The sequence below is a fragment of the Artemia sp. Qi Xiang Cuo genome, chromosome 17 (assembly GCF_049724085.1).
Source record: "Artemia sp. Qi Xiang Cuo chromosome 17, ASM4972408v1, whole genome shotgun sequence".
Classification (NCBI taxonomy): Eukaryota; Metazoa; Arthropoda; class Branchiopoda; order Anostraca; family Artemiidae; genus Artemia; species Artemia sp. Qi Xiang Cuo.
Window position 1 is genome coordinate 12,867,313 of NC_142810.1, and position 60,948 is coordinate 12,928,260.

Sequence of the window (60,948 nt, forward strand, 5' to 3'; positions counted from 1 at the left end):
CATCATGGAAAAGTAAAGCAAATTTGGCTGCAGCATCTACCACCTTTTCATAGACTTTAAACAAGCATTCAATTGGATATGGAGAGAAGGTCTATGGCACATCCTTCTTCACTTTGGCATCCCATCCAACCTGATCTTGCTGATCAAATACATGTATAAGGAGTTCAGTAGCTGCGTCATGACAGGAAAAGGACTTACCAAGAGGTTCAAAACCTCTACCAAAGTACTTCAAGGTTGCCTAATATCACTGGAGCTGTTCAGTCTCTTCCTAACTGCAGCCCTTTCCCTCAAAGACAACCCACCCGGCGCCCTTGTTGGGGGAGTGGTGATGGACAAACTAGCACATGCTGATGACATAGACCTAATAGCTGAGTCCCTTCAAGATCAACAATCTCACGCTAACACTGTTCACTCGTCCACCAACCTCTTTGGGATGGCCATCAACACCTCACAAACGAAAGCCATGCTTTGCTCATGCAAGTTCGATTCACAGGTAAATCTCAGCCTTCAGCTTGGTGGAGATACCATTGAGTGGGTGGAAGGCTTCACCTACCTCGGGAGCTTACTTACTTCTGATAACAACCAACTCAAAGACATCAAGAGACACCTGACACTTGCAAACTCCAGTTTTAAAGCTCTGATGCCCATCTGGAGGAATAAGAACTTAGCAACAACTCTCAAAACGAGACTCTTCTACTCCCTCATTATTCTGATCGCCATCTATGCCTGTGAATCCTGGACGCTTAAAACAGACAATCAATGCCGCCTAGCTGCCTTTGAAACCAAATCCCTACGATGCATTGCTGGTATCACCTACCATGACAGAATCTCCAACTCCAAGCTTCTCCATAATCTGAAAGTCAAATTTACAATACTGGACAGAATAAAACTACAACAACTCAAATGGCTTGGACATACCCAACGCATGGCTAGCACTTGTCTCCCAAAGATAACCTTTGATGGACGAGTGCATGGTTCTCACCCCAGAGGTTGCCCTCTGAAGAGATGGAAAGAAAACTTGTCACCCTACAACCTGCCACAACTCTGCTGCCTGGCCAACAACAGAAGCACCTAAAGGAGGCATATCAATGAACTGGTTAAAGAAGAGGCCCCAAAACGACCTTCAAGGATGGATGGGACATAAGTCAGTAAGTCAAGTCAATAAGATCTAAGGAAGCTAGTTAAAGGGGGTCACACACAAAAGCCAAATTAGGCCAGTAGCCTATGAGAAATCCAATAATACCCAAGACAATGAACATATCCTAATTGGGGGCCCTGGGTCTATCAAAATATTTCTATGGCTTCCCAGGGTATTTGATATCATTTTCTTCTGATTCTGCTTTAAATTAAAAAAAAAAAAATTAACTTTTTGGCATCCCCGCTTTCAATAAAAAAAATCAAGGTATTATCATTTAAAAAAGATAGCCCCCTACCCCTCACTCTGGATACCCTCTCTGCTTTAAATTAAGAAAATAAATAACTTTTTTGGCATCCCTGCCTTCATTTAAAAAAATCAATGTATTTTCATTTAAAAATGAAAGCCCCCCTACCCGTCCCTCCATTGGATACTGCCTTGATAGGATACCATCTCTGCTTTAAATTTTAAAAAAAATTTAATTAACTTTTTGGCATCCCTGCTTTCAATATTTTTTTTTAGATACTCTCATTTAAATGTAATACCTCCCTAACCCCCCCCCCCCCCCTCCCTCTGGATATCACCTTGATAGGATACCATTTCAGCTTTACATTAAAAAAATAATTTACTTAATAATTAACAAGGTCACTATATGGTTCAAACAAACACGCAAAATGACATTAAACAGCTTAGTGCTCCTTGGAAAAATAAATTGAGGGAATAAGTAAAGGGGTACAATAAAAACAACAAAAATGTTGAAATTATTCAGATACGCCTCAAATTATTGGAAAACTGAGTCATAGATTCACCATGGCATTCAATAAGATCAAAATAATCTAGTTAACAGGGAGGACACACAAAAACCAAATTAGGCCAGTAGCCTTTGATAAATCCAAAAATACCCAAGACAATGAACAAATCCCAATGGGGGCCCTGGGTCTATCAAAATATTTCTATGGTTTCCCAAGGAATTTGATATCATTTTCTTCTAATTCCACTTTAAATTAAAAAAAAATAACTTTTTTACATCCCTGCTTTCAATGAAAAAAAAAAAAAAAGAATCAAGATATTATCATTTAAGAAAGATAGCCCCCTACCCCCAACTCTGGATACTGCCTTGATAGGATACCCTCTCTGCTTTAAATTAAGAAAATAAATACCTTTTTTGGCATCCCTGCCTTCATTAAAAAAAAATCAAGGTATTTTTCATTTAAAATAGCCCCCCTATCCATCCCCCCTTTGGATGCTGTCTTGATAGGATACCGTCTCTGCTTTAAATTAAACAAAAAATAACTTTTTGGCATCCCTGCCTACAATAAAAAATTGAGGTATTCTCATTTAAATATGACAAGTCCCTAACCCCCCTCCCTCTGCATACCACTTTGATAGGATACCGTCTCTGCCCTAAATTACTAAAAAAGCTAACTTTTTGGTATCCCTTCTTTAAATAAAAAGGAATTGTAGGTATTATCATTTAAAAATTATAAAGATCAAACAACAAAAATGCTCAAAATTATTCAGATATACCTCAAATTATTGGAAAACTAAGTCATAGATTTGCCATGGCATTCAATAAGATCCAAGGAATCTAATTAAAAGGGAGCACACACAAAATTTGAATTAGGCCAGTAGCCTATGAGAAATCCAAAAATACCCATGACAATAAACAAGTCCTAATGGGGGTTGTGGGTCTATCAAAATATTTCTATGGTTTTCCAGGAAATTTGATATCAGTTTCTTCCATCTCTGCTTTAAGTGAGAAAAAATAATTATCTTTTTGGCATCCCTACTTTTAATAAGTAGTATCACTTAATAATGATAGCCTCCTATCCCTCCCCCCCCCCTTACAGGCAATCATTTACATTTTTTATGAATCATATTTTTAGGGTAACTTCCGTTTTAATCTTCAATTCCCCAACCTTGTACATACTCTATAGCAAAATTTTGTCTCAATAGAAGTTTTTTTTGGGAGGGGGGGGGGTAAAGTTTTTTCAGAAAGAAGATTGTATTTTATTTAATCTATCAGGTGTTCAATAATTGTGTATTAAACATTAAAATAATTTAATTAAAAATAGCAAAAAAAATTCTGCAAACTTATAATTCAGCTGTTGCAACTATCTGTTGAATATCAATTTCAAAATCCAAATGAACTTGTATAGTGTATGCGTCCTGTTACCTTAAGATTACCTTACCTTAATTCGCACTTCGGAGCAAATTAAGGTCCATACTGGATCTGTTGTGCTCCGGGTCAAATGATGGCAAAAATTCGTCACTGTGTTAGGGCCCAGTGACACGCCATAGGAGAGGTCTGCTGGAGAGATGCAATTTAAGCCCACTCGGTAGCGGTGGCTACGAGGTAGGTATGGCCCGTAAGACCATTCTCAGTGGTATAGAGCTGACACCGCCACACAACAGCAACTTCGGATCGAGTATGCGAGATGGTTGGGTATGACAAGCGGCATCAGCCTCCTAGCAAGACATTCATTATGATAAAGTTGACATCAGTCAGTAGTTGAGTGGGACGGACAGTCCCACTCATATTTCCATGGCTTATTATTCCATTCCTTGTGAAGTCTGGACTTGAAGGACGCAAGCCGTAGGTGCAGTCGCCGTTTCAGCTTGAAGGCTATTCCAATCGTTGACAACACGCTTAGAGAAGAAGTGTTGCCACGTTCGTGTTTTGACAAAATGTTTTGACAGCTCATGTGAGTGTCCTCTTGCATGGTGCTGACCTGAATGTTTGGTAAAGAGGGGGTAATTTGGTTGTGCGTTATACTTGTAGGTCAGCATCATATCACCACAGCGGTATCTGAAGACGAGTGTTGGCAGCTGCATGCGTTCCAGTGTTGTACGGGAGATCTCGTAGGCCAGCTATGCACTTCTTGGCACGTCTCTGAACTCCTTTGATTAGACTGGTATCATTCTTATAAGAAGGGGAGGTGAGACACGTACCAAAATCCAAAACGGGTCTAACTATAGCCTTATAGAGCCTTAGAAAGACTGTACGGGAGCGGCTGGTTATAGTACGTTTGAGGAGACCAAGGCTTGAATTTGCTTTTGAAACTGCTTGTTGCCAGTGGCTGTGGAACTTCAGTTGTTCATCTATCAGCACTCCTAGATCTCTTTCTTCGGGACTTGTCTTTAGTACTAAGCTAGCCAGTGAATTGGGATTGGACATGTTGTACTGGTGACGGGGGTTGTTGCTTCCAAAGTGAAGGACACTGCACTTTGATGTGTTGAATTCAAGTAGCTAGTCTTGTGCCCACGTTTGGATTTTATGAAGGTCATGTTGCAGACTTTGTTGGTTTGCAGGCCCAAACAGCTTGGAGTCGACAGCATAGAGAGTGATGTTGTTTTCTGTTCCGTTCATCATATCGTTAATGTATTTGAGGAAAAGGGTAGGGCCCAAAACAGTACCTTGGGGGACTCCGCTTACAACATCACATGGCTCGGAGTAGGCCTTGTCGCCATTAGCTGTGAAGAGTCGAACCTGCTGACTCCGACCAGTCAGAAAGTCCATGACCTGCTGCTGAAAGTTTCAATCTGAGACGGTTGTGTGGTACCTTGTCGAAAGCCTTGGCTAGGTCCAGTAAAATCAGGTCCACAGGGATTCCTTTCTCCAGGTGATCTGTTATGATGCTGTATTTCTCAAGGAGATTGGTCTCAACCAATTTTCCTGGCAGAAATCCGTGCTGGTTGGGGGAAAGTATATTATTATTACGGAGATGTGTCAAAATATCAGCATTCACAATCCGCTCAAGGGTTTTTGCCACTGCTGAGGTCAGACTGATGGGTCTGTAGTTTATGGCTTGTAGTTTATGGCAATAGTCTTGGGTGCAAATTATCAGGACCGGCGGACTTATTGACGTCTAGCACTTCAAGTCGCTTTTGGACGACAGGGGGGAGAGTAGAATAGGTGGCATCAGGTTAGGGATGTCGTATGATGGGCTATGAGGAAGAGGACCATCTGGTTCATTGGTGAAAACCGACGAAAACTGCCTGTTGAGGAGTTCGGTGATGTCCTTCAAGTTGGTCACTTCCTTGCAATCATCTGTACTGAGTGCTTTTACTGACCGTCTGCTGTGGTCCTTACTTGATACGTACTTCCAGAACTTCTTCGGGTTATTCTTACTATCATCAGCTAGCTTGGACTTGTACCGTGCGTAAAGTTGTTTAGTTAGGCTTCTTAGTTTGTTTCAAGCTTTCGCAAACTTTTGGTAGTGTTCTTCCTTCCCTCCTTTATTGTACTTTCTCCAGTACCGTCCCCTCCTGTTTCTTTCCTTGCGTATCTTGGGGGTCATGAAAGGCAGTGTTTTGGGCTTTGGCGTGAGTTTTACTGACGTGTGTTTTTTTTTTAAGTGTAAGTAGATCGTCCGTTAGGTTAGCCAATTGTCGGTTAACGTCCCCTTGAAGTAAAGGTGACCAAACTACGCCTTCCAGCTCTTTTCTGATCGCGCCTTAATCTACATAAGTTTTCTTTATGTACTCATTTTTTATCTTACAAAATGACACATTCACTTCTAGGATTAGATAATCGCTCTTTCTTACAGGGGTAAGTAATTTATGTTCTGAAGCTAGTCTTTATCCTGTAAGAGCACTAGGTCCAGTAAAGTGGGTCTCTGGAAAAGTCAGCCTCTAGTAGCTTTTTCGACAATCTGGTAGAGATTAAGGTCGTGAAGGCAGTCTGTGAATAGATTCGTGCTTCTGCTTCTGTTCGTAAGTACAGGTATATACGGATATCCCTCCTTCCATATGAGGTCAGGGAAGTTGAAATCACCAGCTATAAAAAAGGTTCCCCGTGTAATTCATAGTTGCTTTATGCAGCATTGTTGCTATTGTCCACTCGGTTTCTTGGCAATCTGAGGCAGATGGACTTCTGTAAATACAGCCTACTCTGGTTATTACTCCACCACTGTCATCACATAGGTCGAACCATACAGATTTGACAAATTGTGAGTTACCTGGGAGACATAATGATCGTATACCATAACATGTCTTGAATAGTGCCAATGTACCATGCCTGCATTCCGAAGACTGTAGGTTTGACATGACACCATACCCTGGAATCTTAACATGGGAATCTTCGAGTCTGTTTCTACTGGACTTGGGACCAACCTCAGTCAATAGGACCAGATCATAATTTTTGGAATAAATCACGGATTTCAGCTTGTTCAATTTGTTAGGAAGTTGGTTGACATTAGTAATTAGAGCATAAAAATCTGTACTTACTCGTTTTTGGTGTTGCTTACTCCAGTTGTTGGTCCTGTTGCCCGGCTGACCTAAGTCCCCTTCTGTTTTGCCTAAAGTGGTCGCTGTCGCGTTTAAGTTAGTAGTGTAGTAGCTTCCAGAGCTTGTTTTGCTCTCCAATGAGCAGTCACTAGTCATGGATGAAAGTCTTTCTGTAGAAAAAGCACTAACATGTTCGGTAACACCCATATTTACATTATTTACACAGTTCACAACTTGGAATTCTACATCTGCATTGGGTTCGGAGGAGGGACTTCTCCTCCGCTTTTTGGGTTTTTTGACACAATACAGAGGTCACGGATTGTGAGGTTTTGTTCACCACCAGCTGTTCTGTCCTTAAGCTCTGCAACAAGTGCTTTATATCTCTCTTGATCTTGTTTCAATCGATCATGGCGGAACTTTACTGCTCCTTTCCTTGAGAAAGACTCTTTTAAGATATTTTTTTTAATTTGAAAGGATGACACAGTAAACAAAAGGGGCGGTGCCGTATTCCGGGTTGGATTGCTAGCCTGTATATTCTGCTTTAGGCGACGGACATTAGCTAAGGGACCGCAATTGAGTCCGTACTCGGTTGATGAAAACTGCTTGAGAGTGTTAGTGTCATCAATGGAAGCGTCAATACCGCATGCAACAAAGTGGTTTTTCCGTGACTCTTGGTCTTTTTCAGCATGGATGATCTATTGTACTTCGGATTCTAACAACTGCTGAAAGTTAGAACTAAGTGCTCGGACTTCTGCTTGCACAATTTGCTTCGTTTCATCCACGCTACATTTTGAGGATAGGGCCACTTCCACACTATTTACTTTGTCTTTTATAGAACCTAGCTCAGCTCTAAGTGAACTCTCAGTTTGCGCAATGGTATTGGAGAGACTACTCTGAATGTTTCCTATTGCTTGCGTGATCACAGTAGTGATATCTTGGATAGTAGCTGCGGGTTGGGGAGGGATAATGGATGTAGGGGTGGTCACATTTGATTTGCACCAAGAACAGTCCCAATTGAAACCATTTTTCTCCTGCATTTTCACGAGAAGTTCATACTCTGCATCGGATATTTTCAGGCAGTCACAACACATCCATTTCCCACACCCATCACAAAGTAATGCTTTAGAGTCCTCTTCTAGGTCTGAAGTGCATAACAGGCATCTGTCCACATTTTTCTGGGGGCTCTCTCTGGGACGTTTCGATTTTGGCGGCATTTCGGGCACAAACAAATTTTCCACCAACAGGAAATTGTAATGACTTAGACAAGGTGTAATACGGAGCGCTTTATTCATAATTTTGAGCATTTTGAAATTCAGTTTTTTCAGATTTTTCTAATCTTTCTGATTCAGGGTTAGGTTAGGTATATATAGGGGGGGGGCTAAAATACATTTCCAATAGAAATTATTATTATATTTGTAATCAGCATAAAAAAAAGGCATTGAATGGTGTATTCACTTTATTTCTAACTCAATAATATGATTTGGTAGAAATTTACCCTTCATTTAAGCAGAAGATCTATTTTGCAAGGTTTCACTTTTATAACCCACAGAGTTTTAAAGGTCATCAAAGGTCAGGGCCCTCAAGCAGGAGAAAGAGTGGAGGTAGGTACTTCAAAATACCTTCCCAGGACATACTTAAGCCTGTAGACCCATCCGTGAAAGTTTCATTTTCTTAACCTTACCTCTTTCCAAGATAGAATTTTCATCCTAGCTAAATTATATGGCCAACTGTAAATTTACCAGTAATTTTTTTTTATTCATATTATTGACTTACAAATAAAGTGAACATACAACTTGATGCCTTTTTATGCTCTTTCCAAATATAATAATCATTTTTTTGGAAATGAATTTTACCCCCACCCCTATATATATCCCAATTCAGGGTATATATTTCCACATTAGGGGCTGGGGGCTAATTTTATTTCTGATGTAAATGAGAGGTTAGTTTAAACTTTCTCCCCACCCTCCTAATGTGGGAATATATATCCTGAATTAGTATATATAGGGAAGGGGGGTAACATTCATTTCCAACTAAAATGATTATTATATTTGGAAAGATCATAGAAAAAGGCATCAAGTGGTGTGTTTATTTTATTTTTAGGTCAATAATATGAATAAAAAAAATTACCAATTTACTCTCCTCTGCCAACTTGAAATGGTAGGAACACAGTTTATATTTGAGTTGCCTAATAGATGAGGTTTGAATTGTTATAAATAAGTATTTTTAGAATATATTACTCCTGAACAACTTATTTTTCAACTAGTGATATGTTTTTCACCACTTTTCAATAACCTAACAAGTGATTGTTACTCAAGAAGTTGTACCATCTTCTTTTTCAATTGGAGATCTCACTCCAATTCCAAGGAAAGGTAAACTCACTACCCAGTGTTCATCCTTCCATCCTATAACAGTGGCTACTATCTTCTGTAAGCTTTTTGAACTTCTGTTCATTGACCATCTGAATACAAAATGCTATGTTCCACCTTACCAATTTGGATTCCAGCCATGTCTTGGTTGTGCCCGTGCTTAGTCTGTTGTCTTGAACACATTGATTGATGCTGATGCATCAGGTGAAATTCTTGTGTTGGCTGGGCATGATGTTTGTAAAGCATTTGACTCTCTCATTCACGCCACTATGCTACTCCATGCAGCAAAACGTAGAGTGAGCCCCTCATATATCAGAGCCCTTCAAGACATGTATTATCATCTTAAAGTTTGCCTAATACTTCACCCAGTAGCTAAAGTTGACAGCTCTCAAGTCTACACACTAATCCCTATTTTTGTCAATGTCAAAAAAGGTACCCGTCAAGGTGCAGTTTCTTCCCCTTCACTCTTCAATAATGGAGTTCTGTATGCACAATCAGCTGTTCCCACATCATTCATCTTTGCTGGTCTTGATTTATCTCTTGTATGTTATGCAGATAACATTCTGAATTTGAGCTGCACTATCCAGTGCATAAGCAAGATTTTCCCAATGCTACAATCTGAGTATGCAAAACTAGGTCTTCAGTTCAATGCTGAAAAGTCTGAAGTTGTATTCTTCAACTAGAAGCAAGCATTGCCTATGGATATTCCTCTTGGAAATAGTAGGATTAAGTCAGTAGATCATATCACCTACTCCAGTCTTCTCATTGGTTTGTCAGTAATGCACACACAACAACTATTAATGGCTCACATTGAGAGTAAATTTGGGTTATCATATGCTTCTTTTGTAACTAATAAGTTACAGTTCAACCACCATCTTCTCTTGAAACTTTATAACTCTGTCACTCTACCACATTATCTGTACATATCACCATTTTGGAAAATACTCACAAATTCTGACAAGTCAAAAATTTGTTCAGTTTTCTTCTGGTTTGCAAAATGTCTTTTATGTTTTCCCTTCTTGGATGTGCAATTCTTATCTAATTAGAAAATTCAGCAGTGCTGACGCCATTATAGCTGTGGAAAAGCAAATTTGTGCTTATAATTCCTGTTTAATGAAGTTAAACCATCCCTGGTCATCAGTACTGGCCCAGTAGTTAAGATGTATTTGTTGTGTTTTTTAAGTGTTTGTTTTTGCACTTAGTGTAATTGCTGCAGTTTTTAACCCTGGAATACTGTCAGTTCCTAAAAGTTGCATTAATACTGTCACTTTGTAAATTTTATGACTTTGACTTTGAATGCCTGCAAAAAATTGAGGAGCAGAGATACCAAATAGTACTTTTAACAGTGCATCTACTAAATATGAAACAATACAAAAATGGAAGAATTGGTCAAAATTTATATCTTGTTGCCACAAGGGATGCACATCTTTGTTTGATGTTCTGCACAGATGGCCCCACCACACTTGTTACAGAAGGTGTCATCCTACAGAGTTTTGAGGGACAGAGTGAGCAAATTTTTCGTTTTCAGTCCTGAGATGTTGGGCTTCCAGAAGTACTAGCAATTCCTGCGACATCTTCAATTTGTTCACAGGTGAGCAGCTCAAACTTCTACCTAAGAGCCTTTGCTGTACATGAGGCTGCACTAGCTCTTGGTAAAGTTCATTCAAATAACATTTCCTTGTAGGAGGCTTCTCTCCAGTCTTTCCACTGGTTGAAGCTGTATACCACATAAGAGTCAATGGAAGTGATGTTTAGGAGCCCATAAAATACACATAAGGGCCACCTTTTAGTTTTCCTTGAACAGGACATGTCACTACATATTTGGTCAAAGGTATCAACCCCACCTTTAGTCGAGTTGTAGTACTCGATGACTTCTGGTTTTCAACTTGGGTAGGCCAAAGAAGGTCTCTTCGTACATTGTAGACAGTAGAATGACCATTTTGTTTCGTTTTGGGACATATGAAACAATGGTAAGCTCCTGGTCAAAGCAAAACATTGAACTCCGTTCAGTACGCTTTTTGTCTGGAGAAGTTCAGGAGGAATTTCATGTTTGTTCTTTCGAAGCGTTCCAACAATGGTCAGGTTGTATGAAGGTTTCAAGAGCTCTTCAGCCATTGGAATGGAAGTGAACCAATTGTCCATAGTTATGTTTCTATTGGAACCCCAAATTGGTCTGCTAAGCTCTTGAGTGAAGTAACCACCTAGAGGCAAACCACCTGTTCCAGTTCCTTTACCCAGGTATGGGATAGCATTTATCATGTATTTGGTGCCCACATCACACATCATTACAATTTTAATTCCATATTTGTTTGGCTTGCTTGGTATATACATTCTAAAGGGGCATCTTCCCCTAAAACCAAGCAATTGCTCATCAATTGTAGTGTTGGCCCCTGGCTTAAAACTACCTTGACAGTTCTTGATAACGTCTTCCCACACCTCTCTTATGGCAGCAAAAGGGTCATTCTGTTTCCTGGAATTCCTTGTTTCTTTATCGTCAAATTGTAGGCAATCAATGAGAAAGCAGATTCTTTCCTTCAACATTGTAGCCTTGTAGGCAGAGCTGCTCATATTGGCATCAAACATTTTGTCAACAGAGAGATGTCCGTCTTTTAGTGCTGCTGTAAGAATGAACAATCCACATAAAGCTTTCAGCTCTATCCTATTTGTAGGCTCGTCTGAGGCTCTAGCTGTACCATAGTTGGCTGCCTTTCTTTCAATTTCTTCATTTGTATGCAACACAATCTTGTCAGACAAAAAGACTTGAAAAGCTGAGAGAGGCGTATCTGCCGCTTTGGCGGCATCACCTACAGGGCCAGCCACACCTCTGATGAGATTTTGACCCAAGGGTCTCCATCTGTTGGTTTACTGTGGGGGTAAAGCTGACCACCTATGTCCATCTTTTCCTCTGAGTGATCGTTTCGATGGAATGACAATGAGTAGGTCACCAGGAAATTCCAAACTTAGTAAGTTCTTTTCACTGCTCTCTTGATCTTCGTCTTCGTCAAATATTCGACTGAGTTTGAATATTTGCTCTTGCTTGCCTTTGCACAGATGCCGATGCACTTTGACGACCAGTATCTTCATCAGCATTTGTGTTGGACAGATGGCTATCGTTTTCTTCTTCAGGTACATAATCTTCATTGGAGTCTTTGCTGTTTTCCAAAACCTCCAGATTTTCTTCAGAGTCACTAAGAGTTGAGATGTTATCCTCTTCATCGCTTGCATAGAGTAATTCTTGGATCTATTTTTCTGTAAGCTTTCTAGAAGCCATCAAAAAGAAAACAAAACATCTAAAAGAAAAAAAAACGAAGAGAAAAAGAGACGAAAAGGTGTAGTGTCTGTAACGTTCATGCTCCTGAGGACACATACACATTCCTACCTAGGCAGATGTTGAAATTAGAATTTTATCGACTTTTGTCACAAGAAAACTGACACAAATCCAAGAAAAAACTAAATGTACTAATTCTGATTTTTGCAAAAAAAGTTGCACTATTACTGTCGCTTCGTAAAATTTACTACTCACCCTCGTTATCTCGGAAATGAGCAGGGATCCGTTCAAGTCTGAACTTGCCCAATAACTGGTGTCTCGAAAAAGGAATTTACGTGAAGTCACGTCTTGTTATGTGATACCATCTACACGGGAATCTTGAAAAACGGTTTGGCGGTCGTAAAATTTACAAAGCGACAGTATTCCAGGGTTAAACTGATTGATGATTCTCTTTTTGTATGAGTTCAATTTAAGTGATGCTGGTTATTCTCAATTTCATGTTAATTTTTCTTTGATAATAAATTGTATATATTACTAATAATTTCAATTGTTTATTAATTATTGGTTCTTTTAAGCATATTGCTTTAAGTACAGTTGTAAAAGAATCTGTGATTGAATAATTTAGTTGTTTCTGTTATTTATGTATATTGGAGTAAATGAATCATTTGTTGAGAGTGATCTGAGTTCAAGACCAGCAGGCAAAAATGTTGTTTAATTGTTTTTACTGTTTCTTGTCATATTTACACTATTTGATATGCTTATCTACTGTATATCTTTTTTAATTCACTGATGATTATTTTTTTTTTTTACCAATTGTGGCTTGATGCAATGATGTTCATATTATTTATGTTTGATCAGTATTTAGGAGCCTAAAAAAAAAACATGTTGCATGCCTACAGAACAGTGTATAATTGAGTTTTTCTTTCTTGTTTTGTGTAATTTGTTCTAAGAGCTGATTTAGATCTTAGCTCCAGTGTTTGTCACTAAAAACCACATTTATAACTCCTAAGTTTATGTGTATTGCTTTTTTTTATTTGCTTTTTGCTCCATCTTTTCCTTTTTTGTATGATGGGTTTTCCAATAAATAATAATTATAATAAAAGGCATCAAATGATGTTTTCACTTTCATCTTAGCTAAAATATATAGCCCACTAGAAATTTACCAAAATGGTTTGCTACTTATGAAGGAAACATGTTAGACAAGAAAAATTAGCATGGTGAGGTCCTTTGTAGGCTACTTGAATGATGCCTAATCTTAGATAGCCTATATCTTGATTAAAATGAATGGTTGAATTGATTAAAATTCATACAACTGACTACAGATATTGAACTGTATATAGGCCTATACAGGTTTAAATAGCAATTGGCTAATAGCTAGAACCAGCCTGGGTAGGATTAGTTAACTAAAGTTTTAGAAAACTTTGTTTTTAATATTTAAATAAAAGGGGTAATGTTTATATTAATGGACTATTCAGGTAGCTAAGAAATAAATTTACCTCTATAGTCAGAATATCATCCTGAATCCAAATTTAACATGCATTTACATCAGAAATTAAATTTACCCCCACCCATATATATATATATACCAATTCAGGCTAGGCTATATATTTGCACATTAGGGGGGTGGGAGTGAAAACCAAACTTACCTTTATTGTCAGAATTGTGTCCTGAATCTAAATTTAACATTCATTTGCATTGAAATGAACTTTACCCATCCCCCTCCCTAATGTACAAAAATATATGCTACCCCAAATTGGTATATATAGGGGTGGAGAAAAGTTCATTTCCAATGTAAATGAATAATTCTGGCTCTAGAGGTATGTTTGTTTCTTAGCTACCTCAGTAGTCTCTTAATCTAAACATTACCCAACAAAACTTACTCCTAGGGTACTAAACTAGTAGGCCAACCATCAGAACAATGCTCTGTTCTTTAATCAGCACAAAAACCACAGAACAACTGATCCAGGTAGGATTTATACATCAACTGAAAGGTCTGTCACTGCTTGTTTTCATACACAGTGAAATGTACTCTAAAAGCAGTGTTGCAAATAGCCTATATGAAAGCATTTTCAAATATGTACAGCAATGAACATGCACATAACATGCCAAAAACACTTTTCCAACACATGCTTTTATTCATATACTCCAACATGTCAACTGGAAGACCAACATAGCAAACAACTGGTTTTCCAATGGGGATTAGACCAGCTCCTTTATATTCAAACATTCAGTTGCTTGTATTGAAAACAAATAAAATCAATAAGTAAAAAAGAAACAGTATTAACTAATAGAACAGAACTTCTACTTTTCTAAACATATCTGGCAGCAAAAGTTTGTTCTCTTTTACTTTAAGCCCCCCTCACCCTCTAGTAGAAAGTTGGTCCCACAAAAAAAACTCTAAAAATGTATCCTATGGAAAACTCTCCCATGGACAATTTCTCCTGTTAAATATTTCAGGGGAGCCTAACTGCAATGTAAAGCTGTTTTTTTTTTTAATAATAAATAACTTCATTTTGAAGAGTGAGGTATTGAAGAGGGGTCAACTCCCCTCTGTTTATTAAATAATACCAAGAAATCTGGCTCCACCTCCATGGAAAAGTAATCCTCTAGACAATTCAATCCCAGTGAAAAGTTTCTGCTGAAAATTCTACCCCTGGAATTTTCCAATGACAAATTCTCTCAATGACCCCCCCCCCCCTTCTGCAAATTCAACCTCCCCCCACTACCTTTGAAATGTATGCTATAAAATGTAAATACTTTATGTAAATAATGAACAGAATTTATAACTTGAAGACCTTTTCTATTGAGCTGGGGGGGGGGTGGCATGTTACCTTCAAATTCATAGTTATTGGACCTTCCAACTATGCTGCACATAATTTCGATTTGACACTTTTGGGGGGGAAAAGGAGGCATGGGATGGGGCCTAGTTGCCCTCCAATCTTTTTGGTCACTTAAAAAGGCCACTAGAACACTTAATTTCTGTTTGTTTGAGCCTTCTTGTGATATTCTTTGACCACTGGGTCAATACTATTACCCTTGGGAAAAAAATACATGCATCCATGATGTATCTACTTGCAAAAAAAAAAAAAAATCCATGTTTTTGTACATTGGAGTTTGATACATCTACAATAGGGTTTTCTGATATACTTTCTCTAATAATGTGATTTTCATTTAAAATTATTTGATCTTTAGGGGGTGTTTCTCCTCGTTTTTGTAAATCAGGCAAATTTTTGGAGGCTCATAGCCTTTGATGGGTACATTAAATTCAATGAAACTTATATATTTGGAATCAGCATGACACTATAATCTAAAATAGCCAGAATGGAAATGCTACTGAAGCCCACTGCTCAATTAAAAAATTTGGTAAAACTGGTTTATACAAATTGTGATGTGACTGTTCTAAAACTCCCAGAATTTAGTCAGTGCAATTCAGATTTGGATTTATCAATTTTTGTCATTACAAAAGATCAAAGATGTCAGAGTGAGCATCTTACTCTTTTGTACACAAATGCAGATTATTTATCTTCAAAATGGGATGAGGTTTTTGCACTTGTTCATAGCCAAAAACCCCATATGATAGCTGTGACTGGTACTCACCTAAGTGTTGTAATACTCAGCTAATGGATTAATTATTTTCAAATGATGGCTGACTAAGGTTAAAAGTTTGATTGTTTTAATGTTGATTTTCGTAAGGCATTTGACAAGGTATCAATACATCTACTGTTGAAAAAAAAGCCAAAGGCATGGGATTGGATTGAGAACTCTGGCCTGGATTACAAATTACCTAACATATAGGTCACAAAATGTTATGGTTGGTAAAGCCTTATCTAACCAGTGTAGAGTTTTGAGTGGAGTCCATCAGGGTAGTTGCTTAGGACCAGTTCTGTTTTGCATGTTTATAAGTGATTTGGCACAGGCAATTCAACATAGTAAAATCAGAATGTTTGCAGATGTTTGCAGAAATCAGAAAGCTTTCAAAGGGCATATCTTCCCTAGATGATGTGGCTCTTCTACAGGATGATTTAAATGCATTGGTTTATTACCTTAAATTGCAGGTAGGAGCAATCTAAGAATTTTCTGCTTATAGAGATCCAGAACGATGACTTATGTTGTATACAAAGTTCATTAGTTCATTTTAATTATAATTTATTTATTTATTGCAGATAATATGGATGGTGGAGCTTTTGGTGCTGCTAAGGCAGGAAGTAGTGTTGACCCATTAGAGTTTGTCAGAAGACCTCAAGTTATTGCTAGGATCTTATGTTGGGTAAGCTCTTTCTCATTCCTTACTGACTTGGGAGTGACAAAGAGGCAAGGTGTACAGCATTGGGTTTTGCAATCCCTATTGGTGGAACTAATCTATTTTATGGCCATTCAGCCAGGAAGTGCATTGTGGCCATCCTGTGCTTTCACACACCCTTCCTGTTTACCTTCCCAAAATTTTGCCAGGTACCCATTTAGAGGTAGGTCACTCTGACTAAGCTTACAAAGTCACGCCATTGACTCCATTCCAAACCAAATAATCTGTAACACCAGGACTTGAACCTCTGTCCTCATAGACAAAGAATTTTAAGTCTAGTGTGCTAACCACTTAGCTAGGGTTTGGGAGTATCTCTTCAAAACTATGGGATCAAAGCTACCCTCCCATAGAACTTAAAAGATGTTACAAATTGAGTTACTTGTATGATATACACCCTACCACTCATGTTGTTCATTTTTTGATGCATTAAAGAACCAGCTTTTTTTGTTAGTTTCTTTCAGCTTAGAGTGAGACAAGACAAAGAGAAGGGACAGAATAGATGGAAAATATATAATTTGGGATATGTATTTGCACATTAGGGGTGGGGGGGGAAGGGTAAAGTATATGGACAGTTTGAAGTTAGAAAATAATTGTTTCTACATGATATGCAGAATAACTGTACCCAACACAGTAGGCATGCAGACCCACTATAATTTAACCCCCCTCCTAATGTGCAGTTATATAGCCCAAATTTGTTTCTAAAGTATTAAATTTTTATCTTACTTTGGCAAATTTCATTAGGATTTAGTGTCAGAGAAACATATTAGAAGAACATTAGGTAGGGCGTATATGATACTTGTTTCCAAATTGAATTGAATCGCCTCATATATTGTCTTCTAGCTGATCACTTTGTAAAATATTAACCAGGCCATGGTCTTTATAAGCTTTTTTTAAATATTTTTGTAGGCTTGTCAAGACCAAAACCTTTTTCTATTTTTCCAAAAACAGTTCTTTGAAATTTAAAAGAAAATGTTTCTTAGTTATTTGCCTTGACAAACTTTTTGCGGAATCAATTATCTCTATTTAAAAAAAAAGTTCTGTAAAGAAATCTTGGTGCTGAAGTTATCCTCATCTTAATGTGCAGGATTTAGTGAATAAAGCTAATCAAACTTCTTTTTATTTTAGCTATTTGATATAATTATATTTGGGTGTATCTCTTGAAAAGGGTGGGTAATTGACCAGGAGGAAAATGACCCTCCTCCTAGAACTTAAGTTCGTAAATTTAATAGAACTGTCTTATTTATTGTCTTTTAACTGATCGTTCCATAAAATATCAACCAGGCCGTGACCCTTATAATGGTTCAACCTATAATGTTTAACAGGGGTAAATCTCCAGCATTTTTAGTGGGGGGGGGGGGGGCAAGAGGGGTCCATATATGGATGGTCAAGGGGGATGGGATATATCATAATTTTGCCTTCACATTATTGAGGGGACAGCTGCCCCTTTGACCCCTCCCCCCTAACGACGCCTCTGATGTTTAATTCTATTACGTTAATCTTTTTATTTTCGACAGGGTTATCAAAAAGTTAAAACCTATAGTTTTTACAGAAATTACAATAACCAAGTCAAACTCAAAACAAGCAGAAATTAACATAAATTGGGCGCAAAACCCCTATGTCTTCCCAAGGCCAGAACAAAATTGGCACTTTACTGCTTGCACGTACTAAATATCAATATATATATATTAAACTGACAATACATATTCAATTGTATTTTTTCAGTAAAGTGCAAATTTTGTTCTGGCATTGGGAAGGTATAGGGGTTTTGCGCCCAACTTATGTTAATTTCTGCTCGTTTTGAGTTTGACTTGGTTATTTATCATAATTTCTGTTCGTTTTGGGATTCATTTATTTATTGATGCTGATTTGTGGTAGTTTCACGCTTGGTAGATTATTTGATTTTATTTTACTCATTTTTTGTTTAATGGAGTTTTTTACTTTTCTTTGAAAACTTATTTTGTGGAAAAAGTTTTTTTTAATTAATTTCTGTTTGTTTTATATTGACATAGTCTTTTCAGGCAAAAACAAAATAATACTTTAAATCTTTTCGTTTTTGCAGACTTTATAGTTTGGCCTGCTATTTGTATGCTGGAGAAAAATTTTCACAAATTTTTAACAACATACACCCTTTTAAAAATTTGGACGCAAATAGTACTGTTTAATTTAGTTCCATACCTCCTCTAGTTGACCTGAAGTGGAAAACTTGATACCATTCGCAAAAAAATCTGTTTACTTTCTTTGATAATTTGGGTACACTTATGCTATTTTGATTTGGTTAAATTTTAAGAGCAGAAGTAGCCCCGAAAGTTTGAACATAATACCCTCAGTCATTCTTGGGATACTGCTGAGATGACTTATTAGGAATTAGCATTATCACAGTGCATTTTCATTTAATCTTAAGTCAAAATTTAGTTTTTAAACATAATGGGAGTGTGGGCATGGTTGGGTAGGAGTGGAAGGGGGATTAGTTGCCCTCCAATCACTTTCGATTATTAAAAAGGGCACTAGGCCTTTCAATTTCCAATCAAATGAGCCCTTTTGAAGTTCATATGACAACACTTTCAATAGAAATCTTATATGCCCCCAGGGCATAACTTACAACCCTGAGTGCTGGGGGGGTGTCATTCTGCAAGGTCTAATTTCCAGAACTTTCTACTGCGTTGAACAAAATGGCTATCTGAAGATTTTGATTGAATGTGTTTGGAGGAATGGTGGGCGTGAGAGGGGGGTTAGTTACCCTCCAATCACTTTCGACTATTACAAAGGGGACTAGCCCTCTCAATTTCCATTTGAATGAGTCCCTTTTGAAGTTTTTAAGACAACTCTATCTATAAAAACCTTATATGCCCCCAGGGCAGAACCTACAGCCTTTGCCCTTGGGCTCTAGGGGGTTTGTCATCCTTAAATACATAATTTCCAGAACTTTCAACTACGTTGAACAAAATGGCTATCTCTAAACTTTGATTGAATGTTTTTGGGGGAATGGTGGGCGTGAGAGGGGGGTTAGTTACTCTCCACTCACTTTCGACTGTTAAAAAGGGCAATTTCCAATCAAATGAGCCTTTTTTGGAATGTCTATAACAACTTTCTATATAAACTTTATATGCCCCCTGGGCATAACTTACAACCCTTGCACTGAGGGCTCTGAGGGGGTTATCATCCTAAAAGAGCTAATTTCGAGAACTTTCTACTACGTTGAACAAAATGGCTATCTAAAATATTGATTGGATGTGTTTGGGGAAAAGATGGGCATGAGAGGGGGGTTAGTTGCCCTCAAATCACTTTCGACTATTAAAAAGGGCACTAGTTCTTTGAATTTCCAATTGAATGAGCCCTTTTTCAAGTTTCTACAACAAATATTTCAATAAAAACATTATATACCCTCAGGGCATAAATTATAACCCTTGCCCTGAAGACTGTTGGGGGAGTTTTTTGCTCAAAGGCATAATTTCCTGAACTTTGAACTACATGGAACAAAATGGCTATCTAAAAATCTTTATTGGATGTGTTTGGGGAAATGGTGGGCGTGGAATGGATGTTAGTTAATTTCCAATCACTTTCGACTATTGAAAAGAGCACTAGCTATTTCAATTTCCAATTAAATGAGCCCTTTCTGAAGTTTCTACGACAAGGCGTTATATAAAAACCTTATATGCCCTCTGGGCATAATTTACAACCCTTGCCCTGAGGGCTGTGGGGGGATTGTCATCCTCAAAGACCTAATTTCCAGAACTTAAGACTACGTTAAATAAAATGGCTATCTCAAAGTTTTGATTAGATGTGTTTGGGGAAAAGGTGGGCGTGAGAGGTGGGTTAGTTGGCCTCTAATCAATTTCGACTTTTAAAAAGGGCACTAGCCCTTTGAATTTCCAATTGAATGAATCTTTTGTGAAGTTTCTATGACAAGGCCTTCTATGAAAAAAAACCTTATATGCCCCCAGGTCATAACTTGCAACCCTTGCCCTCAGGGCTGTGGGGTAGTGTCCTACTCAAAAACATATTTTCCGTATGGAAATCGACTACGCTGAACAAAATGGCTATCTCAAAATTTTGATTAGATGTGTTTGGGGGAATTATGGGCGTGGGGGGAGGCTTGTGGCCCTCCAATCACTTTCGACTATTAAAAAGGGCACTAGCCCTTTGAATTTCCAATCGAATGAGCGTTTTTTGAAGTTTCTACGACGATGGCTTCTATAAAAACCTTATATGCCCCCAGGGCATAACTTACAACCCTTGCCCTGAGGGCTTTGGGGGAGTGTCCTCCTCAAAAAACTATGCTGAACAAAATGGCTATCTCAAAATTTTGATTGGATGTGTTTGGGGGAATGGTGGGCGTGGAACGGGTGTTAGTTACCTTCCAGTCACTTTCGACTATTAAAAAGGGCACAAGCCACTCCAATTTTCAATTGAATGAGCCCTTTTATAAGTTTCTACGACAACTTCTTCAATACGAAGGGCCCCGCTCTAAAGGAAAAAAAATAATAAATGATGCATTGTGCCAATATCGTTCTTATATGCCCTCAGGGCATAACTTAAAACCCTTGCCCGGATGGTTGTGGGGGAGTGTCTTCATCAAAAACATATTTTCTATCTGGAAATCAACTATGCTGAACAAAATGGCTATCTCAAAATTTTGATTGGATGTGGGGGAATGATGGGCGTCGGGAGGCTAGTAGCCCTCCAATCACTTTCGACTATTAAAAAGGGCACTACCCACTCCAATTTCCAATCGAATGAGCTCTTTTCGAAGCTTCTACGACAACTCCGTCGGTACGAAGGAGAAAGAAAAATATAGGCATGGAGAAAGAAAAATAAAATGATATTTCTACCTATGATATTTCTTTTTGACACTTAATTTACATTTTGATTTCAATTGTTTTTATTTTTACAGTATTTGACTTGGAATACGAATTCTTCTATTTTTATCTTTTAGCCTGTGATAGTTGTTTGTCATAATGAATTATGATTTATGTCCCCCTCCCTCCCTTTGCCATATATCACATTAAGTTAATTTTAGTTCTTGAAATTGATTTTATTTTGTCATATTTTCTAAGTTGCGTTACATTTAATTGGCTATTTTTCCACTTGATTGATATTTTTTAAATTTTGTCTTGCTGTATCTGTTTTTTCGGTTTTATTTACCTGACATGAAGAGAATTTGGCTCTTGTAGAGCTTCGATAGCCTTTTAAAATAAATATTATCATTAAATAAATAAATATAATTAATATATAAATATTAATTACATATATATTGATTACATGACATAAATATTAATTACAATGAAACATTAAATAAATTATAAATATTAAAATAAATATTATAAAATTAATCTATAAATATTATCTAAAATCTTGGTGGAACTATCTGTAATCAAAAGAGGCGTACCATACAACGAAATCTTGGCAGGGTTGTTCTTCTTAGAAAACCTAAAGAAGAAAATGAGGCATCCCCTGGAACCTAAAAAATATTACAAATTAAATTGAATTGCTTCATATATTGGCTCTTAGCTGATCAGTCCACCAAAAATCAGCCAGACCCTTGCACCTATAAGGTTTTAATCTTTAGAATTTTTGATCATCTTGTCAAAAACCGAAAGCTGACTTTCCAAATATTTTTTTTGTAGTTTGCGTGGAAATGCTTCTTAGTAATTTGCCTTTGCGAAATCTTGGCGGTACTATCTCTAATAGAAAAGGGTCATATCTTACAGAGAAATTTTGGTGGATATGTTGTTCTTATCTCTCTGTGCAGACTTGAGTGAATATAGCTAATTGAAATTCTTTTTGTTCCAGCTATTTGCTATAATTATATTCGGGAGTATCGCTTCAAAAGGATGGGCATTTGATAAGGAGCAGAATCGCGAAGTATGCTTATTTAATAAAGATCTGAATGCCTGCAATTATGGCACAACCATTGCGGTATTTGCATTTTTGGCTGCCATTGGATTTCTGGTTGGTGAATGGTTTTTTCAACAGATATCTTCTGTAAAAATGAGACGCAGATATATCATGCTCGATTTTGGATTCTCAGGTACTTTTTTTTAAGTTTAGATTTATATGTCCAGATTCAAAATGTATGATGAGTTTTCTTTAAACAACTGAAATCTCTTAGGATAATTTTTTCTTGATTTTTTTGTAGAGAAGTAGTTATTCAGAATTTATACAATTAGCGATGGGTAGTATCTTGAGGCAAGGGTTAGTAAGTGAGTCGGTAGGCCTAGTCAATTTGCTCCTTTTTAGGGTAGAAATCTGAAAAAAAAATTCTAGGCTCTAATTTTAAATTTCTTTTAGGGGATGGGGTGTCATTGACATTAGACCATTTCAAGAGAAAGAATTGTCCCCCTACCCTCGTTGTGTGCATGAATTGTTCATGCATAGGGGGTAGAATTGTCCCCCTACCCCTCCTTGCATGACAAACAGTATAAGGATGGAAGGGTGGGGGCAGTTATAGGTCGGAACTGTTACTTCAATTAATGTAGATATCACTGAGTGGTACATTGAGGCACTTCTGTAGGAAAAAAGTCCTTTGTCAAACTTTGGAGTGTTTCATCTAACTGCCTAGTTAAAGAAAGTTAATCAAAAGTATTAGAAATTAAATAAAATATTTTACTTTCTATGCAGTGCTGGATCTTGAGGGGTGGGATTAAGAGCATATCCAGGATTTTTGTTTGGGGGGGGGGTTAAACAAAATGCATCAAAATTTGTTTATTTGCGTTTCCGTTACGTGTTTATGGGTTGGACAGATATTGGGAGGGGGGGCTCAACCCCTGACCCCCCCCCCCCTCCCACTGTGGATACAACTATAGGTGAGATCAATGGGTTTTGCTTGTTTAGTTTGGAATTTCTAAGTCACACTTTCAAATTAAGGGAGTAGTTGAATTTACCAATGGCGTAAAAATAGGGTGAGGGTTTGCACCAGTACTATCATTGTTATGCTATTTTTTGGAAAATAGTACCTTGATAGTACCATACTGGTTAAAGATCCGTAGTACCGTTTTTAATAATACTATTTATTGAGAAAAAATAATACTATTAACATAGAAATTATTTTCAAGCAAATTTTGAGGTCGAAGCGAAATTCTGTTTTTCGATATTAAAACAAATTAAATGTGCCATTTTGGGCATAAATATTTTTTCAGGAGGAGGCTTTGCAAAAACCTGAAATGTGTGTTATTTCAGTTTCGTTTTCGTTTCATATTTTTTTGTTTTTATTTTCGACCAAATTTTTTTGATTCACCTGTGAGATTTCTTCAGACCAGTTTCATGTTGTCAGCCATGGAAATACATATGAATACCTCTACATTAAATGTGGGGGAAATCTCTCTGATATTAATCCAAAGGACCCTCCTATGCTTTAAATATGGAGTGGTAATTGCATAAAAATTTTCTCATCTCCCATTTTGTACTCTCCCTTCCGCAAAAAATGCTTTTACTTTTTGTATTCATACAATCTTTTACAAATTTCTTATCGATGCAATCTTTTATGATTTCTGTATCTTATTTTATGTCCTTTTGAATATATTCACAATTGTAATTTTCACTTATTCTTCTTCATGTCGTATTTGTATGGTGTTCTTTGACATTACGCCTTGATTTGCTTTCGAAAAAGCAAAATTATTTTGTGGTTTTTAAGAATGGTGTTTTTGGGGCTTTTCGTCGATTGAAGAGTAACAAGCCTCCAGGTCTTGAATGGTGTTGGAGTGATTATCTGCGCAATGGTTCCCCGCTTTGGCTTCAGAATCTGCAACTACTTTTTTGGATGTGTGTAGATAGTGCCACCGTCCCTAACTCGTTCTGTACCGGGGTCGTTTCAAATATTTTTAAGAAAGGGAAAAATGCAAATGAATGTGAAGGATATAGGCCGATTACCGTCTCAAGAACGTTGAGCAAAATGTTGGGAAGATTGGTTCTCAGTGAAGTTATATCGAAATGTGTGATTGGCCACAGACAGTTTGAGTTTCGAAATTATCTCAGCTATGCTTTCGGCCACAGACTTCGTAACCGTATTCTTTCCAAGGCTGAATCACTTGGGTTGTATATATATATATATATATATATATATATATATATATATATATATATATATATATATATATATATATATATATATATATATATATATATATATATATATATATATATATATATATATATATATATATATATATATATATATATATATATATTATATATATATATATATATTTTATATATATATATATATATATATATATATATATATATATATATATATATATTATATATATATATATATATATATATATATATATATATATATATATATATATATATATATATATATATATATATATATATATATATATATATATATATATAGTGTTGATGTTTCTGCTGCATTTGATTCAGTCATCCATTCTGCTGTCTTCCAGACCCTGCTAGATGGTGGTGTGAATACCCATATAGTAGCTGTGTTATCATATTGGTATTCTAACAGCTATATAAAAGTGAAACTTGGACTTGACAGACTTAGTGCGCCAGTTAAACTTAATTGAGGACTTCGACAAGGTTCGACTTTAAGTCTGATATTGTTTAACACTTTGACTTCTAAGGTTACAAAACAAATTTCTGGTGGGTTAAGCCTTGATCTTCGTGATTTGAGTAATAAGCTATGCTGATGATTTACTTATGTTGAGTTTTTCTTTAAATGTATTGCTGGATAATTTAGATAGTCTCACCTTGTATCTGATTATGGCGCTACTGGTCTACAAGTTAATGGGCGGAAAACCGAATTTTTGGTTTTCAACCCAATGAAACGGGATTCGTTAGCACCAAGTGTATCAGTAGATGGTGCTACTATTCGCACCGTCTTCTTCGCTTAAATACTTAGGTCTTCCGTATGGTCGAGATAAGAAAACAGTGAAAACCCTTTGCCTTGACACCCTGGTGTCAAACCTGCGACTGACTTATGGTAAACCTGCCCCGCTGAAATACTCTTACAATCGCCTAAGTTTAGCGAGGCTATATAGAGCAGTGGGCTAGACCTATGTTCTTTATCTGTTCCCCCTATGGGAATGGTTTACAGAAACAGAGCGACTTTGATCAAATCCGTTTTTTGTAAGTATTTGAAGTTTTTGACTCGTATACCGCTCTTTGAGAGAAATTCATTTCTCTTGGAGAAGTTTTGAACTCCAGCCCTCGTGAAATTGTGGCAGGGCTGGAAAGTAATGCTAGAAAAGGTGCACTTCAGCACCTTTACGATTTCCTGCCGTTGCACGTCATCTACGAGCTATGAATGTACATAATGTATGTAGTCTAATTGTTGTTTCTTTAAATAGTGGTTCTTCTTCTAATTCACTGCAGGCAGGCTATTCAGTTGGTACTATTTAGCCCTCTTCTTTTTGCTTCACTCTGTTGGCTACAGAGCTGCTGTCTTAGTTGTCACTTATTTTTTAGTTATTCCCAGATATCTTTCAGTAGATCTTTCGACTCAAGAAGTTCAAGTTTAATGTGAAATATCTCGATTTCTGTGATCTGTGTGCAAGGAATAATTGGCGCGTCTTTTGGTTGATAATACAATTGCGGTATGTTTGAAACATTTTAACTCTTTACAGTGCAAGGTATGTTTCACAGACATAAGCTTATTACATCCATATAGGCACTGTTCAATTGTTTCATTATTCACATTACAATGCCTGCAAAGAGCGCACAGGGGAAATGAACCACTTGAATTAGAAAGCTTATATGAGAATGCAAGGAAATTTAGTCCATTTGTTCCAGAACGAATTCTATGATAAATTTTAGAAAGATACTTATTGGGAAAGGGGGAAAGGATAGGATTAATCTTATTAAAATTAATATCTGATAGCCTCCATCGGTAAATATCTCTAATTGGGATTGGTCTCCCACGTGGCTGGTCAATATTTATAGCATTTTTTGCTATTTCATCAACCTGATTATTACCACTTATGCTAGACTGGCTAGGAATGTACTGAAAATAAGTTTTTATGCCACTTGAAGCAAGATTATCAATAATACTGAGACAATGATAAGTGTCAATGTCCAACTTATATTGAGGAGCTGAGGCCAGCAACCCAAGGCTTGATAGAGAATCGGAATATATGATAATATTATTTGAATTTGCAATCAAAGGTTGGTTTTGCTTAAGGTGTTCTAATGCCATGATTATGGCATTTAACTCATCAGACATTATAGATAAATTATTAAATAATCTCTCGCCCATTGCAATTTTCAGGTGAGGAAGGAAAACACCACTTGCAACCTTCTCATTCATTTTTGACCCATCAACAAATATTTGGAAGTGATTTTTATAGGTAATTGTATTAAGTTCTGCAAATTTTTTCTGGACAAAAGCAATGGGGATTAACTCTTTATTCCACTTTGAAAATTCAGTATTTATTATGGGAAATGACCAATTCCATGGAGGGGATTGGGGGAAAGTAGGTGCAATAGACTTTGCTGGTACAGGGAATTTCTTCTGAATATTGGCATACTCATCTGCAATGCCTCTATACATGGCTGGATTTCTTAACCAATTATGTAATGTGTGTGAGCTATTTGATTCAATTTTTGTAAGATGTTTTGTCAAGAGAAACCTACGTCTCTCCCTTATTGTTGTTAATCCACTCTCCATCAGCACAAACTTGGTGCTTGTGGGTTTCCTAAGACCAAATATGAGACGTATTATATCATTTTGTGTTGTTTCAATTTTTTGCATCTGGGTCTTTGCACATGCACCATAGACAATGAGCCCATAGTCAATATGGGGTCTTATATGTGATTTATAAAACTGGAGTAAGGTTTTCTCCTTACTTCCCCAGGGTGTGGAAACAAGTCTTTTTAGTATATTTGTTTTTCTATAGCATTTTTTTATTGTGTTTGAAATGTGGAGGTGGAAATTAAGTTTTTGGTCAAGCAGTTTTTGGTTAGTCTTCTTCTTCTATTTAACAGCAAGCGGGCTTTTCAGTAAAACTATTTAGCCCTTTTCCTTTTGCTTCACTCTGTGGGCTACAGAGCTACTGGCTTGATTGCCTCATATTTATTATATATATTCAGATATCTTTCAGCAGATCTTTCAACTCTAGGAGTTCAAATATAAGATGATAGATGTCGATTTCTATGCTCTGTGTGCAGGTATAGTTGGTTAGGCTTTTGGCTGATAGCGGGATTTTGTGGTGTTTAAAGTATTTTAACAGTTTAGAAAGCAAGGTATGTTGTGCAGACGCCAGCATATTACATTCAAATAGGCAATGGCCAATTGTTTCATTATTCATATTACAATGCCTGCAAAGAGAGGACAGGGGAATTGAACCACTTGAATTAGAAATCTTATATGAGAATGCAAGGAAATTTAGTCCATTTGTTCCAGAACGAATTATATGATAAATTTTAGAAAGATACTTATTGGGAAAGGGGGAAAGGATAGGATTAATCTTATTAAAATTAATATCTGATAGCCTCCATCGGTAAATATCTCTGATTGGGATTGGTCTCCCACTTGGCTGGTCAATATTTATAGCATTTTTTGCTATTTCATCAACGTGATGATTACCACTTATGCCAGAGTGGCTAGGAATGTACTGAAAGTAAGTTTTTATGCCACTTGAAGCAAGATTATCAATAATACTTTGACAATGATAAGTGTCAATGTCCAACTTATATTGAGGAGCTGAGGCCAGTAACTCAAGGCTTGATAAAGAGTCGGAATAGATGATAATATTATTCAAAATTTTCAATGAAAGATTGGTTTTGCTTAAGGTGTTCTAATGCCATGATTATGGCATTTAACTCAGCTAACGTTATAAATAAATTATTAAATAATCTCTCGCTCATTGGAATTTTCAGGTGAGGACGGAAAACACCACTTGCAACTTTCTCATTCGTTTTTGACCCATCAACGAATATTTGGAGGTGATTTTTATAGGTAATTTTATTAAGTTCTGCAAATTTTTTCTGAACAAAAGCAATTGGGGATAAATCTTTATTCCATTTTGAAAATTCAGTTTTTATTATGGGAAATGACCAATTCCATGGAGGGGAGTGGGGGAAAGTAGGTGCAATAGACTTTGCTGGTACAGGGAACTTTTTTTGAATATTGGCATACTCATCTGCAATACCTCTATACATGGCTGGATTTCTTAACCAATTATGTAATGTGTGTGAGCTATTTGATTCAATTTTTGTAAGATGTTTTGTCAAGAGAAAGATACGTATCTCCCTTATTGGTGTTAAACCACTCTCAAGAAGCCGAAACTTGGTTCTTGAGGGTTTCCTAATACCAAATCTGAGCCGTATTATATCGTTTTGTATTGCTTAAATTTTTTGCATCTGGGTCTTTGCACATGCACCATAGACAATGAGCCCATACTCAATATGGGGTCTTATATGTGATTTATAAAACTGGAGTAAGGTTTTCTCCTTACAACCCCAGGGTGTGGAAAGAAGTCTTTTTAGTATATTTGCTTTTCTGTAACATTTTTTTATTGTGTTTGAAATGTGGAGGTGGAAATTAAGTTTTTGGTCAAGCATGAGACCTAGGTATTTAATATTATTATCTTCTGGAATAGTTGTTTTATTTAGAGTTAGTTTTGCATTAACATGGTTTCGCTTCCGGTGAAATTGGATTATTTTTGACTTGGTGGGTGCAATGGGTAAATCTGAATGTTGAGAGAATTTTTCAAACTGGAAAAGTGACTTTTGCAGATTTGACTGTGCTATCTGAAAGGTGTTGCCAGATGACCATAGCACCAGATCATCAGCATATTATAGATTCGTGTGGGGTAGGTTCATGTCCCAGAGATATAGGGCAAATAGGAGGCAACTGAGGACTGCTCCCTGAGCTAGGCCTTTGGATATTGTCTTTTGGGGTGAAGAGGCTTAACCAACACAAACAATGAAACTCCGCACTTATATGAAGGATTTAATAAAGGATACTAGCTTAGGAGGTACTCCAATGTTTGCAAGTTTATTTAAAAGGATTTGGTAGTTCACATTGTCATATGCCCCTTCAAAATCTAGGAAAGCTGCCACTAGGATATTATTTTTTGAGAAAGATTCATTTATTGCATTTGTTAGCAAAATGAAAGCATCTGTTGAGGAGTGGTATTTCCTGAATCCAGTTTGAGTGTGTGGGATCATGTTATTTTTCTCAACAAACCAGAGGAGTCTGTGATAAATCATTTTCTCCATTATTTTCCCCATCACAGGTGTAATCATTATGGGCCTATAAGACTCAGGGTTATCTTTTGGTTTATTTTTCTTTAGGATTGGTAGGAGGGACGAACATTTCCATATATTGGGGAACCTAGAAGATGCCCAAGCGTGATCATAACAATTTAGCAGTTCTTGTTTGTATGAAGGTGTGAGATTCTTTATCCATGTAGGGTGTATATTGTCATAGCTGCTGCTAGTTTTGGACCTAATATGATGTATTGCATTATTCAATTCCTGGATTGAAAATTGATTAGTTATGTACTCGGATCCTGGGCGTGGTTGGTAACAAGGATTCAAAGGAATTGTGGACAGTTTGCTTTGATTATTTGATGTTGGCTTAATAACAAAAAGAGTTGCAAATAGGTTAGCCTTTTCATTATCATTTCCATAATGGGTATTATTATGTATAAGATCATACAGGAGTGGGTTGGGAAAAGTCTTTTTACAATATATGTGGCTTATGACTTTATTTATAATCTTCACATGATTTTCTCTTGAGAGATTATTTGAAAAATTATTCCAGTATTTATATATAGCATATATTATATTAATTTTTAGATTAGATTCTGCTTGTAATTTTTTTAAATATGTAGCAGGTGTTGGTTTTATTATGAATTCTGTCCTAGCTGCCTTTTTTATCCTCCATTTATTTAGGCACTCATTTGTCCACCATGCTTTAGGAATTTGTTTAGGGAATGTTTTCTTAGGTGTTGTCCTGGGGATAGCATGTTTAGCTGTATTTATTAGTAAAGATGTCAACGCTTCAGCATGTGTGTCAACTGTTGTGTTAGAAATGCATGAACTTTGGGTGAAACTTATAATTTCATCATTTAGCTTATTTTGGAAAATAGACCAATTTGCTTTAGTGTTGATATATTTGGAGGTATGAAATAAAGGTTCGGCAGGTTCATTTAGGAAGCAAACTATAACAAAGTGGTTTGTACATAGACTATCAATTTTATTTATGTAAATTTTGTTCCAAAAATTTAAAGACACAATTTGTAGGTCAATTTTGGAGAATTTGCCACTTTTGGGGTTAAAATATGTATTCAGGTTTGGAGGGGTAGCAACAGCTAATTCATTTTTATTTGAAGTCATATGCTCAATAAATTTACCAGCTTTATTTGCTGGTTTATTCCCCCACAAAAGGCTGTGGGCATTGAAATCACCACAAATAATGATATTTTTTAACATATTAGAATTATTTATATAATTAAATAAATCCTTGGCATCTGTAGTTTGGCCATTAGGGTTAAAAAAGCTTATTATGTAGGTTTTTAAATTATTCAGACAAACACTTATACCATTTACATCAACATCATTTTCAAAATCTGGAAAATTGATCCCACAAAATTTTATATTATTATTTAATAATAAAGCTACACCACCTCCTTTTCTCTCTGAAGATCTATCCTTTCTCAGGATAGTATATCCCAGAGACTTAATTTGTTGAGTTTGGGTTAAATGAGTTTCCTGGAGGCAAGCAATATTAATGGAATTATTATTCATAAATGATATTAGTTCATTTAGCTTATTTTCTGTGAGTGATCTTACATTCCATTGGAGTATTGATAAATGTTGTGTTGTTGATTTATTCATCATATGACTGTGTATCAATGTTCAGCTTTGTCGAAAGTAAAGCAAGATCTTTTTTTGCTTGAATCAGCATTATCATCTGGAACTTAAATTTTTTCCAATCCTGCAATAATTTTTGTTTTCAGTAGTTGATGTATGTTAATGGGCTGAACTGCATTACAGTTTAGAATGAATAAGCATATATTTGGGGATTGCATTTTTGGTAGTGCATCCTGTTTGTTGGTTAAGGGATAGATTCCTGGTAGTGTTTCTGGTTTGTTTCTTCTTGGAAGGGAGGGCCAGGCTGGCCTCATCTCACCGGAAAAGGAGGCTTGTTGGCCTGGTGATTCTTCCTGATAGGAATTTGAGCTAGGGGGCTTAGAAGATGGTGTTTTATATGGGGTGCTTGATGCATGGGGGCCATTCGACGGGGGGGTTTTGGTTGGTTTCATTACAGGCTTTATTTGGTATTGTTGGGCAGCATTTGCTTCTATTGCTGCAATGGGGTATGGGATGGCCTTCTCTGTTGATATTTGGAGTGTTAGAGCTCTTTTTTTTGTATGCAGGGCATAATGATTTATTTGTAGATTCATGTGGGCCTTTGCAATTGATGCATGTAGGCTGAGTGTTGTTGCAAGTTATCAGCTCTTTAGGATGGAAGGATTTACAATTACTACACTCTTGGAGAATTTCATTGCATTTGTTTGTCGTGTGTCCCAGTTTGAAACACTTCTGACACTGAATAGGCTTAGGTTTGTATTCCTTGTGTGGTTTGATTTGCCCAAATAGGAATAATTTTTCATGGATATCAATTTTATCCTTTAGTGTGAATAAGAAAGATCTACTAGTTTTTAGACCATTAGAATTAAATTTTACAAGTTGAGAAACATCCTCAACTGGGATTATGTTTCCAGCCCTATCTGAGAGGCCTTCTTTTAACTCCTGAGCCGATATCTTTGGGGGACCACTATGAACTATAATTTTTGTTGATGATTGTTTTGGGTTCCAATTAGATGGAATAATTAGGGTATTCAGAAGGGATTTTAGGTTAATTATTGTATCTGCTGATTTCTGATCTTCTACAGCTATTAGAAGAGATCCATCACGGTTAATGTTAAGAGAGAACATTGATTTTAGCAATTTAAAAATTGCAACTCTTATTGCAGTGATCATTTTTATTTCAAAGGGGGTAGTGGGAGTAATTTTAAGGTAAATTCCTAAGTTTTTGGAGGGAGTATCTTGGGCAGGGAGACGGGAAATGCTTTTAATTGGGGAGATTTTTTTCATTTTTTTTAGAGCTTCTAGAGGACCTCTTGAAACCCATTATCATCGTTTATGGTTACATTAGACCCTACACTTATCATTGTCCTATTCTCCGAATTGGAGCTATCATTAGAACTTTGAGATAGGGTGCTTGACCAGCCAAGATGGGTATCTTTCACTATGACACTTTCACTGGAATTTGATTAGGGATCTGGGGGGACTTTTTTTTTGGAGCACTTCTAATCATTGCCTATTGGAAAAAGCTTTAAAACACAAAAATTAAAGTAAAAACAAGAAGGAAGAATCGATAATATCAAACCGTCTGCACTATACTATGGGGAGGATAAACACCACAGTATAGCCCTGAGGATGACTTGAGCAGAATTGGTTTGGTACAACTGCTGATTAGAAGAGATAATAATCAAAAGAAAATATATTTCGATTTTCTTATAAGGTTGCTGTTGCTCCAGTTAGTGGTTTTCGTGCTGTTTTTTTCTTCTTCTTCTTCTCTCTTTTTCTCTTTGTACCGTCAAACGGGGTAACTTTGAACTAAAAGTACCTTTTTTTCTCCTTTATTTCGCAATAACGTTTGTAAATGGTAACGTAACAATCTAGAAAAACATTTCCATATGTATTTCTGACCGCTGAAGAGGGTGGACGTTGCAGATTTTTTCTATCCCTTCCCACATGGCCATAATTTTTTTTTCTGAAAATGGTGTTCAAAGTAACCCACACTTCGTCCAACTTCGAACGACGTTATTTTATTTTCTGTACTGTTCATGTAATTTCCTAATTTATTCAAAGTTGGCCATGCTTTGGGTAAGTTTGAACAACCACTTATTTACAGACTTTTTTCTCTAAGATTCAATGTAAAAAAGGTCGCTTATATTGAACAAAATTAAGAAAAAACACAGGCAATTAGACTAAGATCATGTCAAAAAACAGAACTTGCAGAAAAATTCCGGGAGACCGGACGCTAGAACTTGTGTTCTTTGCAAAGTTTTTTGTATGACTTTGCAACTTCACGGTGCCCTGCAATTTGGAAGGGGCCATGTCCTTTTCGAACGAGTGGTCCAGCGAGAACATATCTTTCTTCAACAACACTGACATCATCTTTCTTATGTCAGTTGTAACTAAAGTCAGCATTGCTCACACGTTTCATAAATTTGAACTTCACCATCCCCTCATCTGGAAAGTCTTCTGCTCGCCCAATGTAGAAATGTTTATCATAGAACACAGCATAGAAGTCAGACAGTTTAATTGGGGGATCTGAGTCCTTTTTACAAGTAGAATTGTCACCACCCTCATCTTCACTGTTCTGGCCTTCATCCCAACTAAGTTCACTGGAATCGTCGCACAGTTTTTCCGGCAAGTTGTCTGATGCGTCGTCAGATGAGCAGTCTAGATTCAGGACTTCTCGTAACTTTTTTCCAGCTCCCTTTCCTTTATTCGGCTTCATTTTAGCTTTGCCAGATTTCACTTCACTCGTCCTTGAATCCTCAAGATCTTTATCTTCTCTGTCGCTCGATTAAGCTAGTGATTTTCCGGGAGCCTTGTTAAGCTTTGTTCGCTTACGCGACACAGTACCAACAGTGACAAACCGCCTTTTTTCCAAGAAAGTTATGACAGAATCACCAACTTCCTCACAGATTTCGTCAGTTGATCGCCTATCGGGTATCTTTTCGATGCAAAGCTTTCTGTCAAAGCATGCTGTGAACCCATTTTGAAGGTTGACATTGTCATCCTTTGCCAGCTCGTCCCAGAGGAGCTTCAATAGCTTCGGAAACACCTCCTTTCAGACTGAATTTTCGGCAGGGTTTTGCATCTTGTATTCTTCGAGGGTTCTTCTCCAGATTCGTTTAGTTGGCCCAAAGAATGCTACATCAAGGGGTTAAAGAAATGGGTGCTATTCGCTGGTGAACAAACAAAAGCAATATCTTCTTTTTGCAGGCCTTGATAACCTTGTCACTGAAGTGAGAGCTTAGCTGATCGCCTATTAAAACTTTTCTTCCAGGCAGAGCTTAAGGTGCGGAAGCAACTGAGACATGAACCAATCTTCGAATACATAGCCTTCAAACCAACTGGACTTGCTAACGTTATATCGAGTACCACGAGCTCCTCCACTTCTCCAACTGGAGTACAAACCCTTTGTTTTATAACAAACGTAAGGAGCCAATAGTTCTCTAGTAGCTGAACCATAGACCATAATCGAGACTGCAGTTTTAGTCTGGTTCATAATCCGCTCTGGGTATTTAACACCTCTTTTGAATATACACTTTTTTCTGCCTGGATCATCACTTAGATTTGTCTCACCAAGGTTAAAAATATTGAATTCTGGCACATCTTTGATCGTTGATTCAAGGTTATCAAAGTAGTCGGTAAGACCTTGGCGAGTCACTTTTCCTTTCTTTCTTGAATAGTTTTGGCACATTCGTACTGCTAGTTGGTCTTTGTGGCGCCTCAAGAAAGAGTCAACCCATTCACGACCTGGGATATTGTTTTTGAAAGCGTTTACCCTTTTTCCAATGTTATCAAGGTACGATGCAACTATCCATCGCATATCTGATTTGTCGAAAGGAAATCCCCATTCTGCAGCTATTATAAAACTTTTCACAAGAACTTCTTCGTCTTCTTTATCAAGGCAGACGGGATGCCCAACTTTCTTTGTATGCCGATTCTTCATCTTGCTATTAAGAGGGCCAACAGGTATGATGAATCTTGTAGAAACATCACGATAACTTGCTCCATTTGAAAGCTCAGTTAAAACTTCCTGAAGAGTATTTTCGTTGTAATTGGCATATGGTCGACTCCCAACCTTGCGCATATAAGTTGGGGGCATCTTCCTGAAAGAATTACGATATATTCAATTCCAGCAGTGGCGTATTTATATTGCTCTGGTAAACGCTATTGCAGTAAACGCTCCATGCAGAGGTGGATGAGATGGAAAGGTGAAATTGGACTTCACTCGCCGCGAAGCGTCAAAAAATTTTGTTAATTTGAGAGGGAAATGTCTCAGAAAGAAGTGAAAAGTAACAGAATGTTGTAAGAGCTTTGCTAAACATGCAAGTTTCTTAAATCTTTGAAGGTAAACTTGGCTAACTTGGGACTTAATCGACAAAGCTAAATCGGAGTTCACTTGCCGCGGAGCGGCCTAAAATTTTCCATAATTTGAGTGGGAAATCCCTTAGAAGCATTACTAACGCTGCTAACTTATCAAAGTCTACAGCAAAAAAATTAAGGCGACTGCTGCAAGGAGAGATTAAGCTAAAAAAAATTTCTTGGGGAATTTTGGAGGGGGGTGCCCCCACCTAAATATGCTACTGAATCCCCGGTACCTCAAGTCTAAAGGAACCCAAAAATTCCACATTACAGCTGACAAATTTGACAACGGTAACATTGAACGCACGCGGGGAGCTTTGAACATGCATCACCATTCGGTCAAAGTAACCCCATTTTTTTCCTAAACCTGGAGGGAACTTTGAACAGCTCTTCTCTGATCGAACCATCGCAAACAGCACATCGATAATAGGTTAGTCTTAAACGTTCTATATTTTTCTACCAGGTTACCAAATTACAACTTCCTCGCACATCTCTAAAAATATTTATGTCACTTTTTACAAACGATACACAAATGGGAACAATATTACTTACCCATCAGCACTAGACAACGGCGATGTACGTGGCAAACTGAAGAAGAAAAAAGGCGGATATCATACCTGATGTTATTCCAGTTTGAATGACACTTTGTGGATTATATACAGAGATTGTATGTTTGGCCAGTACACAAGGGAGCTACTGTTTTGTTCAAAGTAACCCCGTTTGACGGTACTCCGCCATATTTTTGTATTATTGGTGGGCTAAGATAAAATATCTATCTGTCTATTACTACTTTTTGTCACTTCGGGGTTTACCTTGTTTATTTTCTTCTTTCAGCTTTCTGGACATTCCTTTATTTTGTTGGATTTTGTTACTTGACCAATCAGTGGTCTAAATCTGAGACACCTGAAGGGGGTAGCGTGATTACTAATGGACTTCAGGCAGCCATTGCTTTCTACTTCTTTTCTATTTTCAGCTGGGTGAGTTCAAGCTTTTCATTCTATTATAGCTCTTCTTTTCCCTTTTCTCATTTTTGCTTTCTCCTTCTGTTCTATTTTCAGCTAAGTGAGCTTAAACTTTTTCAGTTTAGAATAGCTCCTCTTTTCTGCTTTCTCTTTTTTCTCTCTCTTTCTTTTCTATTTTCAGCTGGCTGAGCTTAAACTTTTTCATTTTATTATAGCTCTTCTTTTCTGTTTTCTCATTTTGCTTTCTCTTTCTTTTCTGTTTTCAATTTTTGCTTTCTGCTTCTGTTCTATTTTCAACTGAGTGCACCTTTACTTTTTAATTTTATTATAGCTCTTCTTTCCGTTTTCTAATTTTTGCTTTCTCTTTCTTTTCAATTTTCAGCTGGGCGAGCTTAAACTTTCCATTTTACTATAGCTCATCTTCCGTTTTCTAATTTTGCTTTCTCCTTTTTCATTTTCATCTGGGTGAGCCTTTTCATTTTATTTTAGCTTTTCTTTTCCTCATTTTCGTTCTTGTTTTATTTCAAAGCATATTTACCAGTCGTAACACAAGGATTATCTAAATCTGCCAAAAAAATCCCCAAAGTTAACAAAACATCGGACGAATTCCCTGCTATCGAAAAAAAATTAATATTTTAATCATTAAAAAATCATTAATTTAAAAAAATTAAGAATGAAAGCACTGAGTAGTCATGACATGAAAATTTTCCCTGACTTTTTGAAAAATGACAAATTTTTCCGTATTTGGAGATACAAATTTATATAGTTTTTATTTTAATAAATGAATTTAATTTATTTAGTAATATTTATTTATTTTATCATTTTATTTAAAATTTTTTTAAAGTCTTCTAATATTTTAATTTTATACTTCTTGGTCTTCTACAGAATCTCGTTCGTGCAATTTTGTTTAAGTTCAAGTTTAAAACGATTTTATTATCTAACGCCTTACACGTTCATGCCGATATGTTGATTCGAAATATCACAGAGTCAAACTAAAACCTAAGACATTGAACTCCAAGTTCAAATTAAAGAAAAAAACTTTAAAAAACAAAAGGAATAAAAAGAATAATGGACTAAAGCGAATAAATATTGAACTTGATTATGCCCACTTCTATTTTAAACAGCCATTAGCCCTAGCATTACTTTTATGTAGTGAATATCATACCTGTAAACGGGCACACGATTAGTCAATCAATTAATTTGAACCTTTTTTCCCCTGACTATGCGCAGAGTTGCCACCAGACCAAAAAATTTCGTAAAGTCCAAGCTCTTAAAAACGTAACTTTTTCTTAAATTTTAATAGGAAAGTCTCTTTTGAAGGCAGGGGACTTTATTTCACTGTCAAGAGTGGCACTTAAAGGGGGAGGGGTGCTGCCATAATTTGAAAAATATGTTTTTATGTAATCTCATTAAAAGGCCTCCCGCCAAATTTTAAAAGGTACCTTTTATTATCTTAATTAAAATATTTTAAAACCACCCCTTCACCTTTCTAGATTTCAATGAATTGGAACTTTTTTTTTGCTTTTGCAGCATAAACAACTTTGCAATAGAAAAAAATCGAGTTGATTCTGGTGCAATTTTGCCTTTTTTCTCCGAGCAATTTTGAATGACACTTTGTTTTTACGCAAGAAAATTGAAAATAAACCATTCTTTCACCTTAAAAAAATCCTCGAGATTGTCCTCGAAATCATTTGGAGGAATGAAACAAATCATGTGCATATTATGCATAGTGTGCATTTGCTCAAGTTCTGACAAGGTTTGCCTTAGCTTCAGGGACGTACGCCGGGGGGGCCTCTGGGCCCCCCCCCTAAATCTCACGATTTTTTCTATTTTCCCATAATTTTCTGATTTTTCTCACAGAATAATGGGTTTGAAGGTTTTGCCCCCCCCCCCCCCCGAAAGAAATTCCTGTGTACGTGCCTGCTTAGCTTGTTTTCAATTTGCCGTTGATTTGGATATAATTTAGGATACTTAAAAGAAAAAGACAGGCAAATATTATATTTTTATTTAGCAAACTATAGATAAACACCTTAAAGAAATAATCGTTTACTACTTAATTTAGAATTTAATTTTTGTCTAGATCTAAGACACAACATATAATATACTTATACAGCGAAGCAAACATACTCAATTTGGGAGCATGGTTAACTTGGGAGTTTACTTTTTCCACTTTCTTGCTTTTCTTACAAGGATATCCGGGATCTCCCTAGAACTCGGGTAAGGAATTGCTCTTTTGGGGTCTTTATCGTTTTTAACTTAGAAATATGACGCTCTGCTCCAGCACTGGAATGTGGTAGACATGTCAATGTAAGTATAAAATTAGGAAAAATTGTAAGGAAGGATTGTCAGTTCCATCTTTTAAATTGGTAATACACTTCCAAATTTTTACTACAGACAGATTAACATCTAAATCTGCCTCACTTATTATAAAAGGAAGACGTCTCCATTCTGTGTTTAACGTCTCTTGATCGATATGAGGGACTTCAGAGGGGGAGGGGGGTTATAATGTCAAAAAAGTGATCATGATACTTGGAAAAGGCCTACCATAAAATCGAACATTCCGGCTCAACTAACCCACCCCCTCCTCAGTGCTTGAGTATAGCCTTGGTTATAACCGATAATTAGCTCATTTTAACAGTTTCAAATATTTTTTCAATATCAGCTGTTCATAATCCCATATAAAAAGAGCAAGTTTTGTTTATAGCCTGGTATTATGTCCAACCAATCGGAAGAGGGGTGAGTTTATTACCCAGAGAACAATACATATATCATCTTATAATCCCATAAATAAATTATAAAGAATATATCTTCTATTATTATTTACATATTTTTGTTATTATAAATTTTTCTTCCTGACTTCACCTTGATCCTTCTCCATATAATTTCAGAATGAATGTTGACCACAGTATAAATATATACGAATATTCGTATATATATTTATACTGTGTTATAGGGCTCCTATATATATTTAAACTTTTCTGTTGACTGAGAAAAATTCAAATTCAACTTATGGAAGTTGGTCACTATTGACAAGATAGTGTAAAGTCTGTTTGCTTTCTCAGTATTCTCACATCATTGCAAATGATAATGTCATGAAAGAGAATGTTATCCTAACTTACTATGTGAGTAAGCGAAATGGGTTTTTTCTCATACAATAACTGAGGGATTTTGTGATAAAATGCCCGCGATGTGAAAGACTCGTGTCACTGTAATTAATCTGCAACAGCAGAATTTTTTCACGGGGGAAAAAATAGATTGCTCAGAAAATGTACATTTTATCCATTATTCAAAAGCGTAACATTACTGTAACATAAATTCAAAAACGTACCAAAAATGGTATGAACGTAACCTCGGTGGCAACCCTGACTGTGCGTAGTTCAAAAGAAAACTGTCAGGTAGGTTAAAAATGGTGTTTTTAGTCTGAAGACCCGGAAACTTGGCACCTTTCCTACTTCATTACATTGTTGACGATAGGCAATTAAGTTGGCCGGTTTCTCAAAACGAAAGGTTGTGTCTCTATTTTACATTTTGCAGGGATGATAAAATGTAGTTTTGATGGTTCTCGTGGGCCTTGAATGGTCCTTGGTTGTGTTTTTTTTTTTTTTTTTTTTTTTTTTTTTTTTTTTGATTGCGAAAAGGCCGACAAAGTTTCAACGTTCAGCTGAATTAAAGCTTCGTTTTGGCATAGACCTACACTGTATAAAATTATAATTGATAATAAAAATTCCATAATTATGTTTAATGATAATATACAGTAATAAGATCATATTGATTACTGACACTTTTGATAATTATTTTCTGTTAGCTTCCAAAAACATTATTGTTAGTAGAAAAAGTATGCTAAATTTCGCTTGGAAAATTTCTTGAGATCTACTCGGTAAAGCCAGATCTGTGATCGTTTAAATCATGATAAACATTCTTTCCAAGACACACCACATATATGTCTTATTCAGAGTTATTACCAGGATTGACTGCATCACAGTGGATTTACTGCATCACAGCACTTGTCTTCCCTCATCGAATTCTGAAGTTCATTTATTACTAAAAAATTTAGTTTGCCCAGTGTTCGAATAAAACCAGCACTGTTTTTTCTTTTTGTTGGGATTTCTGAATTTATGCCAAATCCTGGATTTGGGATTCGTGGCACAATACTATCAGAGTGCCTGGCAGGCTTAAGATTTCTATAAGTATAGGCTATGATTCGCAATTTAATAACGAGCCAAGAGTCAGGAAACAATACGCCAGCTGCTCATTTGGGTTTTGTTCCTAGAGAGGGCACTTTCCCGGGCGCAGACATTTTAGAGGCCCAAAATTTTAAATAAATAATATGACATTTATAAAAAAAATTGGTAATTTCAAAATTTTATTTTTATTAAAATGAAGTACAGGACAAGTTTGGCTGTAAGTATAAGCAAATTGAATGCGAAATTTTAATTTTTTCCCATATGTATTCACATATAAAGTAAGAAAGGTCAGATTTAAATAAATGAAAAATTTTGCTAATAAATAATAAAAAAAATTAATTTGGCCCGAAAATTTTTAGGAGACAGAAGGGCATTCAATAGTTTGCCCTGGCGTTAGAGAGTCCAGAACCGCCACTGTTTGTCCCTAAGAAAATGTGAAACTTTCAAAAGTTGGATCTTCGCCAAAGTATCATGAAAAGACAGGGAGTAAAAACTAATAGTGCCACAACAGTGTAGGGTTTGGCTACTTGATTAAAAAAGGCAGAAAATTTCAAAGAAAATTGAATATTGGATATCAGCCGTGCAATTGGATTAAAGTTGAATTTCTTTGCAAGTGATTATTGAGCGACATTTTCCTATTTTGTTGTATTATTTAAAATCCTGCCGGCACAAAGTAGATCTTGGCGAGTTTGGGGAAATATGGGCAATTTAAGTAGGCTAGTTGACTTTTAGCTGGTAGGACTACTACGGGCCAGATTATTTTTTCTTTACCTTTCCCTGTACCTCGAGAGACAATTATGTACCCCAATTTCCATTTGTTTTCTGCGCTCTTTTTTTGCCTGTTAAGACATATGGACAGGGCTGCATCCAGGATTTTTTTTTTTTTGGGGGGGGGGTACAGAAAAAAAATTAAAAGTGTATTTATATGCATTTTTTACATTTTACGAGTCTAGCAAGCATTTCGGGGGGGGGGGTCAAACCCTCTACTCCACCGCCACCCCTTGGATGCGACCTTGCATATGGATTAAATTAAGGGTGTGGACACAAAATGATTAGTTTGTTTGACATGTATATAAGGTAAAGGACTCGAGACTGGACTTTACAGTCCCGCTATTTTCGGTAACATTTTGATGACCGGCATTTAAAGATTTTTTTATGACATTTTAATGACTAGCATTTACGTTTTGACCAGCATTTACGTTTGTCCGTGGCTTTGGCGTTTAGATGGCTTTTAAAGGTGTTATAATGACTTTTTAGTGACCAGTATATAAATGGGTTTTAAAGGCTATTTTAATGCCATTTTTGATCACATATTAATGACCTGCATTTTAAGAGCTTTGTCATCGAATAACATTTAAAGATATTTTAGTGCTATTTTTGATGACATTTTAATTACTGGTACTGAAATGGCTTTTAAAGGTATTTTAATGGCATTTTTGATGATATTTTAATGACCTGCATTTTAATAGCTTTGTCATCGAATAACATTTAAAGGTATTTTAGTGCTATTTTTGATGACATTTTAATGACCTGCATTTTAAGAGCTTTGTCATCGAATAATATTTAAAGGTATTTTGTGCTATTTTTGATGACATTTTAATTACTGGTACTGAAATGGCTTTTAAAGGTATTTTAATGCCATTTTTCATGACATTTTTGTGACATTTTAATTAGCTGTATTTAAATAGCTTGGTCATCGAAGAACGTTTAAACGATTTTCCGTGGCTTTTTCATTTAAATGGCGTTTAAAAATATGTCAATACCATTTTTGATGGCATTAAAATGACTGGAATTTAAATGGCTTAATCGAATACCTTAGAAGAGTTGTGTGTGGCTTCGGCATTTAAATGGCTGGTACGTGGAAGAACGTTTAAGCAATTTTTTTCAATTACGTTAAAACAGTATCGGATTACTGATTACTCTGAGGGGGGGGGGCAGGGCCAACAATGGAAATTGCTTTATATATCTTATCCTCTGTCAAATAACTAAAAAGCGTGCGTTATGTGCACAGTTTTTACATTCCAGAGGGGGGTGGGTGAGATTCAAACTTGAAATTCATGAGATTCAAACTAGATAGGATTGCATATACATCCATTTAGACTGATGGTTAGGCTGTAGAAGTTCCAGCTACGAAATTTTTTTTTATATATATATTTCAGACTTAAGACGTATATTTCAGACGTACCTTAAAGCGTATTTCAACATATTTTTTAAGTGTCTGAATTTTTCAAGCAATGTTTATATAGAATCAAGTGTAAAATCGTATGATAGTCAGTCTTTCAAAAAGAAACTTACTAGTAACTTTTTTTTTATTGATTATTTAAAAAAAAATCGGAGAAGATGTTTTTCCAAGAAAATTAAAAAGCCAAATCGAAACTTAGAACGTGCACAAATGAAGGAAGTCCTGACTTTAAACGGATAAAAACTAATATCTACAAATACTGATATAGTTAAATATTTAAATACAAATGCTGATATAGTTAAATAAGTAAATCCTAAGACAAGCAGAAATCACGACGGTCTTCTTGCCAGGATAAAGGGCCAGTTTGATAAGAGAACCCTTGTTCAGCTATTTGCACCACATATATTGTTTTGACACTTTTTTGAAATTTTTCTCTGTCTCTGATAAAAAGCAAATCCGATCGCTGTTCTTTAGGTTCTGCAAGCATTTTCTCGGTATCCCCATTTGGAATTGTATTAGTTAAATTCCTCGACGGTACTGTGTTTTGAGATTTGTCAAAAAATGGACGAACATTGCAACAGAACTGTCGATTTTGCGCTGAGTTGCCTTCTATCAAGCTCCTAGCGTCGCTAGTTGTGAAATCTTGTAATGTTCGACCAATGCACTAAAGCATGAAGAAGACAATGGAAAAGGGGTTGACTAATTTCATAGTTATGTAATGTGCAGAAGAGAGCGGGAGTGACTGGGAAGCAGTGGCGGATCCAGAAGGGGGGCGTTCCCCCCCCCCTAACGTAGTCTAGAGTAGTGTAATTTACTTAATTTACGCAAGTTTGCGTTAAATAAACTTGCTCCTAACGCAAGTTTATCGGATTAACCTATTTTGCCCCCCCCCCCCAAAAAAAAAAAAATTCTGGGTCCGCCCCTGCTGAGAAGGGCTGTATAGGTACCGGCCCTGCTGGGGACAGGCAGCTCAAGTACCTACACTTCCCACACCTCATCATTAGAAATAAGTAATTTTATAGGGAGAACCCGTTGTTAGCTGATTGGAGGATATTTTTATTTCTATGTGAAGATACTTTTGTGGAGTCGAAGAGGTGGAAAGACTAATTTGGTAGTCAATATACCCCTACAAAATTTTTGGAACTGGAACTCGATGCTGAATGAGTATTTAAAAGTTAGAGTTGTCAAGAATTGTGCGTAATTTTTGTCTCGGTCCTTTTTTTCTAATACTCCTCTTTAGTGCATTTTTGTTGTGTGACAAAACTGATTTACACTGACAAAATAGATTTTCGGAAAATGATTTGGAATTATCAATGGTATAAAAGACGGTGGCGTCAACTCTCAAAAATGTAAGGGGGGTGACAAAACATGATTTCCCTTTGTTGTTTTTTTGTGGGGGGGGGGTTAAAATTTTGCTTTTTTTAATGAAAACACTAAAGAAAGCAATTTTCAATCAAAATATCATAAAAGATGTTTTCAAAATCTTGGAGGGGGGGGGGGAATAATCCTTGATGGAGCAACAAGATACACAATCTAGACTACGAACTCACAATTCTGATTTGATCTGATCAATTCTGATTTGAGCATCTTTCATGATCTAACTTGTTCCTTAAATGGCACATTTTGCAGTCCAGATCATGAATTTAAATTCCAGCTCTTTGGTCAAAAGGATTTTTTTCTAAAACTGTATCGCAACCTTTTGCACGGAATTTGAATTTAGTTCAAAAATAGACCAAGATTAAAACCAATCACATTTACCAAAAAAAAAAAATATATGTAAACGACTTCGCAAAGCTATTAGATAAAAATGCTTAAAATTTATCATAGAATCGGGATGTCTAGGTTCGGATAACACGCAATAGAGGGGAGTGAGAAAATGTTTGTGTGAAGGAGGGAAGGAGGAGACTTTTTTTATGCAGGGTGTTTTGAAAAGTAGGAATGGGTGAGTATTTTCTTAAGTGAGTGAAATTTTGTGAAAAGTTGTGAAATCTTGTAATGTTCGACCAATGCACTAAAGCATGAAGAAGACAATGGAAAAGGGGTTGACTCATTTCATAGTTATGTAATGTGCAGAAGAGAGCGGGAGTGACTGGGAAGCAGTGGCGGATCCAGAAGGGGGCGCTCCCCCCTAACGTAGTCTAAAGTAGTGTAATTTTTATAAAGATAAAAAAATGTTGGGGGGGGGGGGTTGGTTGTTTTGGTAATGGATTCTTTTCTTATTATTAAGGGTGTGTTTAAGGATATATTGAAGTGAAATATTGTATTAACCATGGCTTACAAAGGCTTTTAGTGCTAATAAATATTAAGTAGTATACACAAGCTAATAATGACAGCATTGTTCAGCAATCCTTTGTCACAGATTAATGTGAGCATATAATTTTTTCATTATTTAAGCCTATTTCATGTTTGTCCATTACATTTTTTTCTTGTGTTCTTAGGCTGGTTGTACCTGGTTTGCCTACCAACGCTATAAACTTGGTGTCGGTGACACTTTTGCGCCAGTTGAAACCCAGGGTACAGCACCTGGGGCTGCACCATGGACTCAGACCCCAAGTCAGGATGGCAACCCATATAACGCTGGTGGCTATCCTTCATATACTGGTGCTTACAATGCTGAGTCTTATCAACAGCCGCCGTTTGCAAATAATGGTGGTGCAGCAGGGGGTGTTAGCTACCAGCAGGCTACCTATTAAATACATAAAGCAGAAGAATGTTTGTTGATCTCATGCTATGATTGTATACCAAGTCCTGCATAGCTGTTTTTTGTGTGATATTATCAGATTTGATTTTTTTTTTTTTTTATTGTACTACTAAAATTTATTAGTAATATCTGAGTTTCTCCATTTTTGTAATTTATTTGTAAATTCTTTGTTTTCACTTTTCTTATTTCTCGTTTTCTGTTCGCCGTACTTATTTCTCCTCTGCTTTATTGCATCTGATTTTGGTCGGTTTTCTCCTTCCGGCTCTGTTCTCATCAAAGAAATTCACAGTTTCTGTTTAGAATTTTTTTTTTGGGGGGGGGGAGGGAGATGATTCAAAGGACCTTTTTGATCGAGTTTGGAAATGGCATTAAAATTAAAGTTTCAAACAGGTGGTTTGTCCAAAGAATAAGCATACTATCCTTATGCAATATCATTATTTGTGACATTTCAGATATTTGGTTTTGATGGGGTATTATTTTGCAAAAAGTATTCAACAATTTTTAAGTTTATTGTACAGACTGATTTCTTAGCCTTAGACCAAAGTTGCTCAACTGCTCGAAAACTTGAAATTTGAAGAAACTACAATTTGAAAAAAAAGTAGACAATTTAGAATCAAATGGAAATATTAATCATAGATCGTTAGATTTAAGATTAGAGGAAATTGTTAAAATAATAAATTATTTTTAAAAAAATAATTCGTTCAAAAAAGAATTTATTTCAAGGGGACAAATGATACGGCTGCAATTGCAAAATCGCGGGATTATCGAACAGGAGGGGGGAGGCCCCCGCCCCCATGTGTTTGTCCCTGATTACTGTACTCTACAATTGTTTTATTTCATGAAAAATATTATTAAGGAATCAATACCTGCTTTATTCCTCTTTGAAGGAAGTTCAAAGATTTTGATTTACATAAAATAGGAAAACTCAGTCAAAGCAAATTAGACGACAAATTCCTACTTGCAATACAGCGTTTTAACACGTTTAATGAAGAATAAATTAATAGTGTTGAAAATTTGAAGCAAATTTTCTTTTTGGGTCAATAGCAGATTTTCAGTCAATACGACACCTGCCGTAATGACAGGTTTCAATTACCTCCCCCTCTTTCTCTATTTCTTTGTATGTATGAGAGATTTATTTTTCAATCATTCGTACATAATCCTATGTCAGTGTTCATACAAAAAGTGCATATTCGAACATTGGATTATGTGTTTGCAAATTAGTGTTCACAAAAGTGGGATCACTCATCTAATAATGATAAATTAGGATTATATTGGTACAAGATTCCTTACTTCAGTTAAACACAGTAATAACAAAAGAACAATGCAATTCGATTCCCTATTCAACACTTTCCAAACATCACATTCAAGTCCATGACACCGTAACCGTAACACCGTAAATTCGCCACCGTTACGGTAGAAGTGTAGTGCTTGTGCTGGGTGGCCTTTCGCCCGAGTGAAAACCAAAAAAATATCCGCACCGTCTGTATATAAACAAATTAAAGATTTTTAAACAAATTAAAGGTATACTAAAGGTATTACCGCCCTAGATTGGTTGAGTACTGTATGCAAGATTTTTAAATTCTAAGCTCTACAATTTCACATCCAAAAGCTGCCTCGTGGAATAAGGTAGGCTCAAGAGAGATGGCATCTTAATGAAAATCACACCATAAGATTCTGCGTATCAGAAAATCCTACTGTATAGGTTTCAAGCTCCCATCCCATCTTCAAAAATGTGGAATTTTGCAGCTTTGCAAATTTCTTGTTTATGTTGGCGCAATCTATAGTTACATGCTAATAATTATTTTGGTCATATTGCCTGCTAGATTTGTTACAAAAGGGTAGTGCCAAATCAATCAGAGGAGAAAGTCTGTTTTCTGTAATTCAAGTTTTTGAAAGCCGATACTCTTTACTGTCTTTCTGATTGATATTTTAATTGTTATATGTTAAATTCTAGTCAAAATTCCTGTAATTATCTAAGTGGCAGCCTTTTGACGTTAAGTGGCATTTTTAAAATAATTGATGTATTCAGTTTGACAGTATGTGTTTCTAGTTCCTATCAGAGAGTTGGTAAGCTTATAAGAGTAGAAACTAGCGTTAGTGTCGAAAAGAAAAGTTGCCAACGCCATCTAGCATTCGGCGAGTCAATTCTTACCCTACCCAAGACTGTTCCCTACTTGTCTTTCTGGGTACTCCAGACTGAAGAGGAGGGTAGAGAAGGCAAAATTGTCCCCTGTAGACATACCAGCTTAAAGGAAACTAGCCTATTTAATGTACAAAGAAAACTAAATTAGGCCCACTTTGAATAGACTGGATTTTGATTTAAAATAATTCTTAAAAGCGAAAAGAAATGCTGATTCACTTGATTCCAGCTATTATCCTATAAAATTGGAGATTAATTATACCAATTACCAAATTCTCTTCGAAATTCCTTACCTTTTAATGAGGTTGCAACACTGAATGTGATCTTTATTTCCTGTCTTCACTTGGTAAGTCATCGAAGATACAAATCTTGTAGGTCTCCTACTCTCTTTAATTCCTACTTGGTATTAATTACTATGGCCAAAGTAAGCTGTTTATCTTTTTTCTGCGACTTCGATAATTTGAAAATGCAATTTTTGTGGAGTGAACAAAGTAAGATATCGAGCGTTTCTTGTCAAAAAATACAAAACAGCCTCCTTCCCTTCGTACCATACCTCCCTCATAAAAGTATAAAATGCATGAAGGAAAGGAGAATGTATGAAAATAGTCTAATTTCAATAGATGAGACTGTTAAAAATCAAGCATAATCAATTAGCAGGTAATTATGGGGGTAGGGTTCTTCCTTTGTTATGTCTTATTATACCTTGTATTCATTATTGTAGATGGGGTGAGTCGTTCCTCTTTTTTTTCTATGGCTTAGATAATTCGAAAAATTCTGATTTTTTGAAGAAAAAAAATAAAATACCGAACGTTCCTTGCCAAAAAAAAAGTTGCAAAACGGCCTCCCACCCTTTGCCCATACCTCCCTTATACTAGTCTAGAATGTCTAAAGGAAAGGAAAGTGTATGTAAATAGTCCAAGTTGAATAGGTCGAATGGTTAAAAGTAGTTATACATTGTAATAATTATTGTAGATTTGGTGAGTCGTTCCTCTTTTTTTTTTCTATGGCTTAGATAATTCGAAAAATTCTGATTTTTTTAAAAAAAAAAACAAAATACCGAACGTTCCTTGCCAAAAAAAAGTTACAAAACGGCCTCCCTCCCATTGCCCATACCTCCCTTATACTAGTCTAGAATGTCTAAAGGAAAGGAAAGTGTATGTAAATAGTCTAAGTTGAATAGGTGGAATGGTTAAAAGTAGTTATACATTGTAATAATTATTGTAGATGTGGTAAGTGGTTCCTCTTTTTTTCTATGGCTTAGATAATTCGAAAAATGCTGATTTTTTAAAAAAAAAAAAATACCGACCGTTTCTTGCCTAAAAAAAATTACAAAACGGCCTCCCTCCCTTTGACCATACCTCCCTTATACTAGTCTAGAATGTCCAAAGGAAAGGAAAGTATATGTAAAGAGTCTAAGTTGAATAGGTGGAATGGTTAAAAGTAGTTATACATAATAATTATTGTAGATGTGGTAAGTGGTTCCTCTTTTTTTCTGTGGCTCACAGAACACGAAAATGCTATCTGTTTCCCACAAGTTCTGACTTGAAAAAATCAAAAGTTTCTTGCAAAAAAATTAGAAAATATGGTGTCAAAACGACCCCCCTCCCTTTTCCGCCTTTATAATATCCTCCTTTATAATAGTCATCAATGAATGAATGTTTTCAATATAAGGAAATTGTCCAACTAGAAATGGTGGAACAGTTGGAAACGAATATAGTGAATTAGCAGATATCTATGGGGGTAGGGGTTTTCCTTTGTTATGCCAAGACTCTTAAGGTGTAAATTAGTCTAAGAGTAAATTTACTATACAAAAAACATTCCATCTTTGTGTGTTCATGTGACAAATTTAAAATATTTGCCAAGACAATTCTTTGTGATAAAGCTTGCTTATGGTTTGCGCACACAAGCTCTTGAACCACTAGAAGAATTGTTACTTATAAACAAGTGCTTCCCAAATTTCCGGATTTCTCCAAAAGAAAATTGGGTTCTCCGGAATCTGCAAGCTTAATATTCGTAAATACAAAATTGTTGATTTTCTATAGCGTTAGTTTTCTTGGAGATTTCGGAGATCCCAGTTTTCTTACAAGGATATTCAGGGATGATGGAAGCACTGTCTTAGCGTTTCTGCAGATTTAGTATGTCAATTCAGAAGAATATGTGACACAGAATTATGTAATAAATCACCCTATTAAAGAAAGGAGGTTAAAGCCGCTGGTTCAATGTGTTTTTTAGGTGTTGTTTGGTTTTTAAGATAATTAGAAGTTTGTATTTTTTCCAAAACTCTTTTGTATCTTATTTTCAAATACAGCTATCATTGGAATTTAAAGCATGTACTATCAAACTTTTTTGTAAGATTTAGAAATCACATGAAATGTGTTTCCTTTTAGTCCTCATAATTGTTAAAAATATGCCTGTATCCAATGGGGGAAAGAAGAAGAGCGGAAAAGGGTACAAAATCTGAATTATTTGGGTATACAACGTAAAAGTTTTGGTTCACTCCCCCCCCCCCCCCACCCCTAAAAAATGTAAACGCTCTTCTGGATACTGGATATGTTGATCATATCCAGTAGGGCAAAGAAGAGGAAATCAAAAGCATACAAAATGGTACTACTTGTTATGCTATGTAAATATTTGGGTCCGTTAGACCTCCCCACTACAGGTAATATTTAGATCTCTTTTCTAAGGCTAAGGACTTTCTGTCGTCCAAAAACTGTTGCACAAGACATATTTTATAGTTTTTTTGTTCCTGGTTTACCGTTTGCCCAATTTAATTTATTTTGGCTTGTCACCAGTTTTAGTGTTTCGTACTGTGAAATAAAAAATCGATGTTTTTATCTTGTTTATTCTGTATTGTTTATTGGCAGGTGTGGAAAAAAAGTAAACAAAATGTAATAAAGCTGTTAAAGGAAAGATAACAACTTGAGTCTTGTTTGGTTAACTAAATCAGGGATTGATACATCCGGAAAATCGTAGAGGATGGAGCAAATTTTTTGCCGTCTCAGATAGGCACGTACGCTGGATTTTTTTTTTGGGAGAGGGGGGGGGGAATAAAAAAATCATTAATAATTTCATGGAGAAATTTCCTGAAGTTCGGAGAGATTTCGATGGGATATTAGACCTCATTCGTGCTTTTTAGGGCAGAAATAAATAAAAATAGATATTAATTGAGTTGTTATTCATTTTGTAGGTCACGTTTTATGATGAAGTAATTAAGATTTATTTATATTTTATCACTTTCAGCAGCAACGTCTGAAATGAGCTGCAGAACAATAACGTCAATTGATAAACAACAAAATTTTCAAAAAAAAAATGAGGATAATTCCAGCCAGTGAAAAAAGAAGAATAGTGTGCAAATATTTCGGTCGGGACCTCAGCTCATGGTGCAAAAAAAGGAAGTAATGAGTAAAAAGTATAGATAATGGCCAGGATGAAAAACAAACATCGTAATAAAAAAAAGGCACTTTCATAAGCAGTGCTATACAATGTTGGAAAATGTTTTTTTTTTTTTTTTTAAGACCAAGGCACTTCATACAGAAGTTATCATAGAGCCTTAAAACGGCCTCATTCGATTGGAAATTGAGAGGGTTAGTGCCCTTTTAAATAGTTGATAGTGATTGGTGGGCAAATAGCCCCCCCCCCATACGCCCATCACTTTCCCAAACACATCCAATCAAAATTTTGAGATAGCTATTTTGTTCAGCGTAGTTGAAAGGTCTGGAAATTGTGTATTTGAGGATGACAACGACCCCCACAGCCCTCAGGGCAAGGGATGTAAGTTACGCCCTGGGGGCATATGCGCTTTTTTTTTATAAAGTTTGCCCTTTTTAAGTGTCAAAGCTATCGGAGGGCCTCCCCCTCCCCACACGCGCCGTATTTTCCCAAAATGCATCCAATAGAAATTTTGAGATAGTCATTTCATTCAAAATAGTCCAAAGATCATATAACAAGGCTTTTGGGGTTGAAAGGAACCCCCAGATCCGGGCGGCAAGGGTTGTAAGTTATGTCCCCAGGGCAATTAAGGTTTTTATGGAAGGGGTGGCTGTATAAACTTGAGGAGACTCAATTGGTTGAAAATTGGAAGTTGTAGTTCGCTTTTAAGATTCAGAAATGATGGAGGACAACTAGCCCCTCCCTCCGACTACCACTCTTCACCAAACGCATCTAATTGAAATTGTGAGGTAGCCATTTTATCCCAAATACTCCAAAGAACATATAACAAAGCCTCCAGGGTGTGACAAACCCCCCAGAGCCCTGGGACAAGGCTTGCAAGTTATGCTTCGTGGGCATATAAGGTCTTTATGGAATGAGTAGCCCTATAAACTGCAATGGGGCTCATTTGATTTGAAACTGGAGGTTCTGGTGTCCTTTTTAAGAGTCAAAATTGATTACAGAGCAGCCGTCCCCCTCCTGCTTTCCGACGCCAACATTTCACCCAACAAATCCAATCAAAATTCTGAGATAGCAATTTTGTTCAGGATAGTTGAAGGGTCCGGAAATTATATCTTTAAGGATGACAAACCCCCACAGCCCTCAGAGCAAGGGTTGTACGTTATGTTCTGGGGGCATAAAATATTTTTATAAAAAGGGCCGTCTTGTATACTTAGGAGGGGGATCATTGGATTGGTAACCAGAAGTTCTAGTGCCCTTTCTGATTGGTAATCAGAAGTTCTAGCGAATATATGATCATTTGGAACTGCATGAACGGATCTTTTGATAATAGTCTTAGAGTAGCTGGTTTGTTTCTGGATTTGATTAAGGCATTAGACACTGTTGATCACCAAATACTATTGTGAAAATTTGAATTTTATGGACTAAGAGGGGCTACTTTGGCTTTGCTTCATGGTTATCTCCATAATAGGGAGCAGTATATTCACCTTAATGGATAATCTTCCAGTAAAAGTCTTGTTAAATGTGGTGTCCCCTAGGGCTCTGTATTAGGTCCTACTCTTTTTTTATTTTTATTAACGATCTGCCAAATGCTGTTGCAACTACTTCTAGAATTAGGGATTTAGTCGATCCTGCACCTTCTGGGTCCAGGATCACTGCACCCTTATTTGCTGATGATGCAACATTGATGTGTGTTGCTTCAACTGAACAACTACTTACCTCTACAATTAATGCAGCAATGACTAAGCAGCTAAGAAGTGTCTATGGTTGAAGATAAACCGGCTCGACCCATATATAAGTAAATCTAATTTTGTTATCTTTTCGCGGTCTCCAAATTATTATCCTTGGATTACCGAAATAGCTTCACCAGAGCGAATTGTTAAGCGGTCAAATTCCGTTAAATACCTTGGGATTATTATTGACGAAAATTTATCATTTAAGTACCATGTAAAAGCTATAGGTAAAATACTATCACGGAATTTAAGGATTATCTGTAAATTAAAACACTTTTTCCTTCAATTGTTTTACGGTTAGAATATTTTTCTCTGATACATCCGTCATATTTTGTACTTTTCGTCCGTATTGCTTGGTACTTTCCCCTCAATACTTTGCCCAATACGTGTACTGCAGAATAATGCTATTAGATCATTTTGTGGAATAGGGAACCGAGATTCGATCAGGTCAATGTACAGTATAATTAATATAATGCCTGCAGCTGGATTGCGTGATTTTTACACACTGATTTTTATGTATAGGTATTGTTATGGGTGCCTTTCAGACTGTTTTACAGGGACTTTCGGGAAAGGTCCAATGTTCATTGTCACGGAACTTGGACCAGTGGAGATATTGAGGTTCCTCAATTAGTTTCTAATAGGACGGCTTTTTCAGTTATTTATAGAGGGGCTAAGCTGTGGAATAAGCTTGTCCCAAGTACCAAGCAATTACCCATTAGTCAATTTAAATCTGAGCTACGTGTGGGGTTGGTTGGTAAGTATATCATCGAAACAGATTGAGATTAATGGGATTAACGTTGACAGTAATGTTTTATTGTTTGTTTTTTTTTTGCTTCGGGATCATGATATTATGTTGTTTTATTGTGTATGAATTATTTATATATGTTTTTTTTCGTTACACGGTTTCACCCTTCTGCTTATTATAGATTATACTTGATTTTTTTTTTTTTTAGTAGTAGCACACCCTCACAAGAGACACTTTTGGTGTGCTACCGATTGATTTTGTCTCTTTTTTTATAATAAATTGATATTACTACTTTAAAGAGTCAAAGTTATCAGAGGGTATCTATCCCCTCCCACGCGTTGTGTTTTCTCGAAAAGCATCCAATAGAAATTTTTAGATAGCCATTTTCTTCAAAATAGTCCAAAGATCCTATAACAAGGCATTTGGGGTTCATACAAACCATCATAGCCTTGGGCAAGTGTTTTAAGTTATGCTTCGGGGGCATTTAAGGTTTTTATGGAAGGGATAGCTGCATAAACTTTAGAGGTGGCTCATTTGGTTGAAAGTAATAATTTCTAGTTCCCTTTTAAGAGTCAAAGTGGCAGAGTTAAATTAGACCCCCCCCCCCAACTAACCATCTTTTCACCAAACGCATCGGATGGAAATTGTGAGAAAGCCATTTTGTTAAAAATAGTCTAAAGAACAAATAACAATGCCTCCAGGGTTAACACAACCCCCCTGAGCCCTGGGACAAAGGTAGTAAGATATGCCATGGGGGCATATACGGTTTTTACGGAATAGGTGATCATATAAACTTCAGATGGGGCTCATCTGATTTGAAGTCGGAAGACTTCAAATCAAATGACTCCCCCACGCCCAACATTTTCCGAAACAAACATCAAAGCAAAGTTTTGAGACATCTATTTTTTCAACATCGTTGAAAGGCTAAGTAATTATGTGTTTGGAAATATAAGCCTCCCGCCCCTGGGGTCTCGGATTAGTTAGGCAATTTGTCCATTGTTCACTTATAGTATATGTTATTGAGAAAAGTTATGAATGTTTGACCTCTAATTTCTCAAAATACAAAGGGACTTAAGGTGAGTCTTTCAGGGATATTGAGGGGAGTGTTGAACTAAATCAAAACATATTATGTGTATATAGGTTGTCAAAAGGGCGTAACTCTGGAATGATTGGAGTATATTAATTTGGGACTTTCGGGAAATGATAAGGAAGATGATCAATTAATCAAAAAGGCAATAATTGCACGCTACTACTATTACCGCTACTTCTACTGCGACCTTAGCTACTACTATCACTAAAAATAATGCTTCTGTATTGAGTTTTACTAAGGCTGAGGATATTGAAACAAACCTCTGAGGAAACGTTGAGGGAAAAGTTGAACTGAATCAAAGCATACTGAGTGCATGCATATTGCTGATACAGGCGTATCAGCAATATTTTTGGAACGGGTTATCGTATCAAGAGGAAAGTTCAAGGACATCATGAGTGGGATGTTCCGTTGATCAAAAGGCAAAAAGTACCTGCTACTACTGCTATTACTACTGCTGCTACTGCTGTTACTATTACTAATAACAATACACTATTACTGCTACTACTGTTCCTACTACTATGATACCAGTACAATTAAGGCTTCGCGTATGAAAGTGAAAATTTGACAGAATATCAAGGGGGAGTTTGAACTAAATCAATACCCACTGTATGTGCATGCACAGTGTCAAAAGGGTGTATCTCAAGAATAGATTTGGGTATTAACTTGGAACTTTCAGAGAATACTGAAAGAGGAAGATAGATCGACAAAAAGTTAATATATGCATTTCACTACTACTTTTACCACTTTTTAACACTGCTACTTTTACAAATACTACTACTGTTACTAAACTACTCCAACCACTATTTCAATTGCAACAACTTGTAAGGTTAAGAGTACTAAGGTGAAAAGGGCGTCAAAGGGGAATCAAAAGTGCTCATCAGCAATATTTTTGGAACAGCTTACCGTGTCAAGGTAAAACTTCTGGAGCATCATTAAAGGGGTATAGGGGGTAAAGGGTAACTAACCAAAAAGTAATATGTACATGCTATTACCGCTATTTCTACTGCTGCTACTGCTGTAACTACTGTTAAAGCAACTACTGTGATACCAATTCTATTAAGAATTAGGTCTATGAAGGTAAAATTTGAGAGAATATTGATCGCAAATTCGAACTAACAAAAGACACCATGTGCATTTAGATTGTCAAAATAACGTATCTTAAGAATTCTCAGAGAATGCTTAAAGGGAAAGATCAATTGACCAGAAAGCAATGTGTGCACACTGCTACCACTGCTACATTTACTACTACTACTATTACTATTGCTCCAACTACCACTTCTATTAGAACTATTTGTAAGGCTAAGAGCATTAAGGTCAAAATTTCAAGAAGTATATGAATATACAGGTTATCGAAACGACATATCGAAAATGTAATAGCAATGAATAACTGTATTAAGTTGAGTACTAGTACTACTGCTATGACTGCTATTACAACTATACCTAAGGATATGAAGGTAAAACTTTCAGAGCATTTTTAAGGGGGGGGGGGTAAATTGAATCACAACACACCATCCGTGTCCAGGTTATCAAAAAAGTATATCAGCAATGTCTTAGGAACAGTTTTGTGTGTGAAATTAGAACTTACAAGGCTTGTTGGGGGGGGGGGCGTTAAACTAACCAAAAGACAATATTTGTACAATAATAATACTGCTTCTACTCCTGCTACTGCTGCTGCTATTATTATTACTGCTACTAAAGCTAAGACTACTACTATTAATTCTACTGCTACTGTTAGTACTATAATTACTTGTGCTACTACAACTGCTACTAAAGCTAAGGGTATCAAGACGGAGGTTTTGGGCAATATTGAAAGTTTATTGAACTAAATCGAAACACACTATGCCCACATAGGCTGCCAAGAGGACGTATCAGCAGCGCTTCAGGAACAGTTGATGGTATTAAGGTGAAACTTTCATCGTGTGTTTAAGTGGATTTTGAAAAAAAAACCAAAGGTGCTACGTGCACACTGCTACTAATGCTACAACTATTGCTACTACACAAGCTAAGGGTATTAAGGTAAATCTTTCAAGAAATATTTACGCGGATGCTGAACTAGATTAAAATGAACTATGATCATGTTGATATTCAAAAGGGTGACAAAGCAATATCAAAATAACTGCTTACATTATTAAGTTAGATTTTTCAGTTCTAATTTGCACCTTACTGGAAAAAGTTAAATGGTTTCACTTTTATAACTTAAATGAACGAAAAATCATTAAGATTTTAAGGAATCAGCATTTGTTTATCAAACTGACAATGCACGTTCATTTGTTGTATTTTTCAGTAAAGTGCAAATTATGTTCTGGCCTTAAGAAGGCATGTGGTTTTTGAGGCCTACTGATGTTAGTTTCTGCTACTTTTGAGCTTGATTGGTTATTTTTTGTAATTTCTGTTCATTTTGGGTTTCGTTTATTTATTAATGGTGATTTGTGGTAGCTTTACGCTTGGTAGGTTATTTGATTCTAATTTAGCTCATTTTTGGCTCCGTGAAGTTCTTTACTTTTCTTTGAAAAACTCATTTTGTGGAAATTTTTTTTAATTAATTCAAATAAAGATTAAAAATTAACTTGGTATTTCACTCTATTCAGATGGTGGTAAGACAGCTAACCTTATTGATTACGTTATTGTAAACCGAAGACTGGCAGGATCGATACAAAACAGTAGGGTATATAGGAGTGCTGTTATTGATTGTTAAAAGTAAAAATCTCACTCTAGTAGTGTCTAGGGTTAATCTAAAGCTAAAATTTATGAAAGGTGAAATTTGGGAGAGAAACTTTCCAGGAACAGCTGAATACTAAACTGGAGAATTTAACATTTGACAATGTAGAAGATGAATAGTTTTAGAAAAATAGTTTGTCATGTCGCTGATGGTGTCTTGCTGAAGAAAGTTAGAAATGGAGCTATAAATATTAGTGAAAGTGTTTTCTGTTTTATAAAGAGGATATGGTACTCTTCTAATAATACTTATGCCTGTGGGGATGCCATGCCCTACCCCCACACAACCCTTGGGAGAAGGGCTGGTATTGTGCAATTTGCCTATTGTTTAAATCTAAGGTTTATTGTTGGGAAAGAGGGACATTTTGATTCTGGGTATGTCAGAGAATGCTGTGGGTATTAAGGTAAGACTTCAGGAAATGTTGAAGAAAATCTTAAACTAAATCAAAAGACACTATGTGCACCAAAGTTGTCTAAAGTTATCTGCAATATAATCGTAGCTGCCAAGGACATTAAATTGAAACTTTATGGACCACGATTGCTACTACTAATGTGACTGTAACTATGACTGCTTAGAACTGTGACAATTTGAGACTTTTACTAGGACTAACTGCGACTCTAACTAGGACTACTAGGACTCTGACCTCGACCACGACTATTTGTGACTGGGACTGCGACTACTTTCGGCTGTGACTGCAACTGAATGCAACTACGACTACTTGCGACTGTAACTACTTTAAACCTCGAATAATAGTGACTGCGATTACTTGTGGCTGTTGCAGCAGCTAAGGTTACTTGCGATTGTGACTATGACCACGGGCGACTGCTACACTTCGCCGCTGCTATAACTTGCGACCGCGACTGCTTGTGATTACGACTAATTGCAACTGCGACTACTTTAGACTAATACTTATGACTTAGAATAATACTTATGAGTGCGACAACTTACAACTGCGATAATTTACACCTGCGACGTCAACTACTTTTGACTGTATAGATAACAGATAATACTGATATAGATGAATAGATCTTAAAACGAATAAAAATTAAATTAAATATGTAATTAAATTTTGTAACGAACAAAATTACTAAAACAGGAGTTTGGCTACTGCCCCTTTCCCCTACCCTAGCCTTAGTAGTTCGAAAGTCTAATACATCATTTGTGCTTTACTGACAACAAAGTATATTATAAAAAAAATCGAGTATGTAACATTGAAAAAAAATTAAATTGACATAAAACCTCGAATTGCTGGGTTTTCTTGGAATTAATATCATTATATATTAAATATTCAGTTTATTTTCATAGTTCTTTCCAGTCATCTTGATTATTAATGTAATTTATCTTTTATTTTTGAAGATGTCCTGAAAAGTATGTTTATTTTCAACCAAATGAAAATGATGCAATAGAACTAATATGGCTAAGAAAGGGGGAGGGAGCCAGTTGCCAAACTCCTGTTTGTAGCATTTTTTGTTCGTTTTAAGTTTGACCTGAATATTCAGTTTCATTTTTACTCGTTTTAAGATTTATTTACTCATCTCTGTCAGTTTCTGTTATTTTTACGTTTGATATTTTTGGTCACTTTTAGTTTGAGTCATTATAGAGCTTATTTTTACTAATCTTAAGTTTTATATGGATATTTATTTTTTTTATTTTTTTTTAAAACGCCCGTATCGAAATTTTTTCATTAATACCAAGAAACATAAGGAGTGGTGTGCATAAAATACCCTTCTCTATATGGGAAATTTTATGGATAGGGTGCATAATTTTTTAAGAAAATAGGGTCCAATAGCATAAAACAGCAGTACGTTCTCGTCTGAAGGGCAGAAAAAGACCAGAAACTGTGGTCTTGAATTACCAAATTTGGGTCTATTTGCTCTTTAATACCCTAATTTAATGTTTTGTTAAAACAAAAAATAATTATTTTCTTTATTAAACATAGTTATCTTTGTTTGATGTTTGAGATTTCGTTGTATTTTTGTTAAAAAGTTTTATAGATATCATAAAAAAGAATATATGTAGGAAGATTAGCTTAAACAGAAATAAAGGAGAATACGGATTAAATCCTAGTTAGGATTTCTTCTTTTAAAAGAAGCCAAAACAAAATATATTTTTAGGAATAATAAAAAAAAATGTACCCAAAAAGAGATTGAGCTTTTTTAAATAAAGGTCAAACCGAAATGAGCTTTTGGAATGTTAATACTGATTTTAAGTTCCAACATAGCCCACTTCCACATGATTAGCTAAAGAAAAAATTTATTCAATTTTTTCGATATACCAAAATTACTTAATTTTGGGCAAAATAACCCGAAAATCACCTTGTTTAACAAATAACCTTAAAAATCACCGAATGTTTAAGAAATGACCGTTTAAATTATAAACCACTGATGTTGGCAGCCCTGACCAGGGGAATCAATGTCCCCCTAATATTCACTGACCTTATTACATTTCGTTATGTATGTTAGCCCTCCCTCATCTCTATTTGTAAGATTGATGTATCGTCCTAATTTAGGACTAGCCCAGCCCCCCACCCCGAGTAATAAAAATTCACCTCCCATGTTATCATTAGTCCTTAAATTCACCTACCTTCAAAATGACCTATTTATATACTACTATTCTACTACTGACAACTCTCTGCTACACCAAGTCACTTAACGTCAACATACTTGCGCGCGTTTCTCCTCCACAATATATACAAACTTTACCGTTTAACCCATCCAATGAAGTTTTAGTTTCGTTTAAATTCTTCCTCGTGACCTTTTCCCAACAGTGGAGTCAAATTACTGGAAATATAGCGAGGGGTTTTATAAAAAAAAAAAAATCAAAAATCTAGCTAGGGGAAAATATAGATGGTGGGACAAAGCCCCCCCCCCCATTAACGCCTCGTATTCCTATCCCATTTGGGGACGACCTGCTTTCCGTCTTGCCTCAATTGAATGGTCAAAAAGTACAATCATGGCAATATGTAATCCTTCACTCGTTGAAGTGAGTCACTTCGCTCGTGGATCCTCTTTCGCGAGCAACCTTTTTACTCTCATAACACTTCTAGACTTTACTTATGCAAATACTCTGTCTTTGACTGGTAATTTCACCTCCAGTGTCATTAACATTCTAGCAGAGATAACTAATCAATAAATCACCAGCAGTAAGGAAGTACATTCACCCCAAAATTTATTTTCCTTTTCTCAAGATCAAGGGCAAGACAGGCCTTTCTCTGGAACAGTTCCTTAGGGAAGGACAATGACCTGAAATTTGGAATTCGGATCCATGATATGTGGAATTGTTTCGTTGAGTCTTTGTTGGCCAAAATAAGATTGAAGTTTTAAAAATAACTGGATCTTTTTTCTTTTCTTTTTTTATATTTTTTATTTAAAAAAAATATCAGTTTATATAATTTTCTACAACTACGCGTAAAATGTGACCTCTATTAAATGGTTTTCATTTTCTTGCTGATGTATATTGTCTTTTGCAAGAGTATTTTACTGTACTCCGTTGTTGAAATGACGTTTTTTGTCATTCAAATAGCGTTTTCTGTCTTTAAAATTAGGTGTTTTTTCATTTAAAATAACGACGATAATTTGTTGAATTCAAGTTAAAAGGATTTTCATTTACTCCATCATTTAAATAACTTTTTCAGTTCTTAAAATATCGTTATTCAGCCGATAAA

At 36.1% G+C, this 60,948-nt stretch overlaps 1 protein-coding gene across 1 annotated transcript; it reads left to right on the top strand.

Annotated features, from left to right (window-relative positions):
• Positions 1–16,034: 16,034 nt before the first annotated feature.
• Syngr (synaptogyrin) lies at positions 16,035–50,517 on the top strand. The gene is made up of 5 exons (XM_089102938.1): positions 16,035–16,053; positions 16,162–16,265; positions 22,089–22,326; positions 36,279–36,421; positions 45,211–50,517. The coding sequence occupies exons 2-5, from the start codon at positions 16,167–16,169 to the stop codon at positions 45,463–45,465; spliced, it is 735 nt and encodes a 244-aa protein (XP_088959064.1). The 5' UTR covers positions 16,035–16,053; positions 16,162–16,166; the 3' UTR covers positions 45,466–50,517.
• Positions 50,518–60,948: the final 10,431 nt, after the last annotated feature.

Bases quoted from the DNA above. Each gene is read 5' to 3' on its own strand.
- Syngr (XM_089102938.1), top strand. From the start codon at position 16,167: ATGGATGGTGGAGCTTTTGGTGCTGCTAAGGCAGGAAGTAGTGTTGAC. The intron at 22,327-36,278 runs GTACTTTTTTTT...TTCTTCTTTCAG, and splicing joins GCTCGATTTTGGATTCTCAG to CTTTCTGGACATTCCTTTAT. The intron at 36,422-45,210 runs GTGAGTTCAAGC...TTGTGTTCTTAG, and splicing joins TCTTTTCTATTTTCAGCTGG to GCTGGTTGTACCTGGTTTGC.